The sequence below is a fragment of the Aulonocara sp. 'chitande type north' Nkhata Bay genome, linkage group LG7, assembly GCF_057382095.1.
Source record: "Aulonocara sp. 'chitande type north' Nkhata Bay isolate Kocher_YH1m ecotype deep benthic linkage group LG7, A_spYH_male_GT1.1, whole genome shotgun sequence".
Classification (NCBI taxonomy): domain Eukaryota; kingdom Metazoa; phylum Chordata; class Actinopteri; order Cichliformes; family Cichlidae; genus Aulonocara; species Aulonocara sp. 'chitande type north' Nkhata Bay.
The window spans coordinates 58,707,004-58,765,795 of record NC_141350.1 but is presented as its reverse complement, the minus strand read 5'-3'; the positions used below and the strand labels follow the sequence as shown (position 1 = coordinate 58,765,795).

The 58,792-nt window shown below is 39.8% G+C and overlaps 4 protein-coding genes across 6 annotated transcripts in view; 1 reads left to right on the top strand and 3 right to left on the bottom strand.

Moving 5' to 3' along the window:
• Positions 1–4,005, bottom strand: part of aebp1a (AE binding protein 1a) — a 25,564-nt gene extending 21,559 nt beyond the window's left edge. For both annotated transcript variants that reach the window (XM_086301649.1, XM_086301650.1), the window contains exon 1: positions 3,336–4,005. In XM_086301649.1, the coding sequence (XP_086157775.1) occupies positions 3,336–3,582 (247 nt within the window). In that variant the 5' untranslated portion in view covers positions 3,583–4,005. The remainder of the gene's footprint in view (positions 1–3,335) is intronic.
• Positions 4,006–15,494: 11,489 nt separating this feature from the next.
• pnx (posterior neuron-specific homeobox) lies at positions 15,495–16,963 on the bottom strand. The gene is made up of 2 exons (XM_086302607.1): positions 16,828–16,963; positions 15,495–16,736 (listed from the first exon to the last, which is right to left on the bottom strand). The coding sequence occupies exons 1-2, from the start codon at positions 16,946–16,948 to the stop codon at positions 16,282–16,284; spliced, it is 576 nt and encodes a 191-aa protein (XP_086158733.1). The 5' UTR covers positions 16,949–16,963; the 3' UTR covers positions 15,495–16,281.
• An 8,789-nt stretch (positions 16,964–25,752) lies between these two features.
• Positions 25,753–44,794, top strand: ash2l (ash2 like, histone lysine methyltransferase complex subunit). 2 transcript variants are annotated; one of them, XM_086301647.1, is made up of 17 exons: positions 25,753–25,849; positions 26,826–26,883; positions 26,965–27,110; positions 27,206–27,294; positions 27,400–27,494; positions 28,238–28,333; positions 29,276–29,371; positions 29,464–29,539; positions 31,206–31,223; positions 35,797–35,896; positions 37,582–37,799; positions 38,565–38,732; positions 42,386–42,579; positions 43,658–43,750; positions 43,844–43,942; positions 44,030–44,089; positions 44,175–44,794. In XM_086301647.1, the coding sequence occupies exons 1-17, from the start codon at positions 25,791–25,793 to the stop codon at positions 44,280–44,282; spliced, it is 1,773 nt and encodes a 590-aa protein (XP_086157773.1). In that variant the 5' UTR covers positions 25,753–25,790; the 3' UTR covers positions 44,283–44,794. The 2 variants fall into 2 exon arrangements, with proteins under 2 accessions (XP_086157773.1, XP_086157774.1); XM_086301648.1 differs by lacking the exon at positions 31,206–31,223.
• Positions 44,795–47,460: 2,666 nt separating this feature from the next.
• Positions 47,461–58,572, bottom strand: grk5 (G protein-coupled receptor kinase 5). The gene is made up of 16 exons (XM_086301646.1): positions 58,365–58,572; positions 57,680–57,760; positions 57,473–57,585; positions 56,287–56,364; positions 56,045–56,142; positions 55,185–55,277; positions 54,973–55,036; positions 54,482–54,622; positions 51,869–52,059; positions 51,754–51,791; positions 51,170–51,259; positions 48,977–49,185; positions 48,557–48,694; positions 48,086–48,223; positions 47,875–48,006; positions 47,461–47,792 (listed from the first exon to the last, which is right to left on the bottom strand). Exons 1-16 carry the CDS (start codon positions 58,417–58,419, stop codon positions 47,637–47,639), a joined length of 1,815 nt encoding a protein of 604 aa, XP_086157772.1. The 5' UTR covers positions 58,420–58,572; the 3' UTR covers positions 47,461–47,636.
• Positions 58,573–58,792: the final 220 nt, after the last annotated feature.

Sequence of the window (58,792 nt, the reverse complement as noted above, 5' to 3'; positions counted from 1 at the left end):
ACAGATAAATCTTTATCTTATCTTATCTCGTCCCCTATTGGTGTATTTTGTAAATAACCTAATTCCCTCACTGTCTATGTATCTCCTAAGCATAAAGGATGAACTACTTATTTGTTTTATATACTTTTGTTTTGTTTGAGCTTAGTTCGGGAGTTATGTTTAGCATGTATTTTTTTGTCTTTTGGTTTTATGTAGTGATTAGGTACCACTGTTCCTTGTAGGGTGGCTGGTTTGGGTTTGATACTGTGAAGGTAGCCACAATAACTTTGGTCATGAATGACTGTGCACAACATCACACCATTGATGAGTCTATTACAGCCTGAAGCTCACACTTTGGCAGTGCACATTCTGTTCCTCCTTGCACAAAGGACCAGTTACTGGTCCTCCTAATGGCTTAAGGATCATATATTGCACTGTCCAGCTCTCCTAGAGTAAATGCCTGTCTCCTGCAATATCCTCCATGTTCTTGAAGACTGTACTCAGAGGCAGTTCTAGCAATGGGATTTATTAATGGGACCTCCTGGAAGAAATGGGGCTCCTCTGCCCCCTCTGTAGGGCTAAGGTGTTGTTTTATACAACCAGTAGTGACTCTGATCCTAGGCAAACGCAAAACTAATGAAACAGTGAAAAAAAAAAAAAGGGGGGGGGGGGGGGCTTTTGTAAAAGCATTTGTGTTTTGGGAGTTGTCTCATTCTAGGGCACCAGCTGTTAATTTCACTGTTTGAATTTTGGATTCGTTTGTTGTAGTATTTTGAGTTTTGTACTATTTCACTTTTAGGCCTTAGTTGTTTAATTATCTTTACATGCTATATAGCATATTTGCTCATCTGTCTGCACACACATATGGACTTGAGTGTATGGTGAAACATTAAGTGTGTTTCACTGGAACTAAGAGGCCAAACATAATTACTATACATCATTACTGCACAATTACATAATACAACACCACAATTACAACACCACACCAGAATGCCCCCTTCACCCAACTTTACATTTAGCACACTTCAGACAGACAAGTACTGTCTCCCAGAAACTACCAAATCCAGACTCATTCATCGGCTTGCCAGATGGAAAACACATGTCCACTACTCTAGTTTCCAGTGGTGGTGTGCTTTATACTACTACATCCAATGCTTTTCTTTGGGCTTGGTGATGTAAGGGTTGGATGCAGCTGCTCAGCTATGGTAAGCTATTCCATGAAGCTCTCTACACACTGTTTTTGAGCTCATCTGAAGGCCAAATGGCGTTTGGGGATCTATAGTGATTGACACTACAGAAAGTTGGTGACCTCTGTGCACTGTGCTGTGGGATAATACAGTCAGACAGGTATAGTTCTCGTGCCAACCATCATACCCAAACATCCCTGTCAGATTGCCAGATGGCCAAACATCTGATGCTTTGTATTGTGCTTGGTAATGCAAAGCTCAGATACAGCTACTTAGCCATAAAAATCCATCCCATGAAGCTCTATTTGCACTGTTCCTGAGCACATCTGAGGGCTACATGGAATTTGGAGGTTTGTAGTGACTGACATTACAGAAAGTTGGTGTTCTCCATGTACTACAAGCCTCAGCATCTCTTGACTCTGTTCTGTGATTTTATGTGGCCAACCATTTCGTGGCTGAGTTGCTGTCTTTCCCAATCACTTCACTTTTGTTATAATACCACTAAAAGTTGACTGTGGAATTCACTGAGCTCCTCAGAACTTGTGAGAGATTCTTTTAGAAATGTTTGTAAAAGCAGCCTTGCCTGTCTAGGTGCTTGATTATATACACCCGAGGTTATAGAAGTGATCTGAACACCTGAATTCAGGGATTTGAATAGGTGAGCAAATACTTTACACAATTCAGTCTATTCTTAGGTCTGCTTACTTTTAGTATAGCTTTTGAATTCTTTTGTTACAGCTGAGATTTAAATCATTGGGTTTTCAGTTTTGATACCTCTCATACTTTTCTTTTATCCTGTTTTCAAGTTTGCATGTTAGAATCTGCTGTCTATGTCTTTACTTTGTGTTTTACCTTGTTAGTCATTAGTCTCTTGCACTTAGTGTTTACCTTTACTTCCCACATGTCTTGTTTTTCTAATTAAGTTCAGTTCCCAAGCATATCCTCTCTGCCCCAATCACCCCTTAGAGTACTTATAGTTGCCGTCTTCCCCTTTGTCTTTGTCAGAACATCTGGTCTCCTTGCCATAGTGTCTCCTAGCCCCCAATGTGTTTTAGCTTCATGTCCTAGTAGTGTATAGTTTCTGTACCCTGGTGAAGCCTATTTAAATTCTTTAGTCTTCCTAATTCCTGTGCTTGGGTGTTTCGTTTGGTTTTTGTTCTTAATGCCGAAATGCGTTAGCCCAGGTTTGAGTCCAACCTGCAGGCTTTTGCTGTGTCTCTTCCTTTGCTCTCGCCTCCTCCTTCCTGTCTACTCTTCACTGCTAAACTGTGAAATAAAGTCAGCCCTCCCCCACCACCTCAAATAAAAAAATGGTAGCAGTGTCTCCATTCTTAGTTGCATCTGAAATTCTCTTGAGCAATTCACTTAAAAACTGGGAGTGAATGTTGAGGTTTTACTGTCAATCACAGCTGATACAGATGTGCATGCTCGGCACAGCTGTCTCAAGTCAAACAAAATTCGAGAAATGAAAAATCACTTTGGATCTCTGGGTTAGTTGGCCTTTTATCTAACCTAAATCAGCCACACATGAAAAAACAACTCTGCTGCTGTGCTTGTGGTTTTGCTTCATGCAGCAGAAAGTTAACATGTATCTATGCTACTGAAAATGGGTCCTCTCATAAATCCTGCCTGCTCACTTGTGGAAAATCATAGTGGAAATTTTTCTGCAGTTTGTCATGCTTTGTGTTTTTCGCAGATGTGTCTTTCTTATAGATATCATTTAAACAGACATGCCATTCTCACATTAAAGGTTGATTTTCTGATAATTATGCTGAACAAAACACACTGATGTTTAACTATGTAATCCTGGCAGAAAAATTAGGTCATGTAAGCAACATTGCGGTCACACTGCCAAGAAAATGTCAGACCACCGACTGAATCACTGCAAGTTTCTGCCCCATCATTCCTTAGTCACAGAGATATTTTCATCCAAATTCCCTAGCTTATAAAGAAAGTATAGGTAAACCAAACTAAATGTTCCTTCCTCAAAGGCTGATTGCAGCCTTTCCTGTCTGTTTATCCTGAGTGTTTTGGCTGCAAGCTTTGATTGGAAACTCAAACATAGAGGCAAGGAAAGGTCAAGAATAATCTTGTATATTGTATCCATTCAGTCATAGTTTAAAGTGAATGTTGTTCTTTGAGTGCCTGTATTTAGGGGCTTTTACATACCTGCTTCAATCTCCTCAGGTGTTTTCTTTTTCTTCTTTGATTTTGTCTTTTCGTCTTCCACCACTTCAGTCAGCTTGTCTAACATTTCAGCATCCACTTCTTCTGCTTGTCTCCTATTCTTGGTCAGTGTTTGAGGTTCTCTCACCTGAACTCCAGCGAATTTGTTCTCCTTTACATCTTCTCGACCGCAGATCAGGGTGCAGCACAAAGTCAAGCCGACCCACAATATCAGCACCTCAGCCTTCATTTTTTCAATGACGGCACAGTACTAACTCGGATGAAACACACCAGACGTATTCCAGGAACAGCCCCAAATTTTTAGCTGTAGAAATAACTCACAGTGAGAAACATCTGACTTGCAGATGCAGGGAGTCGTCTATCTTGGGTCACCAGAATTTGAGGTCTTTAAGGAAACATGAAAGGGTACGGTTCTGCAGAGAACAAATGGATGAGCTGAGGGAGGACAAGAGCGTCTCCTCCTCCCTGGTGGAGAGTCAGCATGGACACAGGAAGAAAACTTGAATACTGAAAGTTTCAAAGCAGTCTCCTGACCGTGCGGGACTGAGGAAACTGCATCTATTTGGAGTAGATTTAACCAGCAGCAGCAGAGCAACACACCTCCCAGCTTTCTCCTCCTCTAACTCCTCTCCCACATACTCAATCACATTTCTCCTTCATGGCCCTTCACCCCCTTTTTCCCCTCAACTTCTGAGCAGAGGGGAGGAGCATCTGCCACATGTGACATTCCTATGGGGAGGCAGGAGGATTGTCAGAAAGAAGTGCTTTGCATTTGTTTTCAGAGTGACAAGGGGAATAAAAATATACTAAACCCAGTGATATTAAATATCAGGAGTTTATAAACTCAAAGTGATTCAAAACAAACTGCAGCTCAAAATTCTAGAAAAAAGTATTTTTTCAAGTTTGCAATTAAGTTCAGTCTAATTCACTTTCATCTGTCACCTCTACGAACAACAAGATGCCTGAAAGCTACTATTATGTGTTTTACTTTATGAAACAGAGGTGAAAATCACATTTCCAAAATTTGACTTTGACTAGGAATACAATTGCATCATGGTACCATACATGTTCCTTCATAAAGCTCTTTCCTCTGACACACCCACAAAGAAATGCACACATGTCATCATTTCAATACACACAAATTTGCTTGCCCACATACATCTCATATGTGTGACCCTTAAGTGACCCCTGATCTCCTGGTTCAAACATGATTCTGGGGTCACTCTTATCGAGTCCACAGTCCTTACTGAAGGAATGACTATAACTGACTATAACATTCTTTCCTCCCATAAAACGATCTTTTGCACATTTCCTGAAAGTTAGTGTAATTATTATTTTTTGCCTACTTATATCAAGATGCAACCCTAATCTCCTAATCTCTGTTTCAACACACCTTATTTGAATAATCAAAAGGGTATCAAATGTTACAGCCATCTGATAACAAGGTCTTAATTTGAATCAAATGTTTTGGAGCAGGGAAACACAATGAAAAGCTAAAACAAACAGCCACAAGGACCAAAGTTTAGAAACACTGCTTTAACAGTAAGAAAAGTAGACTAACTGCACAATGTTTTACTGAGGCAACATATCAAAAAACACTATTTTAGTAAATATATAAAATCAAAATTTGTCAATAAATGACAAAATATACTTCTCCTGATATTAATGTACATATTTGCTAATATAGTTCTTCCAATTTAAGCATAGGATGCGGTGCCAATTACTGCTAACCGGATTTGGTTTCTGAAAGAATTGCTCGACCCCAAGGTCAAAAATGAGACAACGCATGGTGTCCTCTGAAATGTCTGTAGGTTTTTAGTCATCCTGGTCACGGTAGTCTAAGGAGCTTTGAAAGGAGTCCAGTCGCTTTCTTTCCAGCCTCCTTACACTGTCCTGGGAGATCTCCCCCCCCAGATCATCACTGAGCTTTTGGCCAGTGTATGATGCAACCTAGTAGTGTCAAATGGACTAGAACAGCGGTCCCCAACCCCCGGGCTTCGGACCGGTACTGGTCCGTGAGTCGCTTGGTGTCGGGCCGCGAGAGTTGAGGCTCAGGTGTGAAATGGTTTTCAGGGTTTTTATCGATTTTCAGCGTTATTTTGTTATCGTTTTTATCGTTAACTGGGTCTTTACGTGTGTTATGAATAAATCTTCTTTTTTTTTGGTACCGGTACTAGTTTTATTTTGTTGTATTTATCCGCGACACCTTAAAGGCCGGTCCGTGAAAATATTGTCAGGCATAAACTGGTCTGTGGCGCAAAAAAGGTTGGGGACCGCTGGACTAGAACATAATGTCCCAGAGATGTTCTACAGGATTTAGGTCAGGTGAGCATGGGAGCCAGCCAGTGGTATGATTCCTTTGTCAACCAGGACCTGCCTGCATACTCACATGAGGCCAAGCATTATCATGGGTCCAAGGATTTTCTTCTGATACCTAATGGGAGTCAGGATGTTATTGGCTAGTCTGTAGATATCTGTGCATCCCTCCATGGATGTACCTCCCCAGACCATCACTGGCCCACCACCTACCTGTTCAAGCTGACTGATATTACAGGCAAAATAATGTTCTCTACAGTCTGCAAATTCCCCTGCTGATTAAACTTCTTATAGAAAGTCTTCTAAGAAATAAATATACAATGTTAACTTACAAAAAAAAACAAATTACAATTGTTGCCATGGTCTGGGTAAGTGGTTGTGCAGTTTTTCCAGTGTCAACAACTCCACCTCCAGGTGGAGTTCTTATCAAGTGCACCTGCAGTTCACATCTGATGATGATCCACCGACACTATTTAAGCCCAGCACTCACAATCGGTCTTTGCCAAATTGTCTGCTAACCACATTAGTGCTTCACCAAGTTGTTGCATTTCAAAGCCAATTCTTGCTTATGCTTATCACATATCTCCTTGTGTCATTAGTAAACTCACTCACCTGGCTGGATGCTGTTCACACTGCTTAAACATTTGTTTTGCTCCATCTCTTTGTCCTCCTGCCACAACTACCTAGAACCACTGGATCAATCAGGGTGGACTTGTGTAACTCGGCACTGCCCTTCTGGAAACTCACCCGGACCTCTCTGCCTCTCCCTCACATCACACTCCACCTGCGAGCAAGTAAGCCTGGAAAGTTAAAATGTATTAGTTCCCTGGCACCTCTCACAGTATTCCTCTGACGTCTCTCTCCCTCTGTTTCAGTGACCTCCACTCTCATTTTGCGAGCCACGGCTTTCCCCACATCACATTTCAATTCATAACTTGTTTCCCAAATTCACACTGCTACCTGCTGGCTTAGTAAATAAAGCTTCATTAAAAATCTACCTGTTGTCTCCTCACTTGCATCTGCTTTGGGCACACTTTCCCAGATCAGCCTCTGCGGCTGTGATAATAGTACTTAAGAGCTATTTCAGAAAACCACAACAATTCTTTTCCAGAATTTTGGAAACATCTTGTTTTACATCTTGTACAGCTCCTTTAACTAGCCCATTTATCACCATGCCTAGTTCTATTACAGCAAAACTTGGAAAGTCATTGATCCAAAGAACTCAGCTGGGCCTGATAATCTAAACCTCTATCTTTTAAAGCTTGCAGCTAATTTTATTACTAAGTCTATTACTCGTGTTTAAAAAAGAAGAAGAAAAGGAATCTGAGTAGTGTAAGGGTAGTGTACGGCTGTGATAGGCAGTGTAGGACCCAATGGTAGGACTCAGAATAACTAAGAGAGGCAGCTTTATTGCTGTTACTTAGATACTCTCAAAGATATACAAAACACCAAAACTTACACAAGGGAAAAACTAGGAACTAGAAATTAGGTACTGAAAAATAGGGAACTAGAAAATTTGGAAGCTAGAAGGGAAACATGGGAGACACGGGAACACACAGCAAGAGGGGACAACATAACAAAGAACAGGAGGAAAAAAGACAATATACACACGAGAGGAGATATGGGCAAAGTGGACACACCTGGAGAACACAGGTGAACAGAACCTGACTAATGAGGAAAGGGAAGCAAAACTGAAATAATACACACAAGATGGGAGCCTATCAGAATAACACATGTGCTGCTTCCTTTCCCACAATTCCTCCTGGGAAAACACGCATACAAAGGCAGCCGTGAGTACTTAGCATACCGGCAAACTGCCACTAACCTTGCACATATTACTGAGACTGACAGGAAGTCACTCAACAATCCAGCGTCGAGGAGCTCTCAGCCACACTGTTTTGTGGCCGAGGCTTGATCGGCACCAGGTGTGTGTGGAGATTCTTGGGTGTGACCGGTCAGCTGGCAGGGCCACACCCACCAGGCCTGAAAGGCCGCACTCTCACACACACGCACACACCCATACACACCTGCCAGTACACAAACAAGGAACACAGGACAGCAGCAGTGCAGAAGACACAACCCTCAAATAATAATAATAATAGTCCACACTGCTCACGGACCCCGAGTCCCTGGAACCAGGTCCGTGACAGACACAGGGAACTGGGGAGATAAAAGGACAAAGCAAACTGGACATGAGAAAGGGAACAGACATGAAAGCAAAAAATGAACCAAGAACTAGAAACATAAGCCTCTCAAAAACTGAACATACAGTGACTTGCAAAAGTATTCGGCCCCCTTGAATTTTTCCACATTTTGTCACATTACAGCCACAAACATGAATCAATTTTATTGGAATTCCACGTGAAAGACCAACACAAAGTGGTGTACACGTGAGAAGTGGAACGAAAATCATACATGATTCCAAACATCTTTTACAAATAAATAACTGCAAAGTGGGGTGTGAGTAATTATTCAGACCCCTTTGGTCAGAGTGCAGTCAGTTGCCCATAGACATTGCCTGATGAGTGCTAATGACTAAATAGAGTGCACCTGTGTGTAATCTAATGTCAGTACAAATACAGCTGCTCTGTGACGGCCTCAGAGGTTGTCTAAGAGAAAATTGGGAGCAACAACACCATGAAGTCCAAAGAACACACCAGACAGGTCAGGGATAAAGGTATTGAGAAATTTAAAGCAGGCTTAGGCTACAAAAAGATTTCCCAAGCCTTGAACATCCCACGGAGCACTGTTCAAGCGATCATTCAGAAATGGAAGGAGTATGGCACAACTGTAAACCTACCAAGACAAGGCCGTCCACCTAAACTCACAGGCCGAACAAGGAGAGCGCTGATCAGAAATGCAGCCAAGAGGCCCATGGTGACTCTGGACGAGCTGCAGAGATCTACAGCTCAGGTGGAGGAATCTGTCCATAGGACAACTATTAGTCGTGCACTGCACAAAGTTGGCCTTTATGGAAGAGTGGCAAGAAGACGGCCATTGTTAACAGAAAACCATAAGAAGTCCCATTTGCAGTTTGCCACAAGCCATGTGGGGGACACAGCAAACATGTGGAAGAAAGTGCTCTGGTCAGATGAGACCAAAATGCAAAACACTATGTGTGGCGGAAAACTAACACTGCACATCACGCTGAACACACCACTGTCAAATATGGTGTGGCAGCATCATGCTCTGGGGGTGCTTCTCTTCAGCAGGGACAGGGAAGCTGGTCAAAGTTGATGGGAAGATGGATGGAGCCAAATACAGGGCAATCTTGGAAGAAAACCTCTTGGAGTCTGCAAAAGACTTGAGACTGGGGTGGAGGTTCACCTTCCAGCAGAACAACGACCCTAAACATAAAGCCAGGGCAACAATGGAATGGTTTAAAACAAAACATATCCATGTGTTAGAATGGCCCAGTCAAAGTCCAGATCTAAATCCAATCGAGAATCTGTGGCAAGATCTGAAAGCTGCTGTTCACAAACGCTGTCCATCTAATCTGACTGAGCTGGAGCTGTTTTGCAAAGAAGAATGGGCAAAGATTTCAGTCTCTAGATGTGCAAAGCTGGTAGAGACAGACCCTAAAAGACTGGCAGCTGTAATTGCAACAAAAGGTGGTTCTACAAAGTATTTACTCAGGGGGGCTGAGTAGTTACGCACACCCCACTTTTCAGTTATTTATTTGTAAAAAATGTTTGGAATCATGTATGATTTTCGTTCCACTTCTCACGTGTACACCACTTTGTGTTGGTCTTTCACGTGGAATTCCAATAAAATTGATTCATGTTTGTGGCTGTAATGTGACAAAATGTGGAAAAGTTCAAGGGGGCCGAATACTTTTGCAAGCCACTGTGTGTATATCAGAATTTCCAAAGAATGAACTTACAACTGCATTAACACTTTGTTGATAACAATATCTTAAGTTAAACTCAGTTTGGCTTCATGTCAGGTCATAATACCATAACAGCAGCTATGCCTGTAACAGATTCTATTATTAATGCCTTGGGCAGGACGCAGCATTGTAACCTGTGTTTGTTGATCTATCCAAGACATTTGATTCTGCACAGTACAGATGGATTTAACTCTTTCACGCATAGTGGTCACTACAGTGGATAGCTATTCAAAGGCTGTTTTTTTTGTATTTGTGTCAGTGTTGATGGTGTACTTGCACATAAACCACACTCCATACCATACTCCATATCCATATGTCACTCCATACTCTGCCACCCACTGGTCGTTTAGGTGGAGTGGTCGCCCCATGATCGGAAGATCGGGGGTTCGAATCCACTGAAAGGTTACCCTGAGGTACCCCTGAGCAAGGTACGGTCCGTAAACACTGCTTCCCGGTGCGCCTGCTTAATGGCTGCCCATTGCTTCACTGAGTGAATGGGTCAAATGCAGAGAGAGTAATTTCCCCACAGGGATCAATAAAATATACATTATTATTTTTTATGTCAGGATTTTTTTATTCATCTTTTCAGAGATGAATAAAAATACTTAAGAAATATTGACTGAGGTTGTCATAATTCATGCATGAGAGGGTTAAGGCAAGTTTCCTGAAGATTTTAAGAGTGATCCCCCAAGGCTTGATTTTAGCCTCTGGTTTATTTCCCATTTTCATTACTACTATAGGAAAGAATATATTTACAGCTAAAGTGCACCTTTACAGATGATACCATACTTTACTCAGTTAGCTAGTCTCCGAATCTGTCATAAAGTGCTTTGTGCAGGCAGACAGGTTTTGGACTCAAAAGCAAGACATGGATAGCAGGATTCAAACTAAACAGCAGCTTTATTGGTGAACTCACATGAAAAAAAAAATACAAAATATAAGCAAACTTGGACTAGACAGGAACCAGGAACTTATTTATTAGGAAACCACTAAGGTAACATGAAAAATATGGAGCACACAGGAAGAGGGAGGACATAACAAAGAACATACAGAGACTTGGAAAATAAATACACAGTGGGTAATGATGGGAGAGGAAACAATTGGGAACAAATCAGGAATAATGAGACAAGGAAAGTAAAATTGAACCTAATGCACATGAGACAAGAGACTATAACAATAGAACAGGAAACATAACTAATATTGAGGTCGCGACTAAGACACACTAACCTGATACCGACAAAAAGATAAGCATCATGGAGACATGAATGACTGGGAAAAACCACAGAGTGATGCTTGAAGCCAGCAGCAGTTTCGACAAAATGGAATTTACTGACACTCTGGGGATGAGAACAGGCTGGGAAGTCCTGTTCTCTATTTGCAGTATTTGTACATGTGTGTAAAATGCACAGAATGTCCTCCAGTGCTTCAATTTGAACTTTATTCACTAGAAGAAAATTCAGAGATCCAAATCTAACAAGTAGAGCAATTTGCAGATAAATATGTGTTTATGTAGCCAAAAATAAATAGATAAATAATACAAAAAAATCACAGTTTTCAAGGCAGATACACAGATGCACAAAGCATGCTTTGTGGTGTTCATTAACCATGACTGTTCTTTTTAAAACATTTAAAGTCATTTCATGCAACAGCTTGCAACAGTTCCTGGAGCATCTAGGGCACCTCCGGTCCATGCATCCATACCAGTTCCTCAGATAGTTGGTGTCCAACCATCATATGCACCCCCTGGTCTTGAACCTAGTCCTGCTAGGCAGAGCTAGAGGTCTCTGCTCTACCGTCTCTTCCTGTACCACCTGAGCCAGAGATCTGCGCTCCTCTATCTGGTCCTACTCTGCTTGAGCCAGAGAGCCTCCTTCTCCTGCCTCCTTCCAAGCCTAATGAAGGTCTCCCTCTCAGTTGCCACTGACGTTGGCCACCTGCCACGCCACCTGAGGATCTCCGTCGCCGGCCTTCAGATCTGCTTTTCACTGTTGACCTCCTGGTTGACCTCCAGAACTGCTCAGTCTTCATCGTCAGCCTCCCGGTTGACCTCCAAACTGCTCTGTCTTTGCTTTACTGCCAACCTCCAGATCAGCGTTGTCCCTGCTGCCTAAGCCCCTAAGTCATGCCTTGTTGTCTAACAGGCCCCCTAAACAGGTGGAGTGGCAGGTGTTGGACTCGTGTGCTTTGATTTGGATTCTTGTGCTCCTGATTTTTCTGCAGTTTCATACTCTCATGGGTAACTATCTGTGCTTGGAGGTAATTCCTGCTGCACCGGTGCACGCCTCTGAAATTAAATGATTTGCTCAAATTATGTTTTTTCTCGTGCACCACTTTTGACAGAAAACTAATTGTGTACTTTAGAATTTCCAGACCATAAATGTTCCTTTGTATATTGGTGAGTTCATGTGAAGAAACGGCTCTGGAGACTGACAGGGCACAAACTGAAGACAAGGCAATATTTCGTTAGTATGCACAGGACAAGTTTGCAAGAGAAGAGTATAAAAGCTAGTCTGTTTAAGACACTGAGTATGCTGATAATCTGGCAAGGTCTGGATGGCTAGTCCCTTTGTACTGTGGCTGATTAGGTTGCTGAATAACAGGTGGTTCGATCAGGAAATCGAAACGCTTCAGCTCCATCCCAGAGTGGCGGAGAATCTCCTGCACACCTCCAGCTCTCAAGGAAATCAAAAACATTTATAGAGCAGTGTAGACTACTGCTATTTTTAACCTTTTCAACTTCTTTTTAGCCTTATTTTAATTTCCTAAACAAGCTTTGGCTCTTGGCAGCACACATGTCTAAATAAGAATTTATTCTAAATGCATTGTGTGGTTGAAACAAATTTACACCATTACATTACACCATCACGACACCATTTTGTGGTATGAATTGGTATATTACACTAAAGTACAGCCCTAGTTCAACTTTGTTTGATATCTCTTTAACACCAAACTGATGTTTTTGACTAAAGTCAAAGCGGTTGTTTCGTTATATTATTTTGATAGCGTTAGTTAATTTTGAAAGGCTAGAAACAGTTTTTAAATGCATTAATTTACAAAACATACCTTTAGTGTGAAGGCAAAATGAGACAATTCTCATGGTTACATTTTATTATTTCAAAACCTTTCAGACAGTCAAGTTGTGTTATATCATGGATTAGATTTCTACAAACTGCATAATCGTTGCCCTAATCAGAACCATGTGCATGCATGCATGTGGAACAAATGTTTCCTCTTTCTCCTTTTGTCTCTTTTATTTGCTTCCATTATTCCAGTGCCTCATTGATGAATTGGATTCCAAATGTCTTTCCCTGAAAAGTTGCACTAAGAGGTATTGATTTAATATTCTGAAATTGGAAAATCTGTTGTTATATTGTTAAAAACTGTCAGAATTATGTATAAGTTGCATATGTAGCTTCAAACAAAATTCGTTTTTTCTCACTGAGTTACTCCCTTTATGTATTTTAGTTTTTCTAAGTCAACCATACGATTTATTTAAACTAAATACGGTTTCTTTTCCCATAATGGTTTAACTTATTGGCAAATTCAGGAGTCCGTGACGATTGAGTATAAGAGCATGTGTTAAATTGCATACAGATGTGTTGAAGTGTGTGTGTGTGTGTGTGTGTGTGTAAGCAAAATGAAAAAAGATTAAAGCAGATGGATTCTTCTCATTCATATTTGGGCCTGGTTGGATATGTTCATAGTTAGGAACTGGGTTTAACTTGATCACCTTGATTGATAACTTGATCAGAAAGACACCACAAATCGCTCCTTCCTCAGTAGGTGCAGCAGCACCGGCGTAACTTTGTGCTGAACACTGGGGAGGTCAAGATCTCTGTCTAAATAAATAAATAAATCTGGGTAAATTCCCAGATGATTAAACATGCAACTATTTTGCTGGTAATACTTGAAATGAGTAAAGAAAATCAACAGCCTATTTATGCAAGATAATTCATAATTTTGTTGGGGGGATTATTTTGGTTGGGTCTGATTATTTGGGGGGTAATAACCCCCCTAACCCCCCTGGAAATTACACCCCTGTGCAGCAGCAAAAATAAAAAAGAATGAATGAGCATTATGGCTATCAGTAATGGTGTTAGCTAACTAGCTATCCAGCATAAATACATTGATTAGCGTGCTGCTGTGACATTAGCTTTAGCTCAGATATTTGACAGACAGTTCAGGTTCCAGCAGTGTCTTCTAGGGTTGCCAACTTTTTAACTATAAATTAAGGGACACTCTGAAGGGCCAGAAGCACAATGCACAGTCAACTGAGCATAGTGTATGCACTGTAAGTTCATATTCTTATAACAAAAATGTCAATACCTCATCTAAAACAATAAAGAAAGATAAATATAACATAAATTACATGGGGTTTTCCTTTGAAAAATAACCAAAAAACAAAAGATATTGTTTTTTTAAACATGAAATATTGTAAATACAGGCTTCAGTTACCCAGTTTAATATGCTACGCAGATCAAATGGCACCTTATTTTGATGAATTACGCATTACTCTTCATATCTGTGTGCCTGTACACAAAAACTAATCTGATACAATTCCTGTCAAATCAGATTTGGTATTTCGAAGAGTGTCATCTGTTGGTCAGAAAGTGGCATTGGCGGTAACATCAATATACGGGAGGTTTAATGTAGAATAAGGGACGAACCAATTTTGCTCATTATACGAGATACCCCGGCTAAAACAGGATAGTTGGCAACCCTAATGTCTTCTCACTCAGTTTTTTCCCCATTGTTGGTAGTAAAGGAGGTCCATTGGTTCATCTTTGAACTTGTCCCTCCCACTCACGAACATCAAGTAGTAATAAATAGTAATAAATGCATGAACTAGATTTTCTGCATCACTTTTGCTTTATTTGGGTCCACTTGTTGCCCTAATATAAATGGATATACTGTATGGGAGATTTACAGTTTCCACTCCCTCCACATTCTTTTTTCAAGTTCTCAGACTCCGATGACACCATGTTGGTTTCTGCACTAATGTCCTGTAACTGAACAAAATAAAATCACTGTTAGACATACATCACTTGTCTACTTTCATTAAGACAAATAATACAATATAGCATTCAAGGTTTACATTTTAAAAATAAAAGTATGTTGACTTCTAATGACTAATTAATGTCTGCTAGTTTTTATTCTTTATCTATGGAGTTCAGGGATTTGTTATACAGTGTTGGTATGAATCTTTAATAACGTAATAGTTTGCCTACAGACTGGCCAATATGGTGTGATTGTTCTTATTACAATTGTAATAAGAGATATCAGATCTCCCATAATCTCAGGAAATAGAAAACTACTGTAAAAGCATATTGATTCCAAGACAAGTTGTTTGTCCATTTATCTAATGTCAGAGGCTGGGCTTCTCTCATTTTTCAGTTTTGTGCCTCCTTTCTCTTTCTTGAGACCCCAAAAATATCTTCCATCTTATTGGACATTTAATTTCATGGACATTTCTCATTTCCTAAAATGCTTCTGAGACAGAGGAGACACAGGTGTATGTTTTTGTAAGTGGTTTTACAATGTAGACAAGGAGCAACAAAAAGTTGGAATATACAAATCATGAGGACAATAAAGTCAGAGATTTATTGTATTCTTAAGTTTTAGCTATTTGAGGTCATTTTGAAGTGAGTGTGATAAGACGAAAAACAATAAATCTACATGCACATTAGCGCTTAGTAAGTCTATAGCAAACACTTGCAAATAAAGTTTTTCTATGAAATGTGGTTTAAGCTGTAAAAAAGTGTTTCTTTAAACTGTCCATGAGAAATAAAAATGTTTTGGAAGTATCTGCCATGTGTAGCATAGTAAATTTACTGTTAGTTTGAAATAATTGAGTAACATGAGACATTAATACCAAAGAACAAATAAGAATGCAAAAAAGACACAATAAACAGTAGAGCACAGTAAAAATAGTGCTTATTTATTTGTATACCTTATATAGCTGGCACAGAGTGAAAGTGAAATTAGATAGAAGCAAGTGACCGTCCAGCAGTTCAGAGTGAAGGCTCAGGGGTAAACTAATAGGTCTCTTTTACTTGTATTAATCAGTGGCTTAATGCTGGATAGCCAGCCAGAAAACATGTTAACATACCTATAACATGGCTGGAAAACATGGGCCCATCTCTTTCTTCTGAGAAGAGTGCTGTCACTTGTTAAAGTTACAGTATAGTTCTTACTGGGTCTTGTGCCAACTGATTTTCAACGTTCCATAAATGTCCCTGCACAGTTGCACCCTGAACATGATAAATCTTAGAACTTCAAAATCCCCCAATGCATCCAAATTGTAGCACAGAATTGTTTTAAAAAGCAACTGCTAACCAGTTTTGAATCCAACAGTCTGAATTCAAACAAAATTCAACAATTCAGGATTAATTTTTTTGATAGTTTGTTTTGATTCAAATCTAAATATAAACCTACCGCCTTTACTAGCACTGTGTAATGAAGAAAACGAAACTATCTGGGTAACAAATGAAAAGTAATTTGAAAAAAATAAGCTTTTACAAATTTGTCTATCGGAATAAATTATAATTACATTAGAGAACTTTAAACATTTAACCCATTTTCATTTCTAAATACATTCCATTTGTATAACTTTTACAACAATTTGATAACACTGCAATATTTTTGCAATGTAATTTTTTTCTGAAGATGCCGGTGGGCGACATTCTGGTCCAATATTCAGTCACTCCGTGCGTATTTTACGCCTTATGTGTAATAATGACAGATGTGCACCAGGGGCAGTGATGCAAACAGCTGGAGCGGAGGGTGCTGCTGGCGGAAAAGAGAACTGTAGTACAGAGAAGAGCAGAGCGCAGGATGGGAGGACAGACCGTATTTTTCATCTTCGCCCTCCTTCGCCTGCAGACGCTCTTTCTTCCACTTTGTGCGCCTGTTTTGAAACCAGATCTTTACCTGAGTCTCGGACAAGCGCATGGCTGAGGCGATGGTGTGTCGCTCCAGCACCGACAGGTAGTGGCACTTCTGAAAGCTTTGCTCCAGAACCTGCAGTTGCTCCAGGGTGAATGCGGTACGGACCCGACAGCTTTTTTCTTCCGAGCTCTGAAGCTGCGTAGCACACAGCGCTCTGGCCATAGGGCTGTTGTTTTCACTTGAGGTGCGATTGTGTAGCTTTCTGGATTTATTTCTGGAAGTATGACTTCCTGAAAGAGAATGATAAATTATTATTTCACTTGTGAATACATTATTACATTTAAAGTTAAATTCTCAGGCCTCAGAGAGTTTTATTCTCACCCGGAGCTCCTGTGTCCCCATTACGTATTTTTTCCCCTGTAAACTTCGTTGGGTCCAAAATATCTTCCACGGAAAACGATGTTTTGTGGATGAGCGGCAATTTGGCTTCAGCTGGCTGCATTTCAGCTTGCAGTGGTCCGCTAAGGGCACAAGTAATCAGTGTTGGTGTCTGTGCTTATATGTACTACCTCTTCGAACACCACCGGGGCGCTTTGAAATTTACATGTCATTCAAAAAGATACCCAAATGAAGCAATGCGTCTTCCAGAAACAATTGCACCCAGCGCCCTCCATGTGAGGACGATCTGTGGGACCCTCGGGTACTTCAAAATGTAAATGTGAGGCCCCAGGGTTGGGGGTGTGTGGTGTGGTGTGGTGTGGTGGGGCAGTTATTTATTGCTCCGGATCCGGTTAAAATGTGCCTTCTTTCTTTCAGCTCGTGTTCCTTATCGTTGCTTGGCAAGTTATTGTTTGCAAATAGGGGATTTTCCGCTGTTAGGACACGTACATGGTGGTTGTTATGCTAATTTATTGAGTCATCACAGGGAAAGTTTCAGCCTTTTCCTTCCTTGTATTCCACTTTTCAGGGTGCCATTTGTCTTTTAGAGCTTATGTTTTATTAGCTTGTGGGTTTAATTAGAAGGCACAGACAACTTTATGACAGCCATCGGATCATCGCAGACTGATCGTGTGCAGCCCTTCTCGTTAGAAAGACTGTTAAGATGTGAAGATAGATAAGTTTTCCATCACTCTTTCTGTTAATTATTTTATGTACCGGTATTTGGTGTTAAAATGCTTATTAAATCTTTAAAAAATCTAATGTTATATCTATCTATCTATCTATCTATCTATCTATCTATCTATCTATCTATCTATCTATCTATCTATCTATCTATCTATCTATCTATCTATCTATCTATCTATCTATCTATCTACGGTATCTATCTATCTTGTGAGTTACTCACAAAACAGAAAGAATTCAGCATTTTTTAAACTGAACTGACTAAACTGTTGATGACTTCACTAAACAGGTAACCCTAAATATCAATATATGCACATGATGCTGAGTGTAAAAAATGGCTTATCTTCATTATCAAAACGCTCTTGTGCCTTTCCTAACTATATTTCTACACTTAGTTATTCAAATTAACTAGATATATTGTATGTACAAATAGAAAGAAGTTAACCTTAAACGCAAATGTCAGTAATTGATCACCTTAAAAAATTTATATTGTACTACCAGTGCACTTTTTTGGTGTTGTTTAAGATACTCAAGGCACTCATGTTTAACTGTACCATCAGACTTAAAATATTAACTTTGATGTACTCTTGACTTAATAAAGACTAATCACTTACTATTTTAAACATCTAATGAAAGTTCCTGCAACATATAATTTCTTAAATTATGTTTACTTGAACAGAAATCTTGTTTATGCAAACAAATGCAAACAATTACCTTAAAAAAAACCAACAAATGTTACTCACACTATTTCTGATATGTCATGCCATTAAGGCCAATACATGATTAAGACTCATATGCACACCCAAGGCAGACAGCGTTTATCATTTCAAAGCTTTTATTTTCTACAAGGAGAGAGGAGAGTGTGATTGGTCACATAGCATAGAAGTTGGAGGACCTCACGACTGAAGGATACATCAAGGAGTCTCCTTGGCGGAAGACCAAACAAGAAATCAATGAACCACCCTCTTTCATATACAGTGGAGTAGATGGACTTTCTGTTTATGTAGTCTCTTCTACATATGTGTGGCCTCTGCACCCTTATTGGCAATCATCAACTGCATCTGTCACACAGCTGAGACACCAAGAGATGGACAGCAGCAGCAGCGGATATGACTTTCTCACAGCTGTTTGGCCAGGAGATAAAGGTACTGGCCCTGTGTACACATGGTGCTCAGTACTTTTAATATGCTACTGCGTGTTGATGACTATGACATATCAAACTTGTCTAAGATCTCCCAGAAGCTATTTTGGTTGGCCATGTACCACAGGAACATCAACACCTTCTTTGTCACAGGAACTCTTGCGACAGCTCTTAACTGGGTTCTTTTTGTAAGCTCTTCTCCTGCAGCTTTGTAAGGAGGTATTCAAACTGTGGCTTGGTGACTCACAAGCGACGTGCAAAGGTTTTGCTATCCATGTCAAGCATGAGCTGCTACTCTGTCCCAGTGTTCAAGAGTAGGGATGCACCGATACCGATACTGGTATCGGGTATCGGGGCCGATACTGTAAAATGTGTGTGTACTCATACTCGTGAAAGTTAACCGATACCATGAACCGATACCAACTTATTTCATTAATCAGAGGGTGGCTTGTCATTTCTGTTGTAGTTTTTTAGATTGGCCACTAGGGGGACATTCCGCGCTAAACAGGCACAGGGTTAGGCGAGTGAGACTGGCGACTCCAGATAAAAAAGAGAAACTGGAGGCTGCTGTAGCTAGACTAAACAAAATGTCAGCAGTGTGGACCGGAACAGCCAAATTTAACTCAGGTTTTATCGCTCTGGATGACCAGCCAATGCCGGTCGTGGAAAATATAGAATTGCATTGTCTTCTCAGCATACTCGAGCTGCGATATGAAATTCCCAACTGCCCATACATCAGGGAGATAATGGTGCCAAAACTTTCTGAAGAGGTAAAGACAAGCAGTGTGTCAGTCTTTGGTTTAACGGCACAGTAGACTGATGAGGAGTTTGTTCGTCAATGCCAAATACTTTTGTTATTTTGTTTGTTTGTTTACAATATGGACACTGCAATAATTTAAAAGTTTATTCTATTCTCAAACCTAATTTGTATTTATTTTATTCCAAACAAAAGTGTTTATTTATTATTCTGAAAGCTCAAGACAGTGCCAATAGTTCAGTGATATTTTGTAAAATTACAATGTGGAGACTCTGCAATCATTTAACAGAAGTGCTTATTTTTCACTTGAAATTTTTTTGTGGTCATTTTTATTAAGATTTTATTTTTTTATCGGCAGGGAATATAATAAAACCTGTCTTCCAATTAATTGTATTTATGTGCGTGAGTGTGTGTGTGTGTGGTAGAAGTATCATTTTTCTGTACTCTGTATCGGCAAGTACTCAGATCCAAGTATCGGTATCGTATCGGTTTGAAAAAATTGGTATCGTTGCATCCCTATTCAAGAGGAAACATTGTGTGAACCTCTAGTGTTGTCTTTATAAACAAAAAATGAAGAAGAGAAAAACAAAAGTAGAGAGAAATTGTTATCAACATGTGTGTGCTTTTTGAATGAAACAGTCCATCTGCTGATAGAAAAGCTACTTTAAAAAAACTGCAGCTAACAAGACATCAGCGAGTATTAATTAAATTGATTTGTTTGTTTTTTTATATTCTTTGCTACATTTTTATATACAAAAATGTTTCCTTTCTATGAAATTTTGATCACTAGCAGCCCTCAACTCACGCATTCATCCTCTCATGAACCCACAAATGGTGTGTTACAATGAAATGAAAAGTATGTTTTCTGCTGGAAATATAAAAAGAAGCAACATATGTGACCTCTGTAATGTCTCCTCGGGTTCTTTAGATGAATGGATGGGGTCAGGTCAGTTTTGCAGCAACAGCCCCTTTTTTCAGCATTTACATTTATGACAAACAGCAACAAAGTAGAATGGTTAATTCTCATGGGCAACCAGCACAAGCCCTCTGTTATTCTGAGGATTACCCACAATTTGTTTTCCTTACTGTATATATTAACATTCTGTTGAAAACAGTCTAGTTTTCCTTTTTCCCCCACTAAGTTATATGTCACTATAGCTAATACTAACTAATGTAAGTTGATTACAGCAACCAACCAACCAACCAACCCAGTGATATCACATTCTGTACAAACAGAAAATGGTGCCAAACATGTTCTAAAAACTTAATCTGTAAACAGTTATGTCTTAAATCCAGCTTCACGGATGGTGTTAAATCTATGGCAGTTTTTTAGAGGAGGTGTTCGTGTTGTAAATTAGCCTTACATGTGGTGTTTCATGTCCACTTTCAACAATTAAAATACATTTAGACCACAAAAGAGAACAATTGCCCCTATTTCAACATTCTTGGTGACAAAGTTGTTGTAAAAATGTTGATGACAAAAATTATGTGCAATTTTGAATAATTTGTTTTACAAATCAAAGTGTTCTGTGCCAAGAATCTTTATAAACAAAACAGAATGAATTAAACCAATTGGTACCTTAACCTTAACTCACACTGAAAGGCAGGTCCACTTTTTGTTGCAGACACCTCAAGAAGGTTGGCCAGTTGTAGACAGAAAAACTGTGTTTCAGTCCAGATATAGTTGACAACAGGTAGTGCTCAGATTCACAGCGAAATAGAAGGAAACAGTTGCCTACACCAAAAGAAAAGTGGCCAAAGACCATTTCTCTCTCTTTATTCCTTCTGATTTTTCTCTAGTTTTGATTACAGTACATACAGCCCATTTTAGGTTGCACAGGTAGTCCAGGATGACGCATTCATGCAATGCCATAGGAAGAAGGCTTGCTGTGTCTCTCAGCACAGTCTCAAGAATTTGCTAGTGACAGGCTAACAAGGAGAGCTCAACAGAGCTGTAAATGGTATCAGCTAAGCTGCAGCACTAGTATCTGTTCTTTTGTGTCTAGAGGTACAGAACATACACTGCCACAAAAATGACCTCCAGCTGGCTATTCATGTGCATGATTTCTCCACAAGGTCTGCATGAGGGCCCAAATGTCTTAGAGGGAGCTGTGCCCACAGCATGTACGTTAATTGACATTCCCCAGAGAATATCAGTTTTTGTCTCAATGGAACCTCATTGTCTCCACAGACGACAGTTCATTAACAGTTGGGGGCGACCGTGGCTCAGGGGGTTGGGAAGCGCATCTGTCACCGGTTCGATCCCCGGGCTCTCTGTCCTGGTCGTTGTGTCCTTGGGCAAGACACTTTACCCTACTTCCTACTGGTGTTGGCCAGAGGGGCCAATGGCGCGATATGGCAGCCTCGCTTCTGTCAGTCTGCCCCAGGGCAGCTGTGGCTACCACCGTAGCTTGCCTCCACCAGTGTGTGAATGTGAGAGTGAATGAATAGTGGCATTGTAAAGCGCTTTGGGTGCCTTGAAAAGCGCTATATAAATCCAATCCATTATTATTAACACATTTTTTGTTATCAGGGAAATGCTGACCTCTACCTCTTGTTGGAAAATCCCCCCCCCCCCCCCTTTTGATCCTTTGAGATTTGTCTTGAAAATGCATCTCTGAAATTAAATACAAAAACATTCTATAACCAGTGATTAATTGTGGACTCCTCTGTGACACTTGTTGTAAATGCATTAACAATAAAATTAGAAAAACAGTTGGAATTTGCAAATAGCATGTTTGTGGTGCCATTTCTTTGGGTTTATGGGTCTTTATTTCATTATACCTGAACCGGTTTCTTTTGGTGTTTTTTCATGCCTTTAGTTCTGAGCTATGTTCAAGCTCCTGGCATGCAATTGTCACGGTTCTGGGTCAGTTCTGACCCAGCATTTTGGGTTTTCATGTTTTGGTTTGATTTTGTATTTTTGTTTATTTTCTTGATCTATTGTCAGGCTATGAGGATGATGATGATGATGATGATGATGATGATGATGATGACGATGATGTTTAGTATGTTCCAGCTTATTCTGGTTTAGGCTTAGTTCTGCCCATGTAAAGTCCGTGTTTCTTAGTCTGCATCTTTGTGTATTGTTTCCTGTTTTATTTTGAAGGTTTACATCTTATGTCAGTATGTCTAACTTCACTCCCCCTGTCTTGTTAGCCCTAATCTCTCCCAGTTGTGTCTCCCTCCTGTTTTCCATTCTCTGATTACTCCCCTGTGTATATAAGCCCTGTGTTTGCCTTTGCTCAGTGTTGCGTTGTACCCTCAGACTTGCTTGTGTGTTTCAGTTTCCAGTGATTCAGTGTCAGTTCGTGTTTTGCTTTCTCACCAGCAATAAAGCTGAGGTTTTTGAGTTTCAATTCAGTGTTCGAGTCCTACATTTGGATCCTCCTCTCCATCCCTCCGCACACAGAGCCCTAACAGCAATGGTTTTGAGCTCAGCATTAATTATGCTTTGGGTTCCTTGTGTTTGTCAGTTGTGCTTATAAATTTCTTATACATTTGCTCTACTCTGCTCCCTATTAATTCCCCATTGTATTATTTTGTTTCTAGTTTAGTCATAAATTACCTTACATTTGTTCCACTCCTGTTCTCTCTCTGTGTTTCATCCTTGTTTATTTACTTTTTGTCTAGGTGTCAGTATCTGTTTAAGTGTTTATGCTTCCTGTTTTATTTTGATGGTTCCTTTTCTTGCATATATTATGTTCAGTTTTTCTTCCAATGTCTCATTATGCCTAATTTGTTCCTGCTGTGTCTTGTTCTCCCAAGCGGTCTTTACTTGCCCTACCACCCTCCTGTGTATATTAGACTTGTAGTCAAGACCGCCTAAACCAAGCCCAAGACAATACCAAGACCAGAGGGTATCGAGACCAAGAGCAAGACAGACCGAGTCAAGACCAAGACAAAGTCGAGACGAGACTGAGATAAAAAAGTCTTTAAACTACAGCCAGATGCTGCTTCGTTTACGGGTGTCAGGCATATTTATGTGTTTTTGCGATGCACTCTCACAGCCCTCCTCACCGCTGTCTACTGTTTCACTCACTTACCGAGGAGACAGACGCACGCTCCACTTGACTGTCGCATCTCTCATCCTCTCCGTTTTTCACATAATGATATTATCCAATATCCTTGCATGTGATTGGCCAAAATATGGAGTGATTGGAGCATAGCTGAGCCACTGTGTGAGAGTTGAGCAGCGAAAGGAAATTAAGTGAGGAGCTGGCTCTCGCTCAGTGGGAGTCGACTCTTCGGATTCACTACAAAGCACTCTCTAAGCACGGCTCTTAGAGCTGATGCTTTTGTGCATGACACATTATCGAACGTTACGTTGTGTGTCATGGATACTGTTTACTCCAAATCTCCCGACCACTATGTCGATCTGAGACAGCAATTCCAAGACAAGACCGAGATCAAAGTCCGTCGAGACCAAGACAAGACCAAGACCACGTGAAAGTGGTCTCGAGACCAAGACCGGTGAATCCTGAGCCAGAACAGCTGCAGTCCTTGCCTCCAGAAGGGTTGGCTGTATGCTCTACAAGCAGCCCCAGCCTCTGGCATCTCCAGACCACCCTGTGTTGTGTGGGTTTGGGGTTATGTTTTTTTGTTTGTTTTTTTTTGTTTTTTTGCCTTCCCAGAATATCCTGTGAGTCTTCTCAGTCAGCCCCACTCTCCTGTTAAACCACTGGTGGGTTCTAGTCACTGTCACTGGTCCCCAGCCAGGCCACCAGAGGGTCTCCACCTTCAGTTCCAGTGGCAGGCTCCAGATAGTTTCCTCCTTCAATGCCATTGCGGGCCTCATCCCCAACCATCAGCTGGGCTCCACCTCACCTGTTGACCTCATTCCCTATCTCGTCACTTTTGCTTCCTCCATTCGTTCTTCCACAGGGTAATGTAGGGTGACCAACCATCCTCTTTTTTTGCACTTGTTGACTTGTAAAAGCTTATATGATATTTTTTATTTCACCATTCATTAACTCATTCACTGCCAGCCATTGGCAGTGAATGAGTTAAACCCATTGACTCATTCACTGCCATTGACGGCTATAGACGTCAATGGCAGTGAATGAGTTAACCGCACAGAGAACATCGTTTAAGTATGTTAAAATTTTCTTTAAACAAACAGTATTATTAAAGTTCTTCAAGACTGGGCCGAGTGTCCTCTTTTTTGGAAGTCTAAATATGGTCACCCTAGGTAATGTCATCTTTGTTGCCAGTCGATTGGGAATAAGCCAATTCCGAATTTTTGGTTAATTTTGCTGAGAAAAACAAGTCTGTGAGCACAAGGAACACTCAAAATCCAAAGAAACATATGTGTGGATGCTTTGCTGGTGACATTGTGAAGGGACACTGAACCAGTATAGCTACCACAGCATCCTGCATTGACATGCCATCCCATCCAGTTTGCGTTTAGTTGAACCAGTTTGACCAAGAAGGAGAGTAATGCTGTGCTAGATGGCCTGGCCTCCACAATCAACTGATCTAAACCCAATTAAGATGGTTTGGGATGAGATGGACCACAGAGTAAAGGCAAAAGGGCCAACAAGGGCTGAGCATCTCTGGGAACTCCTTCAAGTATCTACCTCATGCAGCTCATTGAGAGAATGCCAGGTGTGGGCAGTAATCAAGCAATCTATTTTGAAGAATCTAAAATATAAAACATGCTTTGAGTTATTTCAAACGTTTTTCTTTACTATATAATTCCATATGCATTCATTCATAGTGTTGATGCCTTCAGTGAGAATCTGCAATGTAAATACTCATGAAAGTAAAGAAAAACAATGAGGTGTGTCCAAACTTTTGACTGGTAGTAAATTTCATTTAAGACGTAAAGACTATTTTTAAACTTGTTGAATTAGATCAGATACCCACAATTAGAAAACTAAAATATTTCAACTCCTACATGGATTTTACAATTTACATTTTAAAATTTTAAATGAAAATTTTCCAATTAATGATTTTATTAGGCTGAGACTTGAAGTTGATTCAAATGGTTGTACTGTTATAGTGAAAGTAAAAAAAATAAAAATAAATAGAGAGAATAATCACGATTCGACTGTTTCTAATGAATAGAGAACAACAAAACAAACAAAAACAAAAAAACCCAACTTTAACCTAACATGATTGTTTATGCTGCCCTTTAAATGTACAGCTGGATGTAATTTGTGCTTTTGATTGAGAATGGTTTGCCTTTGTTTGTTTGTTTTTTGGTAATTTTGTGTATACAAGTTGAGTACAACTTCACAAATTTGAATTCCTGTGGCGCTGATTCACTAACCGGAAGCTGTCATCTTCTCGCGATGTTTTTTGTTGTTATTGATTCGAAACATGGCGTCCGAGGTAGAGGCGGGCATTGCTACTGCAGCCGAACCTGAGTCCGGAGAAGGGTATGTGCGCCTGATGTAACAGTTTTATTGTATAGAATTTTTAGGTCATATTGCGGATTATATGTGTACATATAACCCGCATTAATTAGCATTAACGTTCTGTTTTTATCAGAAACAATGTTAGCAAACTGGCTAAACTTGCTAACTAGCGTTAGCTTTTCTTAAACTTACAGCTTAAACGCTAATGTTAGAGTTTAAGCTGGATTTATGGTCCCGCAAATGTGTCCATCCGCGTACACGTTTCCCAACATCTGCATCTGCAGGTCCATAATTTCCACTGTAGTACAAGCGTGTACAACACCGGAATAGAGCTTACCGGGGACCATTAAACCGTGCCAAAACCCAAATATCAAAAATTATAGTACGAGTAGCACAGAGTGTGGTTGCAGTGACACTTTTTTTTTTTTTTATTGTTTTATGCATTCGATTTCTATTCAGGTTTAACTTCGCTTTTCTCCGTCGCTAGCTAACGGACCAACAACAACACATGCGAGAGTGTCTCATAGACCGGTTGTAAGACATTGCACACCGCCTCCATCTGACAGCATAGCTCAATACTCAGCGGCCATAAATTCTGCTTAAATTCCTGACCTACCGAAAAGCGTACGCAGACGGACACATAAAGCCAGTTTGAAAGAGAAAGCAGCTTTACACCAACAGACCCTACACTGCGTGGTCTGCTGACAAACGCGTAAAATCTGGAAATTATAACTGAAGACCTTTATGTGGAAAATAGCAATTTTCTTTAGCAGTATGCTTTTGATTAAAATAAAAACTAACAAAGGGTAAACAAGTGAGCATGTACTAGCTGAAATAAGATCCCTTCATGGATGGGTAAACTTTGGTTTTCCTTTAAAAAAAAAAATAGACATTTATATTATAAAGTTAATAGAAATGTTGTTATTGCAGTTCTCTTATGGCTGCTTTTGCATGTATAATAATTGTTGGATCATCTGATTTGTCCATTGATGTTCAGGGAAACTGCATTTGGAGTGCTACCGACCATGGAGACTGAGTCATCTAATGGCAAAGAGGTAATGGTACTGAGTTATATAACTGCTAAGGCTTTGTTTTGTAAATTCTTGCTTTTAATTATCTGAGTTTGATTATTTCAGGAGGCAGCTGGTGAAGGCTCAGAGGCTGCTGACGCTCTCACTGGATCAGGAGATGAGGAAAGTGGCAGGCAGCTGGGAGAGGTGGAGCTGCAATGTGCTTTGTGCATGAAGTGGTTCACCGCTGACACATTTGGCATCGGCACAGAGTAAAGCTATTATTCGGTAGCTGGTCAGTACAATATCAGCAGCTGTGTAACGGTCCTGACAGCTTTCATGCTCCAGTCTTTCTCCTCCTCTACAGGACCTGTCTGCCCTTTATGACCAATTATGTGTTTCACTGCAACGTGTGCCATCACAGTGGTAACACATATTTTCTCAGGAAACAAGCAAGTATGTGTGCCATGTGCTTTAACCAGCTAATAACCTTTCTGAAGCTTTAAGATCATAACTTACTCTGTGTTTTGAATGACTGACAAAGCGCTTTTGGTTTCTCAGACCTGAAAGAGATGTGTCTCACAGCTCTTGCTAACCTGACATGGAGATCCAGAACACAAGACGAGCATCCAAAGACCATGTTCTCTAAAGACAAGGTGCGTGTAACTGTTTTTGGCTTTTCCAATGATATTACACTTATAGGATAGCCATTAGTCTTATAAGTAGGTGTATCAAACTGTTGCCTTCCTATCCCAGACATAGTAGATGTTCATGGAACAGTTTTAAATTCTGAGTAATGCTAATCTTTACTTAAATTACTGTTGTTGAGTTCGTTTCCTGACGCGCACTGAGTATATGAAAACTGAGGGTCAGGCAGTAAAGCAGGTCATCTACCACCTAAAAGAGCCATCTCCAGCTCCTTCAATATTCCTAAGGGTTAAAGGATAGACTATAGAACTGTATTAAAGTGGGTGTGAATGGGTGAATGAGGTTTGTGTTATACAAATTCCAGTCCAGTTAATTTCCTAAATCATAATGGGAAATGAGTACAAACATGTATAAACACACACTGGTGGATGGTCATCTCAGAGGAGCCATGGGAGGTCAGACGGTAGTGTACCTTTTGTACCAGTTTTAAGCTGGGAAACATGTGGCCAGTTACATCAGAAGGGGAGCTGAATGTAAAATCCTTTACAAATAAATTAAGTGACTAAATTAAGTGGGAGGCAGATGATCCGCTGTGGTGACAACCTGTTAAAAGGGAGCAGGGGGAAGAATTCAAGCTTATGGACATTTATGTGAAAGAATTATTGTTTACCTTTTTTTAACTTGTTGAAGCCCTCCTAAATTGTAGGATTAATTAATTTTCAATTTTCCTTTTTATTTTCTTTTGTTACAGGATATCATCCCATTTATTGACAAGTACTGGGAGTGCATGACAACTCGACAAAGACCCGGGAAGCTCACCTGGCCAAACAATATAGTGAAGACGATGGTACAGTGACTGCTACAGTCCATTACACAGAAAATATAGGCAGTTATGCTTTAAATTCTCTTTTTTTATTAAAAAACAAAACAAAAGACAAACATGTCCATGTGAAGACAGCACAGTTAGGAAAAGAATCAGAATACTTTAATAATCCGTAAGGGAGTGATGTGGGTTACAGTTGCTTCAAGACAATAACAGTAACAGACTAAATTAATTAAATAGTACAATAAAGTTTAAAAATGTAAGAAATATCACTTAAATATACAAATAGCTCAATTTAAATATTAAGAATATTACAGAGGTGAAATATATATGATTGACATTTACCTTTAACCTGTTAAACTTTGTCATTTGTTATTTTACTGTAGAGCATGTGCAAAAGGGTGTAACTGTTGCAGTGTGCACTGTACATTAGATGGAGGAGTTGTACAGAGAGAGAGCCACATGGAAGGAATGATTTTCTGTGTCATTCAGTGGTGCATTTTGATAATCTCACTGTCTTACTGAACATGCTCCTGTGACTGGCCAGCCTCTCTGGCACCAACCTAAGGAAGTCCAGCTCCATCCCCACAACATTAATGGCCTTGTGGATGACCTTATTGAGTCTGTTGGCATCTGCGACCCTCAACCTGCTGCCCCAGCATGCAACGTCATAGAGGATGGCACTGGTCACAACAGACTCGAAAAAGTCCTGAGCATTGTCCACCAGATGTTGAAAGACCTCAGCCGCCTCAGAAAATAGTGTAGAGTGAAGTGATGTTTTTAACCCAGTCCAGTTTATTATCTATGTGTACTCTGAGGTATTTATAGAAATGTTGTTTAACCATTCTTGTAACTATCCACCCTGCTGCACTGCTATATCATGACCAGGTATCCTCATATAAATAAATATGTAATGATTATTGAAATGTTGTAGTATTAGTATTGAGTAGAACTTTTATTTTCCAGTGCAAAGAGCGCGATGTTTTCCTGGTGAAGGAACACCCTGATCCAGGCAGTAAAGACCCTGAAGAGGAGTACCCTAAATTTGGCCTTTTGGACCAGGTATTTTATTCTGTTATTTGTTGCACACTGGAGGGGCATTTGTTGCATTTTTTTTAAAAATACAGTATGTAAAATATGTATTTCTTGTGTAGGACCTGGGAAACATTGGACCCTCATATGACACACAGAAACAGACTACTGGTACTCCCATGGCTGGTGGGCTCAATGGTAAGGGTGCAAAACAATATTCCAAACTGTAATAACGATAAGCACAGATTAGTCCTGTTATATAACATTGTGTGTTAAAGAAAAAGAGGCTAAAATATTTGCAGGTGGTTTCACACCCACAGTTTGATTCGTTTTTGGTTCACTTGACATTATTATAAAATAAACAGACATTTTGGATAGATTTAACAGCTGTCATCCTGCATGCAGCAACAACTCTCACAGTTGCACATGTAAAGATAACATTTCGGAGATGTCACAGCAGATGATGGTGCACTTTATCGACATTGACATGTTTATCATCATTAACAAGAAACTTATTGCAGGCATTATAATCTGGCTCTGGCTCAGCCAGCATATAATGTTTATAACTCTGTAGCAATCAGAATTATTGTCTGAAGGCCATGAGAAATGCCCAACAGATTTCCTTTTCCAAGTGGATCATTATGGCTGAAGAGGTTCAGTGTTTTTAGTGCGTATGTCCAACAGGGTTGGATGTATATTTATATCCATATATAAGTCACACTCAAGAGAAAAGAACATAATCAGGAGTACTCACGAATCAGAAGGAAAAGATATGATCACAGGTGGTCCATTAATGTTGTGAAGGAGGTCATGCTGAACATTGAAGTGTCAGAGGAGGATGTTAGGAATGGGGTGAGATGGAGGCAGGTGATTTGCTATGGCAACCTCTCAAGGGAGCAGCTGAAAGAGAAGATATATTCATTAAATTGTTAAGAGGTCACTGTTATACTAACTGGGCAAAATGTGCAGAAGCATATAATAGCAACTTTTCTTTTGCTAAAAAATTGAAGCTTTTGCTCAGTTATTCCACTGTTTGTGGATTCATTTATTGGTTAGGTGTAATGTTTTCAGGTTTGGGGCTAGAGATTTTTTTTTTTTTTTTTTGAGCAAGTTAACCACCTTATCTTGATTGACTGTCATCCCTCTTGGTCACATCAGTGACAAAAAAGCCTAGCTTTTGAAATGACTTCTTGCTTTCCCGTGCTCTCTCCTTGGTCATACAAGCACTGAGGTCTCAGTGAAGGAGAGTGATGTACAGTGCGTTAGAGCAAGCTTGTGTTGATTAAAACTTTCTCTGCTGCAGTCACTCTAACATAAATGGTTTTTATTTTGATTGGGCTTTTTTTCACCATAGAACTGGATAAAATTTCCTTGGATACATGCCAAGGCCCTCCTTTTCAGGCAGAGTTGGTTAGGTTTCATTTGCACCAGAGTTTGACAGCTTTCACAAACTGCTGGCATCTATCATAGTAAACCCTTGATTACAATTTCCATGTCCTCCAGGGTTTGCTAGGGTCCAAGTGATATAAATTTTGCCATCAGATGGTGAGTGTGAGGGCAGGGCAGACCTTGATGTGCCTGCCTATTGATTTTTGTTTGTCTTCTCCCCCCTTTTGCTACCTGACTTGTCCACAGAGAAGTGAACATCAATCTGAGTGTAACAGGAATGACTACTTGGCCATTGTGTCTCTACCTTTCCATGTCCACAACAGAGTATAATCAAGGCGTAAGAGTGTGACTAAACTGAACCAAATGGGTTGGGTGTGAAATCAGCCTTACATGAATAATGAGCTGTAAACTCCCCAAACTCAATCAAATGGTGTGATATGTGATTCCCATAGTGATTCTGTGCATTATGTTCCAGGTGGATCTTCTTTCTCAGGTGAATATGTGGTGTGTTGGCATCTGGAGTAATTAGTGTGGGGTTTGTGTGTGTGTGTGTCATAACTTCTCTGGATAGAAGTTGGCCCAAATGTTCCAATCAGACTTTCCTGTGTAGCACAAACCAACCCAAACTGATCCCCAAAAAGCATCTTGAGGGCAACTTCATCCATATCCAGTTGTAACCTCCCTGTTTGCTCTCTGTATCTGTTTGGTCTCCCACCCACCTTCTAAAAAGCTTTTACCCTCATTTGTGAATCTTTCTTGTCTCTGGCTTGCTGCTAATGAGCTCTGAAATCCTTCAAAATCTCCCGACTGTAATGGCACTCTGCCCTTCCAAAGTGCAATGGCTGCAAGAATAGATTTTCATTTTTGATTTGCTATTGGCTTTTACCCAATGCTTATTAGCCTCATCCTCTTCAATTGCCTCCATCTCAAGTTTTGTGTCACAGGTCTGGAGCCATAAAATTACTTTAAAAAGATAAGCTCGACGGCAAAGGGAAAAAAAAAACTCAAAATGACAGGTTTTAGACATTTCTAGAAACAATCTATACAAAAATATCCTACAGTAGTGTGAAAAATGTATTATTTTCTCGCATTTTATTTACCGAACAATTGTGTTCAATAAATAAAATGGAAATTGTGAAAATAATGTCTAGATTAGAATCTTTAATGTTTGTAGTTTGTGATGATCAAATATTTTAACATCACAATGAATTTTAAAAATTAGTTGTTGTTGGCATTAAGCTGTACTTGCAATGGGATGTTTATAATATGCATTTATTACTTCAGCTCACACCTACATTCAGTGGTTAAACCTGTAGTTCACAAATAGCCTTTTTCCATTAGTACCTACTTGGGTTGGCTTGACATGGCTCAACTCGGTTTGTAGGGTTTCCAATATAAATGGTACCAGGTATTTTCTTTAGTACCACCTCTGCTGGGGTTCCAAGCAATCTGAGGCAAAAATCTGACGTCAACATACTTCGTGCCAATGATGAAAGTGTCTCTCCTTTGTGAAAATCAACACCAATTTTGAAACCCAGCAATGAGGGGGCAAAAAAATAAGAACACTGTGGTCCCAGAATCTGACAAAAAGCCATACACTGAGCAGCAGGTATACCGTTGACTCGGCGTCCTCCTTTGTTGTGGGGTTTGTGTTGCATGCAAATGAGTCACGGGACCTTCGACTATGTTGCTATAATGACCCCATGTACATTTGGTGGTATTCAGTTGTAATGAAAATGACCAAAACTGCAGATATGTGATTAGGTACTAGTGGAAAAGACCTATAATTTAGTTAAAAGTAAAGTCAGGTAAAGTAAAAGATGTCCAGATGTATATTGAACAACTGAGTAGCACGTTAGAATTGGAGACAAAAATTTGACTTAAAAATTAGAAAAATAAGAACTGAGTTATGTGCAGCTACTGAGAAGCCATCACTTGGATCACTAAACTTATTGATAAGTGGGCATGTTTGGTTAGTTCTTGTTTACCTTAGAGCACTTAATTCTGACTTTCTATTTGTGTTTGGAGGAATGAGTTGAATCAAATGAGTAGGTCTTGTTCCATTTAATTTACATTTTGCCAGACAGATGTGGCAAGGGCACATCAAAGAGGCATTAGAGGCTCATAGTATTTGGAAAATGCCACATAACTCATGGACTAATTCCTGCCTTTTTGTGTCTGCTGTCCTTCCTGTGTACTCCAGATGCTGAATAAGCTGCTTTCTCCATTTGTGTGTGTATGCTTAGTGGTGGTTTTGGCAATATTATTATAAAAAAAAAAGAAAGAAAGAAAGAAACAATAGTTGTATATCAAATAGTAATATTGAGCAGCAAACATTTGTCTTTAAAGTCATTTACACATATTTATTGCAACTTGTTTTCAATGGCTGTCTGTCCACAAATTCACTGCTGCTTTATCTGTACTCTGGCCTTTGGGTTCAGTTACACCAACAGCACTTGAGCTAAGTCAGTCATAACTTACTGTAACTTCTTGTGTAGCCCCGGTTCTCAAAGCAGCACATGTTAGATGTTTCACTTGGAGATGCACATTGCTGGGTATTCTTCAGAAGCATGATACCAGTCCTGATCTGCTGATGATCACAACAACTGTTGGGCTGAACCACTCACCCTTAAATAGCTTGCTCTATTGCACAGTCTGGACAAACGTGAGGAGGGAGGACCAGCATGTTGTGGCACAGATGCCCTTTAAACAGGGCTCAGGATGCTGCTAGACAACAAGTAAAGTGAGCTTGCAGACCCACTGGCACCTGCAGCCCCTGACTTGTATAAACACTGATAAGCCAACCCAGTAAATGAAAAGCTGAAGAACTTTGCCGAAAACTCTTTTTCCTGCACAAAAAAAGCATTCGAAATGCAAACAGGGCACATATTATTCTTTAGACAAAACCAAAGGAGACATGGAGAGATAAAAGGCACATATGAACCAATCACGTTAGGAAATGAATGCTCTCCCCTTGCAGAGGCCCAAATCACTGCTAAGTCTCCAGAGGCCATCTGGGGGCCCCTTTAAAATGTTTTCATTTTAAAGGGGCCCCCAGAAAAGGACATGCAGGATGGTTGGCCAGCTGTTTTATCCCCAAACCCTACATGACAAATAGTAATAGCAGCCCAGTAAACTTTAAAAGTGCTTGTCAATCAGGTCTTAAAAGAATGACAAAAAACTACTCAAACCAGACATGGAAAGGGAATGTGACACCAATCCTCATTCTATGTTTACAATTTTAAAGAGATCTGGTGGATCCCAAAGCATTTTAAATGGTGTTAAACCCTGTGGAAGGCCATCGGCTCTTGCACTTTTCAGCTTGTGCAACCAGTGTGAATGCAGTTCCCCCTAACATTTGAACATTTACTGATTACCCTTCCTGTAAACTGCCCCAGCTGGACAAGCTTGATTCCACAGTGACTGCTCTCTGAGACTTCACGGTGCCCACTGGGACTCCTTGCGTCAGAAAAGCTGGATGTCACCAATGGCATAATGCTATTGTGCATTCTACTGTTACAATTACTCTTTTCTGCTGTGCACTGGGCTAGGTCTGAGATATGACACCCAGCACTTAAAACTCCCTCCTCTATACCCAGCTGAATCAGACTACTAGGGTACCTGATGCTATAAGCCCCAGTAACAAATGCATAATCTGAAGGTACCCATTTGTGCAGGTGGTAAAGAATGAGGCACGCTCTGAATGCCTTCACTTTAGTAAAGGAAATTGAGTGTCTTTTAAACTGTCTACTTCCCATTACCCCAAACCTGTTGCCAAAGATGGCTGCCCCTCCCTGAGCCTGGTTCCTCCGAAGGGTTTTTCCTCTTAAAAAGAAGTTTCTCCTTCTCACTGACACCAAGTGCTTGCTCAAAGGGGTTCATTCGATTCTTGGGATTTTCTCTTTATTGTTGTAGGGTCTTTACCTTACAATATAAAGTGAGGCAGTTGTTGTTATGATTTGGTCATATATAAATGGAATATAATTTAATTGAGTTCACGGATAACCCAGAAAAGTTATGTTGTTGACAACTTTTTCTGTGTTTATAGAAATGCTCAGGTAGGTCACTGTGTAGCACTGTGTACTTGTAACAGGCGCCTCAGATACCTGCTGTCAGGGTAAAATTATGTGTCCTACAGATGTAAACCAGTTTCCCTGGTGCGTTAGACATCTCAGAGATACATGAGTGACCATCCCAAATTTGTATGTTGTGAGTAAACTGTTCAGACCCTGCAGAACAGGGCAAATGCTGCCCTATGTTCACCAAATTTTTATAATCACCTTGATCTTTTCCCACACATGCCTTCTGTGACACTGATACCTCTTCCAGCAGCTGGGAATAACTGGTTTGCTGGTATTCTCTGTTACCACAGCAAGCCAAGTAATATTCAACCTGTAATGTAGCACATTTGCAGACGTTCTGCATATCTGTCCTAGCAGTGGGGGAGTTTGGTGCGCTGTCCTCTTTACCTCAAGGGGGAATGAAAATTTTATGCGTCATCCTCCTAGTTGGATATGAGGAGCTGTGAGGTGTTCTCATAGTGATCCTCATAATCTCCAGTACCTCATTCAGTGGTGCCACAGTGGCAAGGTCCATTTGTGGTTAAACTTCCACAACTCCTTGTCATCACTGTCAGTCAACATGTCAGCCCAGAGTCGACTGTTCCCTCAGGACTGCAGGAGGGCACTGTCATTTCTGCAGATTTCTGCACCAAACTAGTGAAAGAAAAGACCAACCTAGTAGTTAAGGTCAGGTTCAGTAAATACCAGTTGGTGTAATCAGACCTGAAGACTAGTGCCTGCAGTACTGCAAGTCTTTATATGTCCACCACACCTAGGTAGAGCTAAGCTAATGGAAAGCTAATTTAAGACGCCGGCCCTGCAATAAATTCTCCTTTCATGAATATTGGTTGAGATTGATGAGAGGGGAGAAAAGCTGACATAAGGAAAATTTCTTGCAGGACTGTGTGAGAAATTGGCATCTAAGTGTATATTGCCTTTGCTACTGTCTGGCTGTTTGTGTGCCTGTGTGGGTTCATTTGAATAATCTATCTTATGTTCTTGAAGGTGCTTTGGCCCCTGGCCCAGGAAAAGGAAGAGGTGCCAAACGTAAACAACAGCAGCAACAAGAGGGGACGGCTGCAGGAGCAGCTAAGAGAACTAGGAGGTACTAACGGTCCTGTATTATGATATTGCACTGTTGTATGTTCTGTCTGTTATGTATAACATGTATAACAACTGGGAGGCTTGTGTTTATTATATACTCAGTTATCACTATAACATCAGCAAAGTTTATTTAAATGTGATGAATCAACTAATGTCAAATACATATTGCATAGCTAAGTTATAGCTTTCTGGCTATATGCCTGCATGATGGCCATTACTGTTTAAAACAAATATAAAATATGCATCTTTGCTTACATTATATGATTTGGTGATGGCTAAAATCCATTTAGTTGGTGAGGTAATTTGGCAAACTGGCACTTAGCATTTCCATTCTGGTTGAAGAATTCCTCAAAGTGACAGGCATAATGTCCAGGGGAAATACTTTGGGACAAAGTCAACATAGGCTTTTTTTCTTCTTTTTCCCCCTGATACACAGGCAATAGGTGAGCATTGATCAACCAGCTTAGTTTATGTTTGCAGTTAAAGGCAACCAAGGGAGTTTGATTTCGGAGTCTATTTAAGTTTTAAGGTTTAGGTAAGTCTATTCGGACACTGGGCCTCATTTATTAAAATTTCCGAGGAAATGTTCTTACCGTGTGCAAAAAAGTGGATTCCACACAAAATTACTGTTGAAATGATTAACTGCACATACTTGGTGCAGTTAATCATACATCTATTTTGTTCTCACCACATGCATATCATAGTAAATCAGAATCATTCAGAACCAACAGCCTTGTGCACTCTCCATACAATTTGCATGTTGCCCTGCCTCCATTTCACAATATAAGTACATACTTTTGAGTGATGTTGTTGTAAGAGAAGCCTGTACCTCTAAGGCAAAATATAAGCAAAAAAATCTGTCCCAGAAAATTGAATGGTAGTTTTGCAGGTCCACGTAGACAGCCGGAAGAAACTGCTTTCCAAAGTGTAAGTGACAGTCATTTAAAAATAATAATAATAAAAAGCAACACTTGGGCTGAAAACAGTACATGAGTGATTACGGACTTTGTGATGGATGGCGATATCATCACCCTGACTGCAGGGAATATACTTTCTTCTCACATGTTCATCACTCTTACTCTTGTCTGGATTATTACCTAGTCAGCAGCTCACTGTTGAGACACTGTTTCAGACACTTAGATACACCCAATAGCTGTCAGCGATCATGCTCCTGTGTCTTTAATACTAGTAATTAAGAAGGTCATTCTGCCAAGTAAAAACTGGAGATTTAATAAATCATTGCTTAAAGACGAAAGAGAAAGAAGAAAAGAGAAAACAAGTATTCAAGAATTGGAGGAAACCAATAAATCCTTTTCATTTCATTCATTTGGTTGATTCTCAATATGATAAACTTCTCAGATTAGCTGGCAGGAGGTCTTATCATCTTTTTGAAGATGCCCACTACTTTTGAGGAGACCACTCTGCAGGCAGGAGGATCTGCCAGAGGTGGAGGGGCTGGATGGGCCTGGACCCCCCTGTCCTTGTTGGATTTTGGGGAATTTATTAAAAAAAAAAAAACATAGCTTGTGGGCATTTTAGTTATGGATATATAACAAATATATAGTTATATAGATGTCATAGTTATCCCTATGCATTTTTCTAATGCAAATCTATTTTGTTCCTCATGCAACTTTAACACGTGCATGCTACCATTAAATTACAACTGGTCATTCTATCTCTTTGCAGCGACCCTCTGTTCTCTGCTCAGCGGCTGCCTCCTCATGGTTACCCACTGGAGCACCCATTTAATAAAGATGGCTACCGTTATGTCCTAGCAGAACCAGACCCGCATGCTCCAGACCCAGAGAAGCTCGAGTTGGACTGTTGGGCAGGCAAACCCATACCTGGTGATCTGTACAGAGCCTGTCTGTATGAGAGAGTGCTGCTGGCCTTACATGACAGAGGTATGGGTTTCAAGGACGTTCTGTTTTCTTCGTATGAACAATACTGCGCACAAGGCTTGAGCCACCCTTGAGTTCATTGTATTTTGTTTGAGGCAGTTTATTGAAACACGGACAACGAAAATGTAAATTCATTATATGAGGCAGAGTGTAGAATGTCAAGAAGTTTGAAAGTCGATATATATCTTTTTCCTTCAAAACAGCCTGAACTCTCTTTGGCAGCTTTTTTTGTTATTCATTTTCGCAGTCCTCGGGAGTAGTTTATCAGGCATCTGATGCAAAATTGTTACCTACAGTGAAATTGGACCCCTTCCAACCAAACATGCTGTTGAAACCACAAACATCATATTGGAAAGACAATGTGATGTTTGTGCTAAAGGAATAAGGATCACAATATCTTTAGGGGCAAAAAGTGCCTAAAGATATAACTGAAAATTGGTCCTTTGCTAAGTTTTCTGTTATGCTTGGGCACAACACTGAATCATCCCTCAACTTAGAAACTAATGAATGTTTGAATCATTCATAGGTGAGTTGCTTAACAAATTTTCCTCTGAAAATTTTCTAGTACAAAGACTGAAACTGAATCCAAAAGTAGTTAATATTTTGATGTTCAGAAAGTACAACTGTTGCTCAAAACCACTTTTAAAAAACAAATTACAAAAAAGTCCGGTTCCTTGAACACAAAATGGAGTGAGGTTATAGGTGACTCAAGACTTTTCATGGCACTTTACTTTATGCTGTGTATGAATAAGTATGTTTATGTTGCAGCGCCTCAGTTGAAGATCTCTGATGACCGCCTGACAGTGACTGGGGAGAAGGGTTATTCAATGGTCCGAGCTTCCCATGGCGTTCGGAAAGGCGCCTGGTACTTTGAGGTGTCTGTTGATGACATGCCTCCAGAGACCGCAGCCAGACTTGGCTGGTCTCAACCACTTGGTCAGTAGTGCTTTGTACTCATACAAATATGATTACATTTACATCTACAATATAGTTTGTGTACAGAGTAGGGCTGGGCCATATTATACCGTTCACGGTAATACCGGTATAATGTTAGGCAACGATAGGAAAATGAAATATCGCGATAGAATGGGAGTAAAACGCGCATGCGCAGTGCCTTTGTTTTCATACGCACATGGCCGATTGTTGAGTGAAACAGATGAACCAGAATTGGCTTGTAAAAATGGTGCAACTTCAGTGATGTGGAACTGGTTTGGTGTTTGTCCGTCAGATACACGACAAAGCACATTTTTTTGCAGAACATGCAAGCGGGCTGTCGTTATTGTCGTATTTGTCGGACTAAGATGCTCTTAAATCTGGGAGTAATCTGGGTCCTAAACTCCGTCTGCTTCAGGTCAAACGAACACTGCAGCATCACCAAGAGTTAACTGTCTAAATTCTTTCATCTTTAATAAAACGATCAGCATTGCTGCTTTACCAGGTGTAACTATGAAGTTTAACTTCCAGGCATCCATGAAAACAAAATGTATTACATTTAACGGAGTTAGAAGTTAGCAGGAAGTTAGCGGAAGTTAGCTCGCTAGTTTCGCTAGTTACCTAAGCATGATATTGCATGTTCTGACTGAGAGTTTTCTGAAAAAAATCAAACGTACAGCTCTGCTATCACTTCCAACATAAATGAAGACAGGAAACTAAACAGCAGTGACGTTTGTAGGGTTACTGAAGTTGGGCTAGCTGGTATATAATTATATGCTACGTGCTCGCTAGCGACACAGCTATGTTAGCATAACATAAACAGTGAAGCTGGAGGACGAACACTTAACACTTTTCCACTTATAAAAGTTAACGTGAAGGTTCCTCATGGTTAGAGACAAATGCAATCGCATGGCAGGATGCTGTAAACGGACCAAACTTCAGTCAGGAGAACAACTGAGATAATCCATCCACAATACGAGGTTAGTCATTAATATACTGCAACAACATAGGAATAGAGCAGCTGCCAGAGAATTCAACATTAATGAATCAATGGCACAGAAGTGGAGGAAGCAAGAAGAATGAGTTTAATAAAGTTTGATTTATCTGACTGCTTTGTTTCGCTTAATGTGCCTTATAATCCCGTGCACCTTATGGTCCGAAAAATACGTACTGCACGCTGCAGTTTAATGTTGGAAAGCACCTCTTTTTAACTTCAGTGGATATTATACATGGTTATGCTCAGGATATGTCAGCACATTTCTACTGGAAATGCCTTTTGGTTAAACTTTCAGCAAGGAATTTGCATTTGCACTGTTAAATTTTTATAAAGCTTTAATGTACATAAAAACCAGTTTCTTGTTTAAGTGAAAATAAATGGAAGGTTGTCTTTTTGCGCTAGTAATGTTGTGGAGTTGTATTTTGTCTCGCATCAATTATATCGTCAGTTATATCGTTATCGCAAATTTTCAAATATATATCGTGATAAATATTTTTGGCCATATCGCCCTGCTCTACTACAGAGTAGAAAGACATATACAATGGCATTAAAATAATATATAATTATAAAGTCTCATCAATTGACTGTAGATTAGATTAATAAGAGTTTACAAGGTTATCATAGTTCAGTAAAGCTAAACTAAAAATACAAACTTGGGTGTGGAAAGATATTTTTCTTAACTTGTAAAAGAATAAAAACAAATTTAAAGAAAATTATATAGTGTATCTGAAAAATTAACTAAAAGAAATGTATATTTTGTGCATTGAGGCAGGAATGTCATCACTGTGGGTCAATATCATTTAAGTGTATTGTGATAACCAGAGCCTTCATTCTGATTTAAAAACTAAAACTATAGAAACAATTGTTTGTTACAAAAACTAACAAATTGAAAATCAAATTTTAATACAGAAAAAAATGAAATGATGGAAAGAAAAAATAATGGCTTATGTTAGACCTTTAGATTTCCCTTAGTGATGACATTTTGTCACAGTAGTAATCTTGCTCAAAAGGACCACAGATTCAGGTTTGGGTCGGTCAGGTGTGTGCTCGGCTGAAGAGCAAGTGGGACACTCCGTTCATTAGACTTATAGCTGAACTGCCAAATCAGGCTCAGGCTGTTTAAAGTGAGGCTAGGGTGACGTCTAATGATGGTTTGCAGGGTGCCAGGAAGATTTTATGGTGTTTAAGGCCCTGGGGTCTTGTCCTCTGTGCATGGTGATGTCTGGGTCTTCTGTACTCTTGAGGACCCATGCAGGGCTCAGATCTCCTGGATCTCTGGCTTCTCACTCTTATCATGATTGTTATGTAATAAATATATTAATGTGAATAGTATTTATTTATTTTTTTTATTTATTTATGTTTAAGGAAAAGAAATTGAGTAGCAGGAGAGATTTGTAGAGCTACCCTTGACAAAGCAAATGTGTTTGGCACATCAGAATTCAGTTTCCCTTTGGGCTCTCAAAGCTGTGCTCCTGAGATAGTAATTATATTGGGGCTACCTGCTGTTACTGCTGATCTAATGGTAAATGGCCTGTATTTGTATAGCGCTTTTACTACAGAGCAATTTTCAGTTTTTGGACAATAAAGATTAGTTGTATATACATTAACATGTTCAAAATGCACAACATGTACATTTAATGTTGGCTTTGGCTCAGGAGGCAGAGTAGGTCACAAGACTGGCAGGGATATTAAGATACTAACCCCAAATTGCTCTCCATTGTTTCCATCGGCGTGTGACTGTTGGATAGAAAGCACTTAAGCATAGAAAAAAAGTGGTCAGTTGATCATTAGCACCTGTTTTTGTTTTTATGTGCATTAAAGTTATATAAAAATGTGTACATAAAATCGTTTCCAGGTCAGTAAACACACCCAGAATTCATACATAAAGCACACGGGATTATAAGGGGCACTGTCGATTTTCAGAAAAATCAAAGGATTAATTTTAAGTGTGCCGTATTTTCCAAAAAACACGGTAATAACGACGGCCCGCTAGCATGCTCTACCAAAAATAGTACTTTGTTGTGTATCTGACGGACGAAAGCTAAACCAGTTCCACACTGAAGTTGCAACATTTTTACAAACCAATTCTGGTTCATCCGTTTCATTCAACGATCCGCTTTCGTCCGCCATGCTTTTTCTGCCATGTGCCTATGAAAACAAAGGCACTGCACATGCAAGTTTTACCCATATTCTATCACGATATTTCATTTTCTTATCGTTGCCCAACATTATACCAGTATTACCATGAACTGTATGATATGACCCAGCCCTAGTGTATACTGCGTCTTATGTAGTGACTTCGGGGACAGCCTTCAGCCACCTCTGTGGCTCCTAACTAGATGGGAGGCTAAGAAATTCACAAACCTCAAAATTTTTCTTTAATGAGTATCTGCCATTATTATGTATTGATATATACATCAGAACAGGTCCTCTTTTTCCTTTCAGCTTTAAGGTTTGTTTGTCCTTACTCATTTTTCAGTTAATATGTATTCCCTTCAATTTAAATAATAAATTGTGTTGTCACTCTTTACCAGAGTGGATAGTGGATATCATTCTTTGGCATAATCTGGCAGCCCTAATATAGAGTTAGATACTCAGCTGCTTTGACAAAATGTTAATACCACAATATCTAACATGTTGGATCTTATTTATAACTTAGGTAACCTGCAGGCGCCTCTGGGTTATGACAAGTTCAGCTACTCTTGGCGCAGTAAGAAAGGGACGCGGTTTCACCAGTCAATAGGAAAACATTATTCCTCAGGCTACAGTCAGGGAGACACACTGGGCTTCTTCATAGAGCTGCCTGAAGACACAGAGACGGCGAAGGCTCTGCCTGATACATACAAGGACAAGGTAACCGCAGCTACATCAGCTGCACTTCTGATTTCTTCTTGTGTTCAGCATTGCATTTCTGTCACATGCAGTTGTATCAAAATGGTCCCAAGAGCTTGGCTGTGTTTCATTTGTCCACCTCCCATGTTACTTATACAAGAGAGATAAATGCCAATCAGATTTATACCACTGGATACCACTGCCAGTATTTTTTAAAGGAACAGCAACTGTTGGAATGATAGATGTGTTCCTCTGAGCCAGAATTTGTGTTGTAGAAATAACACAAATTAACAGTATTATTACTAGGCTGGAGTAAATAAAAATAAATAAATAAATAAAATAATATAAATATATATTTGTGGTGGGGCGTGGTTTGCGGTGCCGTGCGGACACACCTGCACGGCATCCGCAATCACGCCCGCCGTGTTAAAACACGGGGACTCAGGGGTTGGTGTGGGTGTGGTGTGACGTGAATTAAATAAAGTTGGCTCTGAACGTTGCTCCGGGGTCCCGCCGTGCCTTATTCACGCCACATTGGTGCCGAAACCCAGGAGGCGGCACGGCGGGTCCGTATCGGAGCCAGGGAATGGAGGAGCTGGCCCGGAGGGTGGCCGAAATGGCGGCCGCCCAGCGGGAGCAGGCGGCGGAGGTGCGTCGCCAGCAGGAAGAGCTGCAGGACCGGTCCGAGCGCCACCTGGAAAGGATTGGGGAGCTGGTGGCGCTGCTCTGGGCCTGGGCGCCACCCCTACAAGTGTGTCCCGAGGACAGTGAAGCGGTGGAGGAGCCGTGTGGGGCACCTCGGCAGCCGGAGGTGGTGGACGAGTCACGCGGGGGTCCGAGCCTGCCGGAGGAGGAGGAGCAGCCGGGTGAAGGGCTGCTCCTGCCGGGAGCGGTGGAGGAGCCAGATTGCTCCCCGGCCTCAATCGGGCGATGGGGGTATGTGGTGGGGCGTGGTTTGCGGTGCCGTGCGGACGCACCTGCACGGCATCCGCAATCACGCCCGCCGTGTTAAAACACGGGGACTCAGGGGTTGGTGTGGGTGTGGTGTTTTCATGTCTTTCTTGGACTAGTTGGATCTAAAACCAGTTTCTCTTTTCAGGCACTAATTAAGTTTAAGAGTTACCTGTACTTTGAGGAGAAGGACTATGTGGACAAAGCAGAGAAAAGCCTCAAGCCAATGAGTCCCAGCAGGGTTAGAACATTTTTTCAAAATTAATTCCAGTGGAGAAAACCTACTGTCATTTTCCACTACCTACCTCTTATTGGCCCGGCTCTTGTTTTTCAGATGATTTTCTACAAAAATGGAGTGAACCAAGGTGTTGCCTTTGAAAACCTGTTTGAGGGCATCTATTTCCCTGCCATCTCACTATACAAGAGCTGCACAGTGAGTACACATGCACATTTGATGATTTATTTGATTTTAAGGTTGGAAAGGGGTTTGTTTTTTTTAAGTATACCCTTACCTCTTCAGGTTTCTGTCAATTTTGGACCCCACTTCAAATACCCTCCAAAGGATGTTAAGTACCAGCCGGTGAGAGCTTCATACCTTTTAAGATTCCCAACTTTCTCCAAATGATCTTGAAACTTCCTCTGAGTCATTGTTTGATTACTTTCAGATGAGTGACATGGGCTGGGGAGCTGTAATCGAACACACTCTGGCTGACATGCTGTACCATGTGGAGACTGATGTGGATGGACGACGTAGTCCTCCATGGGAGGGATGAAAACATTGAACTGACTATACACACACCCCTGAGTCAAAAACGTTGTTCAACCTTTAGATAGCCAAAATGAAAACACTTCATGCCTGCAGTAAACTGTAGGTCAAATAAGCAGCATTTCAGCTCTTGCAATATTAAAATATCGTCAGCAGTATGGGCTGAATGAATTCTTCCTAGACATAAAACATTTAAAATGACACCGAACTGTGGGCTGCATATCATTGTTACCATAGGGCGAAGTTCCATATCAGGCTTTTCTGAATTAGTTTACTTATGGTGCTCCGGTTTCAAATGTGTATAATTTAAAGTTGTTATGCTTTAGAAAGGTTTTAGTTCAACACATTTTTGGCACCATGAAGTTGTGTGTGTTGTTGCAGCCAAACAGAGCCAATTCACCATTTCACTTATTGTCTAAATGAAAGTCTTTGTTATTGTCTCTTTTGGGTGAATTTTATTTGTTTGTGTTTTTTTTACACTGGGTTAAATTTAATTAAAAAATCCCACATCCAAGTTGATCTGATTAATTAAATCTGTTTTTTGTTGAATGGTCTTTTTGGTTCACCTAGCCTTTTTCTAAGGAGCTGCTTTACTGGTGAACTTTGAAATTATTTGTATCTATGATGTAGAAAGACTAATTTATACACAGTTTCTCTCCTATACTGTGTCTGAATGAGCTGTAATGAACACCATCATTCACCCACTACCAAGGAAAATGTTCAATACCACTGGGAAGATCTTGAAAAAGGTATTTTTCCCAAATTAGAAGTCAGATTTAAGATTTAATTTATAGCTTTTATAAAGTTTTACAAAAAAAAAATATTGCATTACAGAGAGTGAAGGTGAAATATATTTTAGAACCTATTAACACACAGGGTACAAAAAGCCAGTATAATACCTATCATCTGAACAATTTATTTATTGTAAAAGAAGAGCTTTGTGGAAAAGTTACAAATGTACTTTATCAAAAGTCACTGCCTGCATTTTAAAACTGGCCACATCAAAATAAACATTTTAAAAATTATTGTAAAAGCAAAAAAAGTTAAAGTTGTCCACAGTCGCCTGCAGCCTCTTTCTCATTCACTGGCCACACTGCTCTGTTTCAGTGTGCAGCTTTCACCACCTCTACTCTTCAGGCCTAAAACCCATTTGATTTTGCTGCGCTCCCACAGATGTCATTCATTCTTTGCTCAGATTGGTTCTCCAAGCTCTGGGTGCTGCTCAGTTTAGCTACAGTTCCCCTGCTGCTTCATGCAACCAGTAACTCGCCTGGTTGTGTGTCCATAATCCGTTGCCAAACTAGTTTAAGCTGAGCATAGTTGTCTAAGCTAACCAAACACTTAGTGCTGCCTGTAGCTAATTGTGCGATTTGGAGGAAAAAAACATCAAGAGAGAGCAAAGTGGCAGCTAGTAAACTTCCACAATGATAGCCCTAGTATTTGGCTTTGATGCGGACGGCTGCAGTTCGTCCCACTCCCACTGTAGAGTAGAACAGAATAGAGTAGGCGTCCATGTGAAGCTCAGCCTGTTGTGGAAGCGAGGCCTGGTTAGCAAGCAAGCATTTCTGGTGCTACCTAGTTAGTTGGCCTTTCTATTTTGGAGCCTTTATTGTTTCTGTTATATCTTCCCCTCTTCTTAGCAGAGATAAGGCATGCCCTTAAAGGTGCTCAAATTGTGCTGAACATGACATCTAATTAAATATCTCTTTTAAGCTCCAAGATTTTTCTAAAGGCATCCAAATAGATGCTTAGACTCTATTAAAAGTTGGATGGCTGACAATTTTCCCCAACCTAAATCTTCATTTGTGTCCCTGAAAGATACCTGAGATAACACTAGGTCCCCCTTGCCTCTTTACTTCTACCAGGAACCTTGCTTAACTGCTGACTTGGCTTTGAGTTTTTATTTTTATGTCAAATATCTGGTTCAAGCTTGCTTTTTTAATTGAAAAATTATTACAAGTTAATGTCTTGATGCATGCTCCATCCAGGTAAAGAAATCCCAAAAGGTCTGAACACGTCTGGACGTCCAGGTGACCCATTTAATCCAGATAATTCCACATAATTTATTATTCAGATGACATTTATTATATTGGAATTGTTAAAAAAAATACTATCAATCAATCAATCAATCAAAATTTATTTATATAGCACATTTTTAAGACCGAAGTACACCAAAGTGCTTTCCATTAAAATCGCAGTACAAATAAAATCACAATAAAATATAAATTACAAATATATAAAATATAAGATAATTACATAATCTAAATACAGAGCCAGATGTAAATTACCCTAATTTGCCTTAAATGCTAGATCAAACAAATACGTTTTTAAACGTGATTTAAAAGACTGAATGGAATCTGACGCGCGAATATGAAGAGGGAGAGTATTCCATAGCCTGGGTGCAGCAACGGTAAAGGCACGGTCTCCTCTGGTCTTCAGCCGAGACCTAGGTTGCACCAAGAGCAGTTGGCCCGATGATCTTAGTGCTCTCTGAGGGCTGTACAGACAGAGGAGATCAGCTAAGTAGTCAGGTGCCATATTGTTCAAAATTTTATAAGTAAACAATAGAATTTTAAAATCAATTCGATATCTGATAGGAAGCCAGTGTAAATTTTTCAGAACAGGGGTGATAGAGTCAAACTTTCTAGTGCCGGTCAAGAGACGTGCTGCGGCATTCTGGACCAGCTGCAGAAGAGAAGATTGTAGACCCAGGTAGAGAGAGTTACAATAGTCCAGTCTTGACATAATGAAAGCATGGATGAGTTTCTCCATATCTTTGTGTGGTATGTAGGGTTTAGCCTTAGAGATTAGGCGTAGTTGATGAAAGCTAGTTTTTACCACATTAGAGACCTGTTTGTCAAGTTTGAAGGAACTATCCATGAAAACTCCAAGATTCCTGGCAGTATCAGTAAGGTAGTTAGCAACAGGCCCAAATGTGTCAGTCAATTGTCCCAGAGGCATATTTTGGTCAAAAACAATAATTTCTGTCTTCTTTCCATTTAAAGTAAGAAAGTTACGTGATAACCAGTCCTTGACATCACTCAGACAATCAAACAGAGGATGTGGTGAGGATAAAGCATCCCCAGTCAGGTGAAGGTAGATTTGAATATCATCAGCGTAACAGTGAAAAGAAACATTGTGTTTTTCAAAAATGGAGCTCAAGGGCAACATATACAGAGAAAACTAGTACTATATACTATATATACTAGTACACTTGTTTAAAAATTCAAGTACTTTTTAAAAAGTTGGGATGGTGTAAAATTATTCATTTGTTTTACCTGAGAGAAGCAGAAAATGCTAATACAGATTAGGTGTAAGGAAGACAATGAAAACACAAAATAAATGCCTGCTGTGCTGCGATTTAAAGGGAAGAACCCTTTGCTACAATGACTTGTTGTTTTTTGGTGTCTTTGTTGTAGACTTTCCTGGGATTCAGGGCAGAGTTATGTATTCCTGATGAGCTGTAGCCCTCACTGGACAACAGGTTCTCTCTGCTTCCGTCAGAATCTGAATGATGCTGTTTGAGTGAAAAGAGGAAAGATATCTTCAGCTTTCCACAAAGGGCACACATTTTGACAGAATGTATTTTATGTCCTTACGTTTTTGCGAAAGATTCGGCGCAGCAGGCTGCGTTTGGGGCTCTCTGGGGCCTGGGACCAGTCGAGATCTGGAGATGCAGATCCCTTAGGGCCAAAAACATTCAGTTCTTCAAAACATCCCGTTTCTATTAGCTACATGGAAGACAGAGAAGGAAGGTGAGGTTTGAAGCTCTTGTCTGGATTAACCCTGGTAATGTAACCTAGAACTTGCCTCATTTTGCCAAATTATGGAATTGCTTCCTGTGTTGAACTGGGAGTAGAAGAAGCTGTCAGTCTGGTCAAAATGGACTCCTTTCACTGTGGAAAATTCTTCTATGTCCTGTACATCAGTGCAGTACACCTGACTGGGCTAAAAATAAAAGACCACATGCAGTGAGTACAAATTTAAATGGCTTTAAGATTGTTAAAATCTTCTTCTTCTACATTTGATCAGTTTTTATTTAAGTACTTTACATACTCTTTAAAAACCAAAGTCACTTGACAAGATATTTCTTACATCGAAAACACTACATCCAGCTAAATGGAATCCAATTTAAATACATAAATGTAATCCTGTATGTATGTATGTATGTATGTATGTATACATATTCAAAATTCAAATTCATACACACACATATACATACATATCTAGATATCTGTCTCTATCAATCTATAGATATAGATATCTCATTTGGGTACTTACATCAGGTTTAAATGGAGGGTCAACGCGTCCTGCCTCCAGCATCCGAAAGTTGATCTCTTGGAAGAAAGGATGAAATTTTACATCTTTTCCCCCAGACTTCTGGGAGCCCAGCCTCTTTGTGGGGTCCTTGGTCAGCAGCTACAATAGTGGAAAAAAAGGTGTTCTCATTGCTTGAAGGATGTAATACAGCCTCTTCCGAAATTGGGGTTAGGATTTAGGCTGAAAAGCACATGTATGCGTAGTAAATCTCTAAGGTGTAAGCAACCCTGAACCTATCCTATTAGAATATGACTTGGCTTTTGGAAATTGTTGTACTGTCTTAACAATCTGACATACATCAGGGGATAAAGGTATGATGTGGATGAAAGAACATCTTCTGTGCATGCTGAAATAAAAATAGTTTCATTTTGAAGAACTCACTGAGGAGCAGATGTCTTTTGTCTCCTTGCTGAACTGGTTGCCATATTCTTCATGTTCATTCTGAATCCTTCTCTCCATTTCTGAGGATTTAGGCTGTTCTCCTTTGGCCCTGAAAGGGGGCCGACCTGCAGTCATTTCATAAATCAGACACCCGAGGCCCCACCAGTCCACACTCATTCCATAACGCTCATAGCCGATCACCTCAGGAGCTGAAATGGGAATGCAAACGAATAATCTTTTTATGCTTTGCTGCTGTTACTTATTGCCAAGGCAATATTCTTGTGTACTCTATAAGTCTATATTTCCATGTCGTGAAAATTACTAAAAACCAAACCCTGACTAGTCTCGTAGTTCCTGCTCCTGAAAAACAACCCCAGAGAATGATGCTGCCACCACCATGCTTCCCTGTAGCAATTGCATTCATCAGGGGATCATTGCTGCCTAGTTTCCTCCAAACATGACACTTTAAGGATTTCAATCTTTGTTTCATCAGACCAGAGTTTTATTTCTCATTGTCTGAAAGTACTTCATGTTCCTTTTTGCAAAACTCCAGGAAGGCTGTCATGTGCCTTTTAATGACAATTGGCTTCCAACTGGCCACTCTACCATACAGGCCTGACTGGTAGAGTTCTGCAGAAATGATTATCCTTTTGGGAGGTTCTCCTCTTTCCACAGTGCAATGCTGGAGCTCTGCCAGAGTGAACATTGGCTTCTTGGTCAGTTCACTGACTAAGACCCTTCTACCCCGATTTAGATCAGATTGGCTGGAGTGCTTCCACACTTCTTCCTTTTACGTATGATGGAGACTGTTGTGCTCATTGGGAACTTAAATACTGCTGAAATCTTTCTGTACCTTTCACCAGATGTGTGCCTCAATAAAATCCTGTCTCTGAGGTCTACAGACAATTCCTTGGACATTATGTCTTCATGTCCCAGTAACTTTACCACAGGTGGAGTCCAATCAAGTCATAGAAACATCTGACCAGTGCACCAGGATTCAACTCACTTTGGAGTCTTATGGCAAAGTCTGTGGGTAGTTAAGTTACAGTTTTGTTTTGTTTTTTTAATAAAATTGCTAAAAAAAAAAAATTCAAGCTAATTTTTTCACTTTGTCAATATGTGGTATTGTGTGTAGAGGTGAAACAAATGAATTTAATCAGTTTTGGAAATAGGCTGTAACATAACAAATGTGGAACAAGTGAACCACTGTGAACATTTTCTGAAAGCACTGTAGACATAAAGTCATAATAGGTTCTTTCTTCCCATCCAGTTGACAGCATCAGGTAATTTGAAAGTTTTAAACTATTACAATACAAGAATTCAGAGATTCTACATTGGAGACACCAAACAGCCATCCTATCAATGCATGGCACAACATAGCAGGACAAGACCAGCTAAAGATCTGCGCCTAAAGGTTAAAGGTCAATCTTTTGAGGATGCCAATTTTCATATTCTGAACTGAGAAGACAGATTGTTTGAAAGAGGAGTAAAAGATGCCATCTATTTTCACTGTGAATGACCATCACTGAATAGAGGGGGTGGCTTGTGACACCAACTGTCAGTCACATACAATGCAATTTTAAGATCTATTCCCAGGTGCCTCAGGTTTCTGTTAACCTCAGGTTAATAGGGTGAGCCAAGGTATCACATTAGTTTCTCTCAAAACCTCTGCTGGTCATGATCCATGCCTTTTTCTCACCTTGGCTCATGTGACACAATTAATAGTGGGTCAACAACCCTTTTAGTGACAAGCCCCACAAGGATTTAGATACCTGGGACTCATTTGGTTTTAGAACTGAAGACGTTTTCTGGATGAGAGGTGAAACATCTTCAAGAAACTTAAAGAATTCCAATTCCTTTCTTTCAAAGTTCCTTAGAAAATAGCAAAATCACCATTTGCTTTGCTTTGATTTTATTGACAGTTGTTTGATTTTTTGTTTCTGTTGTTTTTCTGATGTGTTAAAACAAACAATCAGGTCTACAAATCACCAACTCCCAGCACAATGCAAACTGCATCATAAACTTACATAGATAAACTCTATGTAAGTACTTAAGCAGTCCATCCATCTGTGTGCAGGCCAGTAAGCACCACTGAGAGGTATGGATAAAAGTCATACAATCATAAAAATAAATTGCTTTGTTTTCCAACACACTCATATGATTTATGTGGGTCTGTAGAAGTTCCATACATACCCATATAGCCCAGTGTGCCCACCCTGCCTCGTACTAGACTCCCCTCAGACATCTTCACAGCCAAACCCAGGTCAGAGATGCGGATGTGTCCTTAATGGAACCAAAAAAGTAAGATTAACTGAAATGGCATGATTGTTGAGATTATTTTTCTCACATACTTTCACTTTTGCCCTGTCAAGTTAGGCTTCACTTTTCTCCAGCTGACACAATGGGAAACTACAACTGTTGCTTTTATTCCAAGAATGAAGGAACAGGTGTGGAAGTTTCTATAAATAGATAACAGGTTTTTTTTACTTCCTCAAACTACTTTTCTTTTTCTTTTTTTTTTTTACCCCTGTCAAAATACAATCAACACAGATTTTTCTTGAGAGCAGGTGGATGCTTCTGATAGGCTGCATGGCCAAATGTGTGGCATTTCAAACAGTCAGATTATTTTCAGAGTTAAAAATAGCAAGAAAGTAACTGCCAGCTTTTGCTATGTGTGGATGTTGGAATGCTATCTGCTTGGATGTTACTGTAGTACAGTTGAGGCTATTTATTGTACATGAATGATTAAAAAAACACTGTTTTGTAGTTGCGCATACCATTGTCATCCAAGAGAATGTTCTCTGGCTTCAAATCTCTAGAAGAAACACAGCATTTAAAAACTTCTTCCCGACTAGTAGAGATGTGATTTAATGCATGTAGAAATACACTTACCTGTATAATATTGACTTTTGGTGGAGGTGAATTAAACCACAGCAGACTTCTGCAGCGTAGAAACGTACCCTGTCTTTGGTCAGACCAGGTGACCCCATGCGATGTATGTGAAACCCTAGGTCACCGCCGTTCATCATGGTCAAAACCATACAGAGATTGTGCTTGGTCTCATAAGCATATGCCAGATTCACCTGAACAATAAAAAAATAAAACAAAAATAAGAAAACAAAACTCACTAAGGCATCAGCAATACTATAAATTCAGCTTTTACAAAATACTTGAAACAATTCAGTATAATTCAGTGCAGAACACCACTCGCTATGAAAGAAAGCCAATCATAAGGATTAAACATTATCCTTAACCTCCTAGGACCTGGCATCCACATATGTGGACATCACATTTTGGGTTATTTAGACCAAAATACTCAATTTTGCTCTATATCCACTTACGAGGACATTATACTGCTACTGTGCTATCAAAATGTTAAATGAATATCCTCATATGTGGCTCTCATTTTTCTTAGAAACAAAAATCAGGTAAAAAAAAAAAAATCTGGTAATTCTTTGTTTTTACATTAATTGGGTCCCAATCAGCCCAAATATCAAAGAGAAATTGAAAATGCATGTCATGGAAGAGTTCCGGTCTTAGGAGGTTAAAAGAAACTGCAAATACACATTTTAGAAAAATTGAGTTGTGCTCACTGATTATAAAAACTGGACATCATTCTTAAGAAAAATAAGACTATTTGATCACGAAATTCATCTGAATCAGTAGATCAGTATAAACAGAATTCTGTCTGACCGAGGTTGCTTTTGAACTTGTTCTCTCCCTGATTATTTTATACTCAGCTATATTGCTGAGACGAGGTATAGTGGCACCAAGAAAGTCCTTGGTTTGAATCCAGTCCGAGGCCTTTCTGTGTATAGTTTGCATGTTCTCTCTTCATCTGCATGAGTTCTCTTAGAGTTCTCAGACTTCCTTCCACAGCTCAAAGATGATGATGAGTCTGAATAGTTGTCTGCTTCAATGTTAGCCCTGTTAGTCCAGCCTCTCATCCTGTGATGGATGCGATAGGCTACAGCCTCGATGTAGTGGATAAAAGCAGAAGAGGATGGATGGATGGATGGATGGATGGATGGATGGAAGAAAATTGATGGATGGATGTGTGTCAGAACATGTATAAAACCTGTTGAATGATGTGATGAGTCTCTAATTAAGCATATATAAATAGTAGATCGACTGGTTCTTATTAAGTACTTTTCTGCCTAACTTGAGCACTCAAGGATAGGTGAGTATGCAGACGGGAGCGACCAACCTTCCAGTTAATAATTGACCTGCTCTACCTCCTGAGTCACAGCCACCTCTTCTATGTCTTTTATAAAACATAGAGAAGAGTTCATGTCCATTATCCCTATCCCAACTGTGATAAGGTGAAAGATGGGGTATACCCTATACAGGTTTCCTATTGGTGTCACAGGATAAACTTCTCTTCACTGTAAAAATACCTTGTATAAACATTCAGTAAAGATCATTTTTGTTAAATGATTTGTTCAAACATTTGGCAGCTGGAGTTTTTAACAAGTGTCAGTTATGATGGAATTATAAAGACTATTTTGAATTGCTTATTAATGTCTCGTTCGGTGTGAGCTTAAGCTTTATTAATCTCTGTCTCTCTTCCACAGCATGTCTTTTATCCCGCTGGGGCGATCGTGGCTCAAGAGTTGGGAGTTCGCCTTGTAATCGGAAGGTTGCCGGTTTGAGCCCCGGCTCCGACAGTCTCGATCGTTGTGTCCTTGGGCAAGACACTTGACCCTTTGCCCACCTACTGGTGGTGGTCAGAGGGCCCGGTGGCGCCAGAGGGCCCGGTGGCCCGGCAGCCTCGCCTCTATCAGTGCACCCCAGGGTGGGTGTAGGGTTGATGGCACCCCAGGGTGGGTGCCATCAACAGTGTGTGAATGTCTGTGTGAATGGGTGGGTGACTGGATGTGTAAAGCGCTTTGGGGTCCTTAGGGACTAGTAAAGTGCTATACAAATACAGGCCATTTACCATTTACCGTCTTCTCTCTCTCTCCCCAACCAGTCGCGGCAGACGGCCGCCCCTCCCTGTGCCTGCTGGAGGTTTCTTGCTGTTAAAATGGAGTTTTTCCTTCCCAGTGTCGCCAAAGTGCTTGCTCATAGGGGGCCATATGATTGTTGGTTTTTTCTGTGTATCTATCATTGTAGGGTCTACCTTACAATATTAAAGTGCCTTGAGGCAACTGCTGTTGTGATTTGGTGCTGTATAAATAAAATTGAATTGAATTGAATTGAATTGAATTGAATTGAATTCAACTGAATTGTAGTCACAGTGTAACTCAATAACAGTGTATATGTTTATTTTAACGAAGAAAGAAATATCAACCATTGTAACAGTGCAGGTCATGGATTTGCTTTTTAAGAATAACCCAACTTTGCTTACACAGATAACACTGGTTAACAAACATACTGATTTTTAAAAAAAATGAACAAGGCAATGTGAAAACCATCACAATGAACAAAAACTAGTTTGAAAATGTAAAAAAAATTGACAAATTAAAAAATGATGCAAATATTTGAAGAGCACAGCAGTCTCACCACAAAGCGACTATCCAGTTCCTGTAGTATCTCTTTCTCATTGAGAGCCATGTCCTCTCTTTTCCTCTTCTTTACATGGGTTTTTTCCAGCTTTTTGCAGGCATACATCTTGCCTGTGGCTCTCACCTGACAGGCCCACACCTCAAGACAGAATAACAGGATTGTAAGACAATAACACCCTTGTGATAAATTTGTATCTAATGCTGTTGCCAGTATCAGAGCTGTTCAATATGTCAAAAAAGAATAGGTTGCTGCAAAGTGAAAGTATACTAATATATGTAAGGGAACTAAAGAGTAACAGAGATGTAGAACTGTGTTGTGAAGGTCTAAGTCCATGAATTCCCCCAAGGGAATATGTATGTAAAATAAAAAATAAAAAAACTACCTTCATTTTGATACACCGTGGGTAAAGACATACCTCAAAAACATATACCATAAAGTGTCTGATATGCTAACACTGTGTCTTAGAGTAAATCCCAAAACATACATACCGCTCCAAACCCTCCTTTCCCCAGTAGTCTGTACTGTCGAAATGTTTGCTTCATGATAGGCTGCCTTGAAAGAGACAGACATGTTGTTTTCATTTGAAATATTTTTGTAAATACATTTTTTAAGAAGAACTGTAAACAGCAGCTACTTGGCTAACCACTGATCCATGAAACAATTCGTCTCATACCTTTGTTGGGCATACACATTTACTGACCTCTCCAACTGTTTCCATTGTAGAAAGCGGGCAAAGAACATGCTGTCCTGGTACTGGGTGAAGGGCTCGTTGCTGAGGTATTTATGTAGGTCTCTAATCCACAAAAGAAAGATGAACTCCATCTGCTCCATTGGTCAACAGTTTTCAACAGCATGTGCCACACTTTAGAGAACTGATTCTGAAAAGCAGTTCTTCTATTGGCTACTGGACATACTGTATATATTACTGTGTATATCCCAGTAATTTAGCAAAATTAGAAAAATAGTCATCACATCAGGCCAGCAAAACTCCAGTTAAGCCAGTAGTTAAAATTATATACAGTCAGTATAGTGCAGTGTTATGGTTAGATGCATTCAGATGTGTTTGATTTGAGGAAGATTTGGGCATGGATGTCCCAGAAAATTCACACCAAAATCTGACTGTGCAATACTCAAAGAAATTACAAAACACACAAAAAATACATCTCAGACTCTATAGGCCTCTGTTAGCATGCTAAATGTTAAAGATTTACAACAGTACAATTAGAAAAAGATCTAATAAGTGTTGCTTCCCAGGAGAAACTTGCTTCTCTCTAAGTAAAATATGGCATAGCTGAAGATAAATCTGAAACCCCTAAACCTTCTGGAACAATGTCCTTTGGACAGACAAAACCAAACTGGATACATTTGGCCACAATGTATAATGCCAGATTGGTGAAAATAACCTTTTTCACCAATGCAACCACAGGACCTGGGCACTTTGCAGTCATTGAGTCGACTATGAATTCCTGTGTATACCAAAGTATTCTAGACTGCATTGAGTCCCCTACAAACTTGTTTTAACATGACCATCTATAAGCAGACCAAAGAGATATAACTTACTCCCTGCAGCCATGAAAGACATCACCACAGGGATTGAGCTCCAGACTCTGATTGCAGCTTCTTTCATGCCTCAGTAGGATGGACACACACTCACTGGACTGAGGGAACATGATACACTTGGATAAAGTGATGTGTAGCATGATATAAGAATTCTTGTTTCAAACTTCAGAGGAGAAAATAATGAAAGAAAAATATCCACGGTTGTAAACTATCAACCATGTTTTCTACAAATGTTGTCACACCTGCTTCATGAGGAATCTCTGGATGATCCTGTTCCCAGACTCTTTCCTTTTGTCATCTGACTGAATGTCAAAGTTGTCCTAAAGAAGAAAATAGGTATTAAGATTGTTTGCATATGTGGATGCAGAGTCTATATGTACAGGTTAGTTCTTCAAAGGGTTTAGACAGTAAAATCTAGTATCAGACAGAAGGTCTGATGTCAGTTTTTCTGAAGTAATTTGAGCTATTTACTGCAAAATGTTTAAGTGGTCAGACATACAGATGCTCACACATGAAGCAAATCACCAGTAAATTAAATGATTTAGTTCATTCACAATCTGTAAGTCGTGCAATAAACTTAAAAAGATCTTGTGTCAATGAATAATTTATTGTTTACAAAATGTTGTGTAAACTCGGGCGGTTAAAATGTTTTAGAGAAGCACACTTCTCATCTAATTTCTCAGGTTTAATATTGCCTTTGAGACTACCTACTGTACCCTGGATGTGATTACTTGCCAGTTGAAGTAACGGTAAAAATATTAGGGTTTTTTGTTTGTTTGTTTGTTTTGAAACATTTGCCAGTGTTGCAGTGGTTAGCCACTTGATAAGGCAATCAGCTGCCGCTTAACGCTGGTGCTTTGAGTGTTTTGAGGGTCAGGCTCATTAGATACTACCTGTCCAGTAACACTTTGTTTCTGCACAGGATACAAGGTTATATGAGCTGTTGTATCTACAAGAGTCACCCTCTTGTGCACTGAAGTCCAAAATTTCTTTTTTACTCAATATGAATATACCAGAGTTAAATTTGGCTGATGTTTTTTTTCTTATCATTTAATAATGCCGCGGTGTCTCATGCATCATTATCCATCAGTAATCAAGAAAGAAAGAAAAAAATAACAGATGGAAATTCCAACATGCTATAGATTATTTTGATGTTATATTATATGTGTTATGGTGTAATTCTTCAAGTATATTTTCAGTTCTCAGTTTTCTAATGTTCTTCATGTTAGTTTCACATTTGTTTTGCTCTTAATCTCTTATCTCTCGTTTAATATTTTTAAAAAGCGCACTGCACTGCAATGTCATTACTTAAAACACACAAGAGCAATGCAACTCTAGCTTCTGAAATAATTACTGATATTAAGTGCCATTATTTTCAATATTTTTAAGGACTCAAATTCCAGTAAAAGAATTTTTCACAGTTTGTACCAAAGCATCTTGGAGGGAAATGTAGTTCTGCAGATCAGGCCGACTCCGACAGAAGAGCTGAAACAGTTTCTTGCCAATAGGCTGCTTCACACATAGACTATAGTAGTCTCGTTCTAATGGAGAAATATAAAATAAAATATATGGTGTGAAATCTCACAAAGAACCAGAACTTGTTCACACTATTGAAACACACTTGCAGATACACACCTATGTTCATGGCCAGGTCTTTGCACTGGCTAATGTGGGGAAAGCGAAGCATTTCTTTCCATTTCCAGCTCCTTCCTCCACCTACAGACAGTCGGGACACAGAAAAGGAGTTCTTTAGTGTTGTGAATATGCATACATGCCTATAACCAAAGTGCTGACATATTGAATAACTCAGACTGAGATGTCAATCAGCATGCCTAGTCCTTCAGGTTTCAGACAATAGCTTGTTCGACTACAGTGAGTGAACTATAAATAGCTCCAGGAACAAATTAAACAAAGCCTGTGGAACCACATTACTCTGCAACGTACTTTACACACTATCACTCATAGTTTGCGTCTCAATTTCCACACTCCAAATTTATTTCATGTCTCAAGTAACAGCAAATAAATTTATGTTGCCTTCAGAGAGAATTTCACTTTATTCAGAAATGCTAAAATTGATAAACTGATTTATCAGAAACTGAACTGGTGAGTAAAAAAAACCAGACTTAAAACTCATCATTGATCAGGTTTATCATACATCACTCTTCCACACTGTGACTGAAAAATCATTGTCCTGAGATAACCCATATAAGCACTACTTCTGATGGAGGTCATGTCCCAAATTGAGAAATAAGTCAAAAATTGTCAGCATTTTAGCATGTCATCTTCTCACATAAACTTTCTGGATATAGAAAGTGCTTACCTTCTCTGGCTCTAACAAGAGCAGTATTTGCCGCAATGCTTTCTATGGTTTCCATGTAGCACTGTGCCTTTGCACTACAAGTTACCTTTAGTTAAGTACCGCACAGTATCCAGCCTTCATGCAAAAAAGTAAAAATACAACTTCTCAGCAGGCCCAGTAAATGGCAACTATTATATTACAGGCTGCTGAAATAGCTAGTCGTGTTGTCTAACCTGCAGTACCTGTGAGTCACTAAAGAATGTGGGATACTTAATATATGACAGTGCACTCCAAGCACAGGACACGCCCTAAGTAAGAGAGGAGGGACAAAACACAGGTGTAAAGAGCATACAAATAAATCAAAAACTGTAGAGAGGTGATGGATTTGCAACAAAAGCAAAGCAGACAGAAAGAAAGAGTTATTAGAAAAGAGTTTCTAAATATTGACC

Coding starts and splice junctions, on each gene's coding strand:
- pnx (XM_086302607.1), bottom strand. CDS start 16,948: ATGCAGCCAGCTGAAGCCAAATTGCCGCTCATCCACAAAACATCGTTT. Junction 16,737..16,827: donor TGGGGACACAGGAGCTCCGG/GTGAGAATAAAA, acceptor ATTCTCTTTCAG/GAAGTCATACTTCCAGAAAT.
- ash2l (XM_086301647.1), top strand. CDS start 25,791: ATGGCGTCCGAGGTAGAGGCGGGCATTGCTACTGCAGCCGAACCTGAG. Junction 29,372..29,463: donor AATTTGGCCTTTTGGACCAG/GTATTTTATTCT, acceptor TTTCTTGTGTAG/GACCTGGGAAACATTGGACC. Junction 43,943..44,029: donor CACTATACAAGAGCTGCACA/GTGAGTACACAT, acceptor TTACCTCTTCAG/GTTTCTGTCAATTTTGGACC.
- grk5 (XM_086301646.1), bottom strand. CDS start 58,419: ATGGAAACCATAGAAAGCATTGCGGCAAATACTGCTCTTGTTAGAGCC. Junction 51,792..51,868: donor CAAAAGTCAATATTATACAG/GTAAGTGTATTT, acceptor TGTTTCTTCTAG/AGATTTGAAGCCAGAGAACA. Junction 48,695..48,976: donor CAAAAGACATCTGCTCCTCA/GTGAGTTCTTCA, acceptor CCACTATTGTAG/CTGCTGACCAAGGACCCCAC.